The 70,744-nt window shown below is 45.5% G+C and overlaps 4 protein-coding genes and 1 pseudogene across 4 annotated transcripts in view; all 5 read right to left on the bottom strand.

The window, feature by feature from the left end:
• The window catches only part of LOC116502770 (zinc finger protein OZF-like), a 5,886-nt gene extending 4,542 nt beyond the window's left edge, over positions 1-1,344 (bottom strand). The window contains exon 1 of the mRNA XM_032208696.1: positions 1,233-1,344. The gene's annotated coding sequence lies outside the window, so the exon portion shown is untranslated. The remainder of the gene's footprint in view (positions 1-1,232) is intronic.
• A 4,638-nt stretch (positions 1,345-5,982) lies between these two features.
• Positions 5,983-16,792, bottom strand: LOC116502789 (annotated as a pseudogene).
• A 10,508-nt stretch (positions 16,793-27,300) lies between these two features.
• Positions 27,301-41,036, bottom strand: LOC116502504 (zinc finger protein 91-like). Its single transcript, XM_032208383.1, has 3 exons — positions 40,506-41,036; positions 37,908-39,145; positions 27,301-29,426 (listed from the first exon to the last, which is right to left on the bottom strand). The coding sequence occupies exons 2-3, from the start codon at positions 39,053-39,055 to the stop codon at positions 28,025-28,027; spliced, it is 2,550 nt and encodes an 849-aa protein (XP_032064274.1). The 5' UTR covers positions 39,056-39,145; positions 40,506-41,036; the 3' UTR covers positions 27,301-28,024.
• Positions 41,037-46,718: 5,682 nt separating this feature from the next.
• LOC116502505 (zinc finger protein 585A-like) lies at positions 46,719-60,138 on the bottom strand. The gene is made up of 5 exons (XM_032208384.1): positions 60,000-60,138; positions 58,959-59,125; positions 55,751-57,152; positions 49,789-49,795; positions 46,719-48,471 (listed from the first exon to the last, which is right to left on the bottom strand). The coding sequence occupies exons 3-5, from the start codon at positions 57,073-57,075 to the stop codon at positions 47,110-47,112; spliced, it is 2,694 nt and encodes an 897-aa protein (XP_032064275.1). The 5' UTR covers positions 57,076-57,152; positions 58,959-59,125; positions 60,000-60,138; the 3' UTR covers positions 46,719-47,109.
• Positions 60,139-63,961: 3,823 nt separating this feature from the next.
• On the bottom strand, positions 63,962-65,973 carry LOC116502506 (zinc finger protein OZF-like). The gene is made up of 2 exons (XM_032208385.1): positions 65,637-65,973; positions 63,962-65,238 (listed from the first exon to the last, which is right to left on the bottom strand). Exons 1-2 carry the CDS (start codon positions 65,971-65,973, stop codon positions 64,145-64,147), a joined length of 1,431 nt encoding a protein of 476 aa, XP_032064276.1. The 3' UTR covers positions 63,962-64,144.
• Between the last annotated feature and the right edge of the window lie 4,771 nt (positions 65,974-70,744).

A 70,744-nucleotide genomic window follows, 5' to 3' on the forward strand; every position in this document is an offset into this window, starting at 1 on the left:
TGGAGATTCGTACCCTCACCACCGTCCAGACCTTCCGCACAGCCCTCAAGATCTGGCTATCCTGTCAGGCCTGGGGATAAGATCCTAATCCGCCCCGCCCGAATGCTGAATGAATGTTGTGTTTTACTGTTTTATTTTATTTTATTCACATTTTATGTTTTGTCTTGCACTCCCTCCCATGAGTTGTAAGCCGCCCTGAGTCCCCTCAGGGAAAAGGGCGGCCTATAAATGCCAAATAAAACTCTAAAAAAAAACAACTCTAAAAACTCTAAAAAAAAAACTGCCTTCCATGGAGGACCCGTAAACTGCAGGAGTAAAAAAGAGGGCTGTGAAAATATCTACAGACCCCTCAGATCCTGGACAGAAATTGCACACCAAGACAATTAGACACAAGAACAGTTTTTTCTCCAACGCCATCACTCTGCTAAACAAATAATTCCCTCAACACTGTCAAGCTATTCACCAATGCTACATTACTATTAGTCTTCTCATCGTTCCTATCACCCATCTCCTCCCACTTATGACTGCAAGACTGTAACTTAGTGGCTTTCATCCTTACATTGATATTGTTTCCTGATTGCTTATTTGTACCCTAGGACTCTCACTAAGTGTTGCATCTGATGATTCTTGATGAACGTATCTTGTCCTTTTATGTACACTGAGAGCAGCTCCACCCGAGACAAATCCCTTGTGTGTCCATTCACACTTGGCCAATAAAGAATTCAATTCCTATTTCTGAATTCTAATTTTAATTCTATTCTGCAGCTTCCTAGCAAGACCAGCCTCCAGTCCAAAGGGCTTTCAAGGGTGTCATTTGTGAACCTCCACATCGCAGCCCCTTTAGCACAAAACCAAACAATAATAATCGTTGGATTTTTAAAGGTTTTCTTCCGTTTCGCCAAACAAAAGCAACCGAAAGCAAAGAAGATCCGCTTTCTCTCTCTCTCTTTAGATTAAGAAGAAAGAAAAAGGACCTTTTCCGGGTTGGGAGATCCTGAGCTCAGTTCAAAGCAACTTAACTCCCCCCCCTTAAAGAACCCCCCAAACTGAACGGGGGAGGCGAGGAGCCTCTCTGGGGGTTTCCCTTCCATCCCCCCCATAATCCTTAGGGGAAAAGCTCCGTCTGTAGGGAGCCTTCCCTCTGTTCCCAGAGACGCCCAGTCCCAGCCCTCCCATCCCGGGATCCTCGCAGTCTCAGGGATCCTCCGGGGAAGAGGGGCCACTCCAGCTACCTTTCTCCTGCGAAGGAAAAGCCCTCCTGGCAGGAAGGGACCGCAGCGGAAGGAGCCCCAACTGTTCAAGGCGAGGCCGAGCGACGCTCTCCGGTGGGCTCAGCAGCCATGCTGAGCAGCGGAGGAAAACTGGGGGATGAACGCGCAGCCTCAGACGGAGACGGGAAGGCCGGGGCGGGGCTTCTACTCTCCCTTCGGGCTCCGCCTTCTGCAAGTAACCACGCCCCTTGCTCTCAGGAATCCGAACAGAAGGGACCCTGGAGGTCTTCTAGTCCAGCCCCCTCCTCAAGCAGGAAATCCTATCCTCACAAGGGACCGTCCAGCCTTTTCTTAAAAGCCTCCAGTGATGAAGCACCCAAAACCTCTGAAGGCAAAGCTCTTCCACTGGTGAATTGTTCTCTTAGGAAGCGTCTCTTTAACTCCAGGTTGCTTCGCTCCTTGATTACTTTCCATCCATTGTTTCTTCTCCTGCCCTCTGGGGCTTTGTAGAATAATTACTCACTCACTCACTCACTCACTCACTCACACACACACATAGAGACAGCCTTCCAAATAGTTCTTTCTCCCCATCCATTCTGCACGCTGGAAGTGGGGCTGCCTCTCCTCCTTGGGGGGGGGGGGGAGGGAGAGAAAGAGATTGTTGTTTTAATGAGCACAGACACTTTTTTCCTCTTCAGAAACTCCGCTCAAAGTTCCAGTAACTTCTAGCAGCAACACAGAGTTGGCTTTTTCCTGCCTGCCGAAAGACTTTATGGCTGTTTCCTCCTAAGTGGATAAGAAATCTTTCATTTTCCTCCCAGGAGCTTTTCATTCAGTGACGGTCACATCTTACAATCATCTGCAACAGCCGCTGGGACAGAGGTTACGGGATGACCCTCCCTCCTGAGAACTTAAATGGGGGGAGGGGTCTCTGAGCGAGGGGGGGTTTCTGCAGAGACTCACATTCTTGGGGGGGGGGGTCAGCTGCCAATCACCAGAGCCCTGGAGGGGGGCAGGAAAGAGGAGAGTTTGGGGGAGCAGCCGAGGTCTCAAGCTTCTTCCCAAGGAGGCAACAGAACAGGGAAAGAAGCCTGAAAATGCTGCTCAGCCCCTGCAAATTAATTTATATCTGTGTTTATTATTTTTACAAATAACTCAAAGAAGGGAACACATCTTCCTCCGCCTCCTCCGCCTATTCTCCTCACAACAACCCTGTGAGGTGGGCTAGGCTGAGAGAGCGACTGGCCCAAGGTCACCCATCTGGCTTTCATGGCGAAGAGGGGACTGGAACCCATGGCCTTAGGCTTCCTAACGCAGGGCCTTAACCACTAGGCCATACTGGATGTCCTGGGTGTTGGTTGGGAATGGTCATTCTTAAAGACTTAAAACTCCCGGGATTCATGCCAGTTGGGGGATTCCGTCATAAAGGACCTTTTTTTGTGTGGGGGGGGCTCTCTTGTACTTTCAAATGGTCGTAAGGTGATGGCTGCCTGTGGTGAACCCCCATGGCTGCCTCTGCCCTCCAGCTGTGCCTGATGGGCTCTGGGCTGAAAGGGGGGACCGACCCAAACTCAGCCTCTCCCACTTGAGCTCAGAAGGGAAGGAAGGACAGAGAATCCCACACAGGAAGGGCCACAAATAGTGAAACCCCCTTTGTTGGAGGAGGAGCTGAAGGCTGGCAGATGGAGATGGTGTGTGTTTGTGTGCCTGTGTGTGTGTGTTTCTTTGTGTGTGTGACCTTCTGTGTCTCCCAGGACTGGACCTTCTTCCCAGAGAGCCCGAAATCCATAAGGAGAAAGAGCCTCCATCAGACCTGAGGAGCATCCGGGTACCAGGCGCCTCGGGGGAACCAGGTGTCCGGATCAAGGGGCTCACAGGGGGCGGGAAGATGCCAGAAGCCCCACTGAAGTAGCCAATAGGAGTCCGGCAGATCCAACATTCGGAGCACATCAACAACTACAGTGCATGGACTGCACACCACGGCACCATCTGACGCCCATCTTGACTCAGTCCATGCTCTAAAAACACTCTTCATTATTTTGAACAATTCTTTTATTAAGGATTTTTCACTATATATCTCCCTCTCTCCCATATTTCTTTCTCTCGTCTTTCTTTTTCTATCTCCCTCTCTGTTACCCTCTATCTTGCTATCCCTCTCATTTCTCTGTCATCTCTTTTTCTATCTCCCTCTCATCCTCCTCTTTCTTTCTCTCTCCCCCCTCTCTGTCTGTCTGTCTCCCTCTCTCTTCTCACCCTCTTGGAAAGCCCTGCGTGGTCTCCTTGGGGCTGGGTGAGGAAGGAGTCAACCCACGGTGGAGGCTTCCCTCCCCCTCCTTCTCCTCTTGTGCAAACCCTCCTGGCCCCGCCACAGCCGAGGCACCACAGCGAGGCTCTGCGAGAGCAGTGGGCAGATCATGGAGGGGATACTGGGTCTTCCCCACCCCAAAGGAAAGCCAGATGGGCTTCTCCTTCCCTCCTATCCTTCCCTTTTCCTCTGCTCCCGTCCCCCTATTGAATCCTGCTTAGGCCCAGAGAAGTGCCCCAATAATGGTATCCTCTTCACTACCTGTTAGGTAGTGGAAGGGCATCCGCAGAAGGTCCATGATGATGTCTGGGCGCGACCTGTCAAAACCGCGCTCGACTAAACCGCGCCCGATTAAACCGCGTTGCTGACGTCATCAACAGGGCGACAACAGCCAGCGCGGAGAAAGAAGGGCGCTTTAAATAGCGCTTTGAAAGTAAGCTGATTCAACTTAAGGTTTAGGTTTAGGGTTAGGTTTAGGGTTAGGTTTAGGGTTAGGTTTAGGGTTAGGTTTAGGGTTAGGTTAAGGGTTAGGTTAAGGGTTAGAATTAGGTTTAGGGTTGGGTTAAGGGTTAGGTTTAGGATTAGGTTTAGGGGGTTTAGGTTTAGGGGTTAATTTTAGGTTTAAGGTTTACAGCGTGCTTTTGTCTCCGCACTGTTGTCACCCTGCTGATGATGTAAGCGATGCGGTTTAGTTTGACGCGGTTTAGTCGAGCGCAGTTTTGTGGTGGAACCATGTCTGGGTGGGTGGGCAGAGCCTCGTAATGCCGCCACTACCATAAATATTTATTTTTACTCCCAGGAATTTTTCACTCAGGTGTCATCAGGATTTACACTGACCTGGAACAGCCACTGGGGCAGAATTCACATGATGACCCTCCATCTGAGAATTAAAATTGGGTGGGGGTCTCTGAGCAGGGAGGGGTCTTCTCACATTCCCTTGTTTCCTAATCCCCAGAGACCCCAAGACAGGAAAGAAGAGAGTTTGGGGGAGCAGCTCAGATCTCCTGCTTTTTCCCAACACAATGCAACAGGGAAACAAGGCTGAAAATGTTGCCCAGCCACTGCGGAATAGAAATGATTTGATTTTTCCCCTCACTTATATCCGGCTTTATTATTTTTAACAATAAGTCAAGGCAGTGAACGTATCCCATCCGCCTTCCTTCCCATCTCTGGAGGGACCTGAAAATGGCTCTGCATGGACGGTCGCCATCCGACCTGACTGAGCTGGAGAGGATTTGCAAGGAAGAAGGGCAGAAAATCCCCCGATCCAGATGTGCAAAGCTTATTGCTTCATACCCAAAAGACTGGAGGCTGTAACTGCTGCCAAAGGTGCTTCAACAAAGAAACTGAGTGAAGGGTCTGAATACTTATGCCAATGTCTCGTTTCAGTTTTTTTTCTTTTTTAATACATTTGAAAACATTTCTAAAATTCTGTTCTCATTTCTCATTATGGGGCACAGAGTATAGATTTAATGAGGGGCAAAATGAAATTCAACAACTGCACAATCAGGCTGCAGCATAACAAAATGGGCAAAAGTCAAGGGGGCCTGAATATCCAAAGTGAGGTGGGGTCCCATTAATCCCGAGCGTGTCAGGCACATTTAGGCAGCCACCCATCATCTGCCCTTAAGAGCAGGGGCTCCATCCGAATCGCCAAGAGATTTTTCCTAAAGTGAATGGAAAATCTGCTCCTTTTCATTCAATCCCAAAGTCGGAAGTATCCAGCGAGGGAGGAGGGAGCCAAAAGAACCAAGATGGCAGCTGTTTTAAAGGGAAACACACATAAAGCTAGAAAGCAGCAGGATTTTGTCTGCAGAGCATGGCACCATCTTGACTCACTCCATGCTCTAAAAACACTCTTCTTGACTATTTTGTACACATCTTTTATTAAGTATTATAGTCACAGATCAAAGAAATACAATTCAGTATTTCTGTGAATATACTGTATGTATGTGTTTTTACATATGAAAGGTAATGTGAAAAAAGGGGGGGTCCCTCCAAAATAAGATGGGATAATGGGGCACTGAGTGTAGATTTAATGAGAAAAAAATGAATTTCGTTTTTATTAAGGATTTACTTTTATTAAGGATTATATTCAGAGATCAAAGAAAGAAACTCAATACAATATGTACAGTATATCTGTGAATATATTGTGCGTTTGTATATTGTATGAAAGACAATGTGAAAAAAGCAAAAACAAAAACTACCAAAATAGACAGTAAGAAAAATAAACTTTCCCTCTTCATCCTCAGCCAGCAGATTCAACATCAACATTTTATCTCTAAATAAGCTACCAGATGCATCTTCCTTCCATCCCTCGCTCCATTTTCTCCTGTCTAAATCGTCATTCTCCTCATTGATCAATAAAGGCCCAGTAAGAATTAAGAAAAATACTTAGGTGTTTTGACTGTTACAACTTAATTATTCTAAGCGTCAGGAAATTTCTCCTTAGTTCTAGGTTGCCTCTCTCCTTGATTACTTTTCATCCGTTGCAATCATTTGCTTGAAATGTCTAGGAAATAGTGGCCAGCATTTTCTTGGGCTAAACACCCGTCTGGCCGAGGAGCCAAGACAGGCGAGGAATATGGGCGAAGAGCTGAGTGGTGGGCGTGAGGACGAGCACAAATGCAAGGTGAGGGAGGCCAGCGGGTGAAGAGCAGCAAGGCTGCGGGCATTAGGACAAGGGGAGGGGAGGGGCCAGCCAGGGGTGGAATCAGCTGGTTTGCTAATCTGCCCCAAAGGTTAGCTACCTGTTACGTCCTTTTGCCTTATTGTGTATTCTCTGATGGAGTTTGAGGTTGCTTCAATAGAAAAAAACAATATTTTGCCCAACCAACATTTTTTAGGATTTCCCTCCTGTCACTGTGTGATGTTTTTGGTGACTTATAAGATGTGACATTGGGAAAAAAACCACGTTTTCACATTGTTCATAACTAAATCGGTTTATCTCTGGTATGCACTTTCTGATGCATTTTGAACGTTGGTTTGCAATGAAGAGGTTTCTCACGCTCTGCACCCTTGTGTGGCTACTCTCCTGTGTGATTTCGGGTGTGGATGTGGAGGGCTGAAGGTTGGGCAAAACATTCACCACCATCCAAACATTTATATGGTTTCTATCCAGTGTGGATTCGCTGATGCATCACAAGAGAATCTTTCTGTGAAAAACTTTTATCACACGCTGAGCATTTATGGGGCTTTTCTCCTGTATGCATTCGGCTGTGACTTCTAAGGGAAGATGACTGAGCAAACGCTTTCCCACAGTCCAAACATTTGTAGTTTTTTTCCCCTGTGTGAATTTTTATATGCACTCTAAGGTTTGATTTGCTATTATAAAGTTTTCCACATTCGTTACACTGATATGGTTTCTCCCCTGTGTGGGTTTTATGATGTGTCCAAAGTCCATTCTGATAAGGAAAAGATTTTCCACATTCTAGGCAGCTGTATGGCTTCTCTCCCGTGTGGACTCTCTGATGCTTTCCAAGGTTTCCTTTATGGGAGAAGCATTTCCCACACTCCGCACACGTGTATGGCTTCTCCCCTGTGTGGATTCGTTCATGAATCTGAAGCTCACTTTGTGTAACAAAACATTTCCCACACCCCCCACATTCATAGGGTTTCTCTCCTTTGTGACGCATCTGGTGTTTCTTAAGGTTAGCAGAAAGCATAAATTGTTTCCCACATTCTGGGCATTCAAAGGGTTTCTCTCCAGTGTGAATTCTCTGATGTCGCACCAGGTTTCCTTTCAGAGTAAAGCACTTCCCACATTCGAGGCACTTTTCATTTTTCTCCCCTATGTGTATTTTCACATGACTCCGAAGACCTGCACTCTGGTTGAAACATTTTCCACACTCAAAGCATTTGTAAGACTTTTTCCCATGAGTCTGCTTATGGGACCAAAGACCTGCCTTCTGAGAAAAACTCTTCCCACATTCCCAACACTTGTAAGTTTTCTCTGCTGAGTGGATTTCCTCGTGGATTCTGAGATGGGCTTTTCCACGGAAAAATTTCCCACATTCCAGACATTGGTAAGGTTTCTCTCCAGTGTGGATTTTCTGATGCGTAAGAAGCCTTGACTTTTGTTGAAAGCATAAGTCACATTCCTCACATTTATAGGGTTTTAGATTTTTGGAGTTTTTCCCAAAGGAAGATTCCTCACCCTCCAAACTTTGACTGGATCCACTTCCCACGTGGACTTTCCTGTGGGTCAAAAGGAGGGACCTGCGAGCAAAGGATTCCCCACACTCTGAGCATTCATGGGTTCTTTTGGCTGTTCTTGGAGGGCTGTTTGAGTCTGGTGGGGGATCCAAGAGTTTCCCACGCTTCATGCTTGCCCTTTGGCTACTGCCTTGGGCTGAATTTCTACTATCTCTTGACAGTTGCCTTTCAAGTAAACCTTTGGTCACAGCTGTTTTCCTGCTGGCGGAACAAAAAAGAAGATGAGAACATTATTTGCTCTCGAGAAACACAGAAAATCACAAAATTGTTGAGAGCCAGATGCTGTCATTTGTAAAGTGCTCAGAGAATGCTGTAATGCACTATGTGTCTAAGTCGAAATGCCATTGCTATTGCTAATAACAACGGTCCTCAAACTACGGGCCGCGGGCTGCATATGGCCAGCCAAAGCCATTAATTCGGCCCACACAGGACTATGAGGCTGCCCGGAATATATCGCACCGCTGACCTTCAGCCAAGTGCAGAACTTAACTTTGTTTTTACCCATTTTTGGCCTGAAGAATGCTTGTGGCGGGGGTCGGTGGGATACGAACAATTGTCTGCACAAATGCCCCAGGAGTCAAAAAATTGGCCCATTTTCTTCTCCCCTACCCCTAGAAAATATTAAGATAAAGAGATTAAAAGAGGGAGGGAGGGAGAGAGACACTGACTTGTTGATTGTAAGCTCTTTGGGGCTGAGAAGAATTATTGTAAAACTGAGTTTCCTGAAGTGGACCACTAGACTCCTAAGCAATTTAAAAAATGGTCTAGTAAGACTTCCGGGGGAGGACCCTGTCGTCGTCGGGGGCTCAATGGAGCTCCCCCCAGAGTTCTAGTCTGTATATCTAAAAGATCTATAGATATCTCCCCTTTTAGGCAGAAAGGGGCAGGGAGTAGCTCAGTCGTTAGAATCTCTTTGAAATTCACAGCCTTTTGTTTTTCGCTGTGAACGGAGAAGAGGTTCAACACAAAGCTGAGCTTTTTTTCTTTTACTCCAGCCAGATCTTCTCGGCTGTTTTTTTCAGCCCGAGGCAGATCATCCTCCCCCCTCAGAACAAATTTAAGCTATTTAAAATCGGTCGGGGCAATGACCATTCCTGAAATCCTTTTTTGTTTATCATTATTTAAATACCAGCTTCAATCTAACCAAAAACTCCTTTGTTTAACTGTTTTTCAAAATGGCAATTTTATAACCTTCGCAGTTGATATATTTAATCAGCCCTGTTTTTCTGAAAACTTTTCTTTACTAATTGCCAAAGTTTACTCAAAGTATTTTATTGCAAATCAGGGTGTGCAGAGACTTTGTTTGTTCGCTTTTGTTTTTTTTTATAATGGCTCCCAAGTCAAAAAATTCCAAACGTTTTCTTAACAATGCATCCTAAGTAATCGCGATAAAGCCACAGTCTTTGCCTTCTACGCCCCCTACTGGAGATTTGTTAATGAAAGAATTTCTTTTTGAAACTCTCAGAGAATTTAAAGAGGAAATAATGCAATTTATTTCGGAACTATGTGATCAATTGGATGCTAAGATTGCCCGAACAAGGAACGATACCATCGAAGCGATAACCGTGATGACAGACTACATTGCAGGAATGGAGGATAAATTGGAACTTTTGGAACAAGATAATTTTAATTTGACATCTAAAATCGAAAAGTTGCAACAGGAAATTGAAATGGCAGAGAGACAACTTGTTATGACAAATTATAAAAAGACTGCGTTTGCAATAAGAGTTAGGGGATTGCGTGAAAACGAACAGGAGAATTTGAAGCAGACCTTTTTTGAGGCGTTCAGTCGTGTGGTGGGCGGTCCGGGACTCAACTTTGATTGGCAGATCCAAAAAATTTACCGCCATAATTCGTGGACAGCAAAACAGAGACAGCTTCCGAGAGATGTGGTTATATATTTCGCTACAAAAGAGTCCAGAAACGCGATGCTGCAAGAGTTCTACAACAACAGGCTGCGAATTGATGGACAGGATTTGATCGTCTTCAAAGAGGTGCCTCCCCAGATGTTAAAAGCCAGGAGAGGCTATGCTTTTTTAACTAAAGAACTTAGAGATAATCAGATACGGTACAGATGGGAAGCGCCATTTGGTATTACAGTCACACTTAACGATCAGAAACATCGCCTCAACTCAGCTTGTGAAGCCCAAGATTTTTATCATAAGATCTTAAAGGCGGGACTTCCTGAATTACCCGGACTTGGACAAATACAAGGAGAAGTACAACAGAATTAACCAATCACACAATTACAAGGCGGGAGCTGTCGTTTTTCCCCTTCGGAAAGGCAGTAGAGCGGAGAACAAGGATTTAGTTATGCTTTCAAAATATTTGCTTAATCTTAACTTGAACAACACTCTGTGACTATGTTTTGTAGAAAATGGCATAGCGCTATACCGATCAAGAGACATTAAGGTTGTAAGAAATGATGCTGATCACCTCGGAAATTATATTGTATGGGACTTTAAAAAAAAAAAAAAGACTTGATGGACAATTTGGAACTTTTACATAAACTGCTTATGTTTTATTCTCTAGGGAGGGGAAGGCGGAGATTGTGACACTTTTGGATTGTGGTTTAGGTTGAATTGAGTTGGGAAGGGTGGCGCAGATGGGAGGGTAGTGAAGGATTAATTAGAGATTATTTTGAGCCAGAAAGTAAGCTGACTTTTATAGTAACATTTATTTGAACATAAGTTTGGAAGAATATACTCGGGAGCTTGAAGGAAGGCGGAGCAAATAGGGGAGGTGTACGGATGATAATAAAATATATATATGGACACAGGTAGAGGCAGGATGAGTGGAGTTGAAACAGAAACCGAGAGAAATATTTGAGGTGTTTAAGTTGCTTTATAGAGAAAGAAGTAAAAGGGATATATTAAAGGTTTGGAAATGGATACATATTTAGATAAAGAGACAAGGTCCCTAGCTAGAGTAGAATTTTATTTGATTAACTCACTTGGTTTCAACATAGTTTGAAATCCTGCAAGTAATAAATTAATTGAGATTAGGAATGATGTACATTGTTTAAGTGTTAACACTGATGGGAAGCTGAGTTTAAGGTAGAGAGTTTATTGATTTTTTTTCTGGGGGGGGGGTTTCCCCCTGTTAATTTTTAATTATTTTTTTTCTTTTTTTTCCTTTATTTTTTATTTTTATTATTTTTTAACTTTTAATCTATCTGGTTTCAATATACTCCAGACTTTGCTTGATAAGGAACGATGTCGGGAATGGGATCTGGGAAGTCGGAAGGGGGTCTGGGAGGGGGATTCATGGGGGGAGGGGGGGAGGGTGGAAAATTGGCCACACCCACCTAGTCACAGGAACAGCTAACCACGCCCACCCAGCCGGTCTGGGCCCCCAATAGTCTGAGTGACAGTGAATTGGCCCCCTGTTTAAAAAGTTTGGGGATCCCTGGCTAATAACAACTGCAACAGTGAGGCCAGAATTGCAGTTCTTGAGCAAAGCGGTTAATGTGATGTCCCATGTAATGACCACTTTTCTCAAGAAATGAGTTTGCAGCCCAGTTGTATTCCTAACTCGAGGACTGCCTATCGGAAACAAAAAGTCAAGGCAAAAACTTTTCACTGCATTGCTGTGTTGTAAAACAAAGATAAAACACAATTGAAGGCGAATATACGTGTCCCAGGATGAAGTTGAAGGACCCAATCTGTGTCGGTCACCAGGGTCAACCGTGGTGGAGTTGGACTCGTGCTGGAGCCCATCCTCATACACAACTACACCACACACACAACAAGATATACTCTGCTAGAGAGAAGTTCTCCGAGGATGGCCTCCAGTCCGAAATCTCAGAAAATAAAACCTCTGATCCTGATACCTGATCCATAAAAAAGAAATGCTTAGGTTCCAAAGACTTCAGATAAAACGGAAGAAACCACCAAGATGGAAACCCAAGAGGAACCAATGCATAGTTGTGAGAAGGAAAACTCAAAGGAAGAGGAACGGAGTGGGAAGGGCGGGTGGGAAAAGAGCCAATCTCCTCCCATTCCCCCATCCCAAAAAAGAGGTTCAGGCAAGGGGTCCAAGGACAGTTTGTTATTAAGTGGGATGCCGGCTGACCTTGAAGCTGACCTTGAAGCAGCGTCAAGGAAGAGATACCGCCTTTATTTCCCCCCCACCCACAAGGATTCTTCCTCCCCCCCCCTCATGGCCGTCCCTCAGGGAATAGTCAGGGAGGAGAGGAGAGCACCAGGTGGCAACCAGCCTCCAAACCTCCTTAAAACCTTTGCTTTGTAATGTAAAGCATCCACCATGAAGGGCCACATCACAGCCCCTTCAGGGCAAAAGAAGGAAAATACGGGATTATTTCTCCTGATTCCCCCAAGCAGATTCAACTTTAGCATAAGAACAAAGGATTTCATCTGTTCCCCTTTTAAATTTGCAGATTTTTTTTTATTTTTTCCCTTCTACAACACCTTACTGTCATTACGTCAACATTGTTATGTAATACCTGTACATGTATATAATATTTCGCTTCTATATTTACACACTTTATACACAGTTCTATATATATTTATATATATTGTTTTTTGGCTTAATTAATTTTATTCCTGTTTTGCAGCCATTTGTACCAATTGTTTCAAATTTCATAATATTCCGACTCTTCTTTCTTTTTTAATTTCAGTGTTAATTTGTCCATCTCTGCATAATCCAAAGCTTTTTTTATCACTAATTCGTCCGTGGGGAGGGGTATTATTTTGTTTCCAGTATTGGGCAAATGCTATTTTAGCTGTAGTTAGCAGATGTGTTTGTTCCCCTTTTAAATTGAGCTCAGGGGAAAAGGATCTTTTGTGGGTTAAGACAACATGAACTCAATTCAGTTCATTTAGAGCCTTTTTTCTTTCTCCCAAACTCTCCCTCACACCCATTGCCATGAGGTCGCTCTGTGTTAAGAGCACATTACAAATCTCAACAAAGGTTTTAAAGCTCCGTTTTTCCAACTGCACGTGTGGGATAGGGATGCTCAGAGACCTCGGACGGACCACAGAGAGACCTTCTGAAAATAACTTACCCCAAAGTTACTTCCCGGATCCACCCCTCGGGGAGCCTTGGACGGGCGAGGAGGGGGCAGATCCAGCCGAGGGACGGAGCACGCTTTGTCCCACTGGAGGGGAGGGAGGGATCCGCTTCCTTCAGGCAACGACGGAGCTGGATCTCCCCCAGGAAAACCCTGCGAGCCGAAGAGCGGGATCGGCAGCTCCCTTCCTGGGGTCGGGGGAGAGATCTCCTGGGAGAAGGGGCGGCCTGGAGGCCGGAGGGAGAGCAGCCCCACCTGTATCGAGCGGGACCCAGAAGTCTCTCTCGAGGGATCCAGCGCCGATCCTCCTCCTGCAAAGCGGGACACGCGGAGGGAAGCGGAGATCCAGCCAGGGGGAGGGGAGGGGGAGGAGTCTCCGCTCGCCTCTCGGGCTCCGCCCCCGCCCTGCAGCCCCGCCCCTTATCCATCTCCTTACCCCCTCCGCCCCTCCCCTTGCACCGAAACTTCTTCTGTTCCTCCAATGGGCTTTGGTGTCGAGGTTCCCTCTGCCAATGGGAGGAGTGCCCGTCTCTGCACGTTGGAAGCAGGGCTGCCCCTCCTCCCCCGGCGCGTCTGTGTGCGTGTGTTATTGTTTGTGTATATTTGTGTCTCTGTGCGCCCTTGTATTAAGCCTGACACAGAAGCCCTTTTTAAGGTTTTTCTCTTTAGGAACTCCATTTAAAGTGGCAGTAACTGGGGCAGAGTTTAAAAGATGGCCTCCCATCGTGAACATTAAAATTGGGTGGAGGTCTCTGAGCATGGAGGGGTCTTCTCACATTCCTTGGTTTCCTAATCCCCAGAGACCCCGAGACAGGAAAGAGAGTTTGTGGGGAGAAGCTCAGATCTCATTCTTTTTCCCCTTAAGAGGCAACACAAGGCAACAGGGAAACAAGCCTGAAAATATTGCCAAGCCCCTGCCAAATAGAAATGATTTAATTTTTAGTTACTTATATCTGCCTTTATTATTTTTACAATAACTCAAAGACAGGGAAGATATCCCACAGATCTTCCTTCACCTATTTGGCTCACAAGAACCCTGTGTTAGGTTGAGAGAGACTGGCCCAAGGTCATCCAGCTGGCTTTCATGGCCAAGGCAGGACTGGAACCCATGGCCTCAGGCTTTCTAATGCAGGGCCTTAATCACTAGGCCATACTGGATGTCCTGGGTGTTGGTTGGGAATGGTCATCTTTGAAGCGGGGGGGGGGGGGGACTTCAGCTCCCAGAATTCATGCTGGCTGGGGGATTCTGGGAGTTGAAATCCAGAGAGTTTAAAATGGTGAAGATTGAGAAACACGGATATGGACGTATGTAGACATGCATCAGTGTCCATGTAGAAACGTGTGTTTGAGGAGTGTGTTTATAAAAATCTTCCAGAAGGAAAAGCAGCTGAAGAAAGGGAAATAAACCATTATACAGGTGATAATTAACCCAGATCCTGACCATTACAATTTGCCATCTAGGGGGACCCAGGAAGTGTGACTTTTCTGCAGCAGGCCCTGCCCTGTGGAAGGCCCTTTCCTGGGGGATCCTGCAGGGCCTCCCCACACTTATAGTCTTCTGGAGAGCTGTAGGAGGCTGTTTTTCCCCCAGTCCTGGGACAAAGTGGGGTTGGAAGTGGAGGATTGGATATTGGGGTGCCTGTGTGTACAAGGGGGAGCCCGATTCTTTTGGTTCATGAATTTCATCAAGTGTAGAGTTGCACCATTACAACACTGGCAAAAGTCAAGGGGCTCGAAGTGCACCATACGTCCTAAGTGAAATGGGGTCCTATTAATCCTGAGCGTGTCAGGCACATATAGGGGGCCTCCTACGATCTGCCCTTAAGAGCAGGGGGTCCATCCGAACCACCAAGACATTTTTTGTACAGCTAATCACAAATCTACTCCTTTTAATTCAATTTCGTAGTCGGACATATCCAGCGAGGGAGGGAGGAGCCAAAGGAGTCAAGATGGTATCTTTTTCAATGCTCATCACACAACAGAGCTAAAAAGCAGCAGGACTTTTGACTGCAGAGCATGGCACCAAATGGACGGCCATCTTGACTCTTTTGACCTGACCACCCAGTCTGTGTTCTCAAAAGAGTCTTCTTGATTATTTTGAATAATTTTTATTAAGGACTACATTTGCAGGTCAGACAAAGACACTTAATATAATTAAATACAGTAGGTTTGTGAACATACTGTATGTGTGCATTAATATATGAAAAACGCAATGTGGAAAAAAAGAAAATAAATTACTCCAAAAAAGGTAGGAAGAAAAAGAAACTTCCCCTCTTCATCCTCAGCCAACATTGGATCACCAGATGCATCTTCATTCCATCCTTCACCCCATTTTCACCCCTTTAAATCTTCAGTTCTCCTTATTCATTAACAAAGGGCTAGAAAAAAAATTACAAAAATATCTGACTGCCTTGACTTACGACTGTAACAACTAATGACCGGAAATCCATTCCCAATTGTGCTCATAAACCAAAGACTTCCTGTCTTCTGCCAAACATTTTATATATATATGGTCACCACACGTTTATAATTTAGTTCCTGGTGAATTATAACGTGTGATTTTTTTTAAAAAATGTTTTCCACATTGTTCCCAACTAAAGGGGTTATCTCTGTTATGGACTTTCTGGTGCATTTTTAATGTTGATTTGCAGTGAAAAGGTTTCTCACACTCTGCACACTTGTGAGGCCACTCTCCTGTGTGACTTCTGGTGTGCATGCGAAGGGCTGAAGGCTGGGCAAAACATTTCTCATACTCCAGACATTTATATGGTTTTTCTCAAGTGTGGGTTTGTTGATGCCTGACAAGACTATATTTCCTTGAAAAACATTTATCACATTCTGAGCATTTGTGAGGTTTCTCTCCTGTATGGATTCGGCTGTGAACTCTAAGAGCAGATGACTCAGCAAATTGTCTCCCACAGTCCAAACATTTGTAGTTTTTTTCCCCCGTGTGAGTTTTCACATGACTTCTAAGAGCTGATGAGGTACGATAAAATCTTCCACAGTCGTTGCATTGATGTGGCTTCTCCCCTGTGTGGATTTTGTGATGTCTCCAAAGGACTCCACTTTGAGCAAAGCATTTCCCACAGTCTACGCATCTGTAGGGCTTCTCTCCCGTGTGAAACCTCTGATGTGTTACAAGGTTTTGTTTTTGGGAAAAGCATTTCCCACACTCCCCACACTTGTATGGCTTCTCCCCCGTGTGGATTCTCTGATGAATTTGAAGCTCTCCTGGCGAAATAAAACTTTTCCCACACTCCCCACATTTATACGGTAGGTCCCCTTTGTGCCATACCTGGTGTCTCTGAAGTTCATGAGAATACATAAATCGTTTCTCACATTCTGGGCATTCATAGGGTCTCTCTCCCGTGTGAAGTTTTTGATGTCGCTTCAGGCTCGATTTCGAGGTAAAACCTTTTCCACATTCGAGGCACTTTTCGTTTTTCTCCCCTCTGTGTGTTTTCTCATGACTCCAAAGAGATGAATTCTGGGAGATATATTTTCCACACTCAAAGCACTTGTAAGACTTTATTCCTGCATGGATCTTCTCATGGAGCCAAAGACTTGAGTTCCGAGAAAAGCTTTTCCCACATTGCCAACACTTGTAAGGTTTCTCCCCTGTGTGGATTATCTCATGGTCTCTGAGATGGGCTTTTTCACGGAAAAATTTCCCACATTCCAGACATTGATAAGGTTTGTCTCCAGTGTGGATTTTCTGATGTCTAAAAAGGTTTGACTTTTGACCAAAACATAAGTCACATTCCTCACATTTATAGGGTTTTAGTATTGGGCAGCTCCTGAGATCTTTGGAGTTTTTACCAGAGAGCGATTGCTCATCCTCCAATCCTTGACTGGATCCACTTCCCACATGGACCTTCCTGTGGGTCAAAAGGAGGGACTTGCGGGCAAAGGATTCCCCACACTCGGGGCATTCATGGGTTCTTTTGGGTGTTCTTGAACTGTTTCTTGTGTCTGATAGGGGATCCAAGAGAGTCCCACACTCCATGCTTTCTGGTGGCTGCTGCCTTGGGCTAAATTTCTACTATCTGTTCATAGTTCCCTTTCAGGTAAATCTTTGGTCACAGCTGTTTTCCTGCTGGTGGAACAAAAAAGAAGATAAGATTATTTCATTTTGAGAAACACAGAGAATCACAGAATCGCTGAGGGCCAGATGATGACATTTTTAAACTGCTCGGAGAGTGCTGTAAAGCACTATGTATCTAAGTCAAAGTGCTATTGCTATTGTTAATAACAACCACAACAGTGAGAGAGGAATTGCAGTTCTTGAGCAAAGCAATCATGTGATGTCTCACATAATGACCACTTTGCTCAACAAGTGAGATTGCAGCCCAGTTTTAGTTGTAACTCGACAACTGCCTATAGCCGTGATGGCGAAACTATGGCACGCGTGCCACAGGTGGCACACAGAGCCCTCGCTGCGGGCATGCCAGCTGCCCCAGCCCAGCTTCACTAGCATGCAAATGCAGGCATGTATGCCGCTGGCTAACTGGTTTTCAGGGCAATGCCACGGCCAGGGACGCATGAGCATTCAAGGGGGGTGGGGTGTTTCCTACTGGTTCGCACCAGCTCGGTGGAACTGGATGGTGAAATTTACCAATCTGGTGAGGAGGTTTGACCGGTGGACCCAGAAGTAACTTCCGGAACGCCTGCCCCGTCCCTGTCGCTCACTCGCTCCCCCCCCCCCCACCTGTCCGGAAGCAGCTCCATTGCTCGCTCCCCCCGCCCGTCCACACTATCCTAGCCCAATTCGGTGTCAAGTCCCATACCTGAGTGTGGAGGTGATGAACGGAGAAGCATGGAGAGGTCCAGCAGCACAATTCACCAGAGAGCAGTGGCCGATCTCCCAAAGTTCTTTCCCCAGCGTGTGATAGCTTTCTACTGGATTCCCCTCTATCCTGCCTTCTCCGATCTCCCTAATTTCGGCCCTTAATCCTCCAGTTGTCTATTTTTGGAAGGTTTTCCCCTCTCTTCCCTCCCCCTTCATAGGAGTCCCTACAAAATTTTGCCACATGGCTTGGGGGGGGGGGGGTGATCATGTAACTGAGTGTGCATGAGTGATGTCCAGTTGTCCATACCTGCCTGGTCACATGATTGCCAAGCCACACCCTCAAAATAGGGCACACCCACAGAATAGATTCTAAAAAATTGAAACCCACCACTGGGGGGGGGCACTCGCATTGCACAGCAAACTTGCTCAGTTGGAGGCTTCCTTCAGACTTCAAACAGTTGCAGGGTTTTTTTGCTTCGAGATTGGTGCAGGAGGCTTTACAGGACCAAAACGGGGGGGGGGGGACCCACGCTTTCCGCGCCTCATTTTCGCCCTGGAAAGCCTCCTGCACCAACCCGGAAGCAAAAAAGATCTGTGCAACTCCTTTGAAGGCTGAAGAAGCCTTCAACTGAGCGAGGAAGCTGGGGGGGGGGGGGGCAGGCCATTCATATTCACTTCCAGCCCACCAGGAGTTCGCTGCCCTAGGGCAGAAATGAGATCTTGTCTTGTGGAGCCCATAGAAGGACAATTGAAGAAGAGTAGAGCAAGAAAGGCAAGGTTTTACAGAAACCAGCAGGGAGCAGGTCAGGTGGGGCTGGCTGGATGGGGAAGTGACTTCTTGGATTGTTTTTTGTCCTCTGTCCTCCGGAAGCTTGGCCCCTGAAGGCTCCAGAGGGCTTAAACTGGAAGTCCGTTCCTGAAGTTCCAGTTTGCCAGTAGGGCCATTTTTTTTGCGTTCCGGAGGCTTCAGGGAAGCTCATGAAGCCTCCAGAGGGCCTCTCGGGGCAGCATGGGGGGGCGAGAGAGGCTGTTTTCACCCTCCCCAGGCTCCTATAAAGCCTCTGGAGCCGGGGGGGGATGAAAAATGGCTTTAAAAAGGCTGAACTCAACCGACAGGGCAATGCCTTGCGTGCACTGACAAATGGCTCCACATGCCACCTGTGGCACGCATGCCATAGGTTCCCCATCCCGGGTGTATAAGATGGACCAACATTTCCACGCTCTTTTTTTGAGGGGGGGGAAGGTGTGTCCTATACTCCAAAAAATACGGTAAACTAAAACCTTTAATATTCAGATTAAATTGGCACTCCGAGGTAAATAAGTGGGTTTTGGGTTGTGGTTTTGGCACTTGGTCTCTAAAAGGCTTGCCATCATGGCCCTATAGGAAACACAGAAAAGTAAGGCAAAAACTTTCACTCAATTGCCCTTTTGTCAAATGAAGATAAAAAATAAATGAAGGCGAATCTACATGTGCCAGGATGAAGTTGCAGGATCCAATCTGGGTCAGTCACAAGGACCAGAGGTTTTGTCTTCCAAGTTTTCGGACTCGATAGAGAGGTAGACAGAGAGAGGGGGGAGAGAGAGAGGAGAAACACAGAGAAAGAGAGAGAGAGGCAGACAGACAGACACAGAGACAAAACAGAGAGAGAGACAAGATACACAGAAAGAGAGAGAGAAAGGTCTTAATTTCAGAGTCCAAAATGTTTTTGTTGCATGCAGAAATAAAAATTTCTTTTCTCTGTAACAGTTCATTGATTTCATAAATGGAACATTATAGTTTTTTTATATATATATAGCATGAAAATAAAAAATGATATAAGCTGTATTATCTTCATTTTAGATGTCAAAAGAGTTTTATGGCTCCCAGTTTTTCTTTTTTGTGGGAAATGGGTCCAAATGGCTCTTTGAGTGTTTAGGTTACAGACCCCTGTGCTGGAGAGAAATTCCCTGAGGATGGGCTCCAGCATGTGTCTGAATACTCGGAAGACAAAACCTCTGATCCTGGTGACCGACCCAGACTGGATCCATTAAAAAACAATTTCTTCAAACCAAGATTTAAATGAGAGAAAATGGAAGAAACCAGCAAAATGAAATCAACGGGGACCAATGCATAACTGTGAGTAGGAAAACTCAAAGAAAGATGAGAGAGATCAGATGGGGAAGAGGTGGTGTGAAAAGGGCTGTTTTTTCCCAGTTCTTTTTGGAGGCTGCAGCAACAAAGATTTAAGGTTTTCTAGGACCCAGAGCTGTCTGGGACAGGAATTCTGGAAAATATGGACAATTAGGAAAGGCCACCTTCTGCTACCCTCTCACAAGAACTATGTCAGACCTGGCACAGCTTAAACTCCTAAATAGAAAGAGTCATTGGCTTCATTTGTTGGGTGAGGTATAGTTTTATTAGAGGTCAAGTACATTGCAGTAGTGCAAATCCAGAAGTTCATCCCCCCCAACTTCCTACGAATACACACACACACACACACACACACACACAGTTCAGGCAAGATATTTTCATAATGGACAAGCAGTTTGGTATGTAGCTGGGATGGAGGCTGATCTTGAAGCAGAGTCTGGAGGGGATACTTTCATTTCCTCCCCCCAAAACATTCCCCCTCCCCCTGATTCATGGCAGCCACTCAGGGAATAGTAGCAAAACACAGGAAAAGACCAGGTGGCATCTGACAACCAGCTCCCAAACCTCCTTAAAACCTTTTGCTCTGTAAAGCATCCACCATGAAGAGCCACATCACAGCCCCTTCAGGGCAAAAGAAGGAAAATAAGGATTTCTCCTGATTCCACCAAAGGAATCAGAAGAAACGAGTATTTAGAGGCAGATTAAACATTAGTAGAAAAACAAAGGATTTCATTTCATCCCCTTTTTAATTGAGCTCAAAGAAAAAATATCTTTTGTGGGTTAAGACAACATGAACTCAATTCAGTTCATTTAAAACGTTTTTTTTCTCCCAAACTCTCCCCTCCCTATTGCAATGAAGCCAATCTGTGTTAAGAGCACATTACAAACCTCAACAAAAGTTTTAAACTCCGTTTTTCCAACTGCACGTGTGGGATTTGGATGCTCAGAAACCTTCTGAAGCAATTTACCAGCATCCCCCGGGGACCCTTGGCCGGGCGAGGAGGGGGCAGAGCCATACCGGGAACGGAGCCCCGTTTGTCCCCCTGGAGGGAAGGGAGGGATCCGCTCCCTGCAGGCAACGCCAAAGCCGGATCTCCTCGAGGAAAACCCCGAGATGCCGAAGAGCGGGATCCGCAGCTCCCTTCCTCCTGGCGGGGAGAGGATCTCCTGGGAGAGCAACCTTACCTGCCTCGAGCGGGACCCGGTAGCCTCTCCAGAAGGATCCAGCGCAGATCCTCCGAAGAAGGAGCGGAAGAGGCGGAGGGAAGCGGAAGTCCAGCCAGGGGAGGGGAGGGCTAGAGGAAGGGGCGGGGCTCTGGCTTTCCTGTCTGGTCCCGCCCACGGGCCAACTCATTCCCCCCCTCTGCCCCTCCTCTCCCTGCTGGGACCACGTGGTCCGAAACTTCTTCTGTTCCTCCGGTGGGTGTGGAGGGTTCCTCTGCCCATGGGAAGAGTGTCCCTCCCTGCACGCTGGAAGCGGGGCTGCCCCTCCTCCTGCTCCAGTGGGGGCGTCTGTGCTTGTATGAAGCCAGGCAAGGAGAAGCCCCTTTTAGGCTTTTCTTTTTCGGGACTCCGTTCAAAGAGCCAGGAAGGAGAAGTCAGGATCTTCTCTTCCCTTTGGGTTTTTTCTTTTTCTTTTGGTACCTTTACTTTTTGGTGTTCCTTCCTAATTGGATAATAAATATTTATTTTTACTCCCAGGAACGTTTAACTCAGCTGCTATCGGCTCTCACCCTGATCTGCAAGAGCCTCTGGGGCAGAGATTCCATGATGACCCCCCTCCATCTGTGGGAGTTTAAATTGAGTCTGGGGTCTCTGGGGATGGGAGGGGCTTTCTGCAGTCCTTGACCCTTTGGGTGGGTCATCAGCCAACCCCCAGAGCTCCTGGGACAGGAAAGGAGAGAGCTTGGGGAAGCAGCCCACCCTCTCACCTTGGTTCCCAGCAATGTTCCCTCTAATTTTTTTTCAGTGTGAGCTGAAAAGTATAGTGTTTGAGCGGCACATTTTCATGCCTGAGCACCTGAATTTTTTTCACAGATGTCACCTAAGACAACAACGAAATCAGTATTATTTGAAACTCAAAGTTATGTTTATTCAAGGTACCCGCTTAATTAAAAGTGTTATATAATATCAGTATCACTTAACAACGGTCCTGCTTAGCAACCAAAATGTTGGCTCAGAAACTCTGGCATTGAAGCACGCAAGTCTTAAAGCTGTCAAGTTACAAGACCCTCGCACCCCTAACCCTTTAGGGGGGGGGGGGAACCCAGGGGTGTTCAAACCTGACTGCTTTAAGACTTGTGGACTTCAACTCCCAGAATTCCTCCTCCAGTCATGTTGCTCTTTCGCCTCGGCACCGCTCTGGCTACCTCCGTTCGGACCTGGCAGCTGTGGCGACGTCATCAGCTTGGATCTGCTCCATTTTCAGTTTTTTCCCCGGCGCTGAAGATTCCGATCAGCCTCCGCCGCCACCAGAATAACTGCTGCCTCCTCCTCCTCCACCAACAGCACCACCGCATTTGCTGCCGGCGCTGCGGCTGAGGTGAAGCTGCCAAAGCTTCCGCTGGCGCCCTCGCTCGTGGCGGCGGCAGCGCCTCCCCCTCCGCTCGGAGCACCCGAGCTGGGCACCGCGTTACCCCTGCCGCCTCCTCCTCCTCCGCCGTGCTTTTGAGAAGGCATGGGGCCTTTTTTTTTTTTTTTTTTGCTGCTCCCCCCCCCTCCGCCGCCTTCCTACTGGCTCAAAAGCACGGCGGAGGAGGAGGCGGTGGCAGGGGTAACGCGGGGCTCAGCTCAGGTGCTCCGAGCGGAGGGGGAGGCGCCGCTGCCACGGGCGGGAGCTTTGGCGGCTTCACCTCAGCCGCAGCGCCCGGCGGCAAATCCGGCAGTGCTGTTGGAGGAGGAGGTGGCAGCAGTTATTCCGGTGGCGGCGGGGGCTTTGGGGCTTCACTTCAAGCCGCAGTGCCGGGCGCAAGCAGCTAGGACTGGCCGCCCACAAAGGACCTCCCCGGGCTTGCTTTGCTGAACATGCGGCGACTGGCGGTAGTTTGAGCGGGCGCGGCCGGCGCAAACTACCGTCAGTCGCCCCGTGCTCATCAAAACAAGTCCGGGGATATCCTTTGCGGGCGGCCAGTTCTAGCCGCCTACAAAGGACTTCCCCGCGTTTGCTTTGCTGAACACGGGGCGACTGGCGGTAGTTTGAGAGGGCGCGGGCGACGCCTAGGAGATCCTAGGAGACCGGCCGTGCCGCGTAAGCTCCTGCCGCCGTCCCCCCGCCCCCGCCGTGCAGAAAAATTGAGGGCCCTCAGCTTCCCGAGCCTGTGACATTAGAAATCAGAGGCAACACAACAGGGAAGCCACTGCAAAATAGAAATGCTTTTTTTTACTTATTAACATTCGCCTTCATTGTTTTTACAAATAACTCAACCTTCCTTCACCTATTTTCCCCACAACAACCCTGTGAGGTGCGTGAGGCTGAGAGAATGACTGGTTCAAAGTCACCCAGCTGGCTTTCATGGCCTTAACCACTAGGGCCACACTGGAAGTCCTGGGTGTTGGTTGGGAATGGTCATCTTTGGAGATGGGGGGGGGGGGGCTTCAGCTCCCAGAATTCATGCCGGTTGGGGGAGTGGAAATCCACACAGCTTTAAAGTTGCCAAGGTTGAGAAATACGGATATGGAGGTAAACATGCATGTACCATGTCCATATAGACCCACACAGGGCGTTTGAGACTGTGAATTTTTTATGGAAATGATCCCCTGTTCAAGGAGGAGAAGAAATGTAAAGATCGAAATCCTCGTTCAAGACCAGAAGTTGTTTGAGGAGAGTGTGGCTGGCAGGGCCTTTGCTCACTTTTGGAAGAAGCAGCTGAAGAAGGAATGGGAGATAAAACTTTATGAAACTGACAACCCACATCCTGGGACCTTCCCCCATTCTTCGGGCCTTTTGAAAAGCTGTAGGAGGCTGTTTTGCCCTCAATATTTGGGACGGAGTAAGGCTGTGACAGCAGGATTGGAGGTGTGTGTGTGTGTGTGTGTGTGTGTGTGTGTGTGTGTGTGTGTTTCAGGCGCCAGATTCTTTGCTTCTCTTGCTTTTGGTTCGTACTCCCTTGTGAGCCGGAGGGACAAAAGGTGACTCAGGCATTAACCACAACTCTTCCATCAACCTTAAGCTAACAGACAACTCGGGAACAACTTCAGCACCACTCCCTGTCGGACAGCTACTTCGACCCGAGCTGTCAGTCAGGACAACCAATCAGCTCTTCGCAATCCCCCTCTTGCCGTGTCTTAGCCAATAAGCGCCGTCCTACATCAGAAGGCGTTTCACAGGTCGTAAGTCCAGAATTTAGCAGTTTGTATTGTTTTGAGCCCGTGTAACTACGTACAGCTCATCCTCAATTTATGGCCATCTGCCCATTATGGATCGTAGACACGAAGGACCTCTTTTGGCTGTGGTCTGTCATTACTTCAAATGGTTGCAGCTGGATAGCTGTCTGTGGTGAGCCCCCATGGCTGCCTCTGCCCTCCAGCTGTGCCTGATGAGCTCTGGGCTGAAAGAGGGGACCGACCCAAACTCAGCCTCTCCCACTTGAGCTGAGAAGGGAAGGAAGGACAGAGAATCCCACACAGGAGGGGCCACAAATAATGAAACCCCCTTTGTTGGCAGGAGCTGAAGGCTCACAGAGGCACATGTGGAGAAGGGGGATTAGCAGCATGAAATAGCAGAAGGACCCCATTTTCCTATTTTCAGTTGACCTTCTCTGTAGCCCAGGACAAGTATGACCCCCTCAGCAGCTGATAGGGGAAAGAGGCCTGGAAACACTGCTGAGTAGAATTTTGTAATATATTTATTTATATCCTGCCTTTATTGCTTTTGCCAATTACTCAAGGTAAGAAACATAACCCACACATCTTCCTCCTGGTATTTTCCTCACAACAACCCTGTGAGGCGGGTTAGACTGAGTTACTGGTCAAGGTCACCCCAGCTGGCTTTCATGGCCCAGGAAGGACTTGAATTCGGTCTCCAGCTTTCTAGCCTAGGGCCCTAACCACTAGGCCGGACTGGTTCGCCCAGATTACATCAGAGGAGTTATTTGGGACCGGACTTATTTATTCATTTTATTTATGGTTAAAAACAGGACTGTACTGGGACAACCTCACATTAACTGAATTTTGGGACACTCAAAACAGCTTGGTGTCAGCTTGCAATTCACAGTAAATTGAATATTGAACAATATTGTCAAACATATTACTGTGTAGTGGGCTTCAGTAGGCAAGAACTGACCAGCGTAGATACAACAGCATTTATTGACTCAAAACTGGAACTGAGGAACTTCAGGCAAATCCCTGTAATTTATACTCTGGGCCCACAGGGCCTTCACCAATCATAATACTTGAAAAAGCCAGCCCAAATATGAATGTTCAAAGTTTCCCTCCAAAAGTGTTGCAGTTAACAGTTAGGGCCATCTAAAGGTTAGTTTCACTTTAGCAGGGCTTGACACAACTTATATATTCAATACATAACACCTAAAATGCTGTCTCTACTAGAAACACCCAGGGGTTGAGAAGGATGTTTCTTCAAGCATCCAAGAAACTTGCTTGCTCCACTGCGGAAGCTTATGATGGATGCTTGAAAAAGGAGACTGGATTGGAACACCTGCATTGTTTTCTATGGGGATGGTGTCTGTGTTTCATCTCTTATACGGTTGGAATTAACCTCTAAGCTTCACTTCAAAATGCTGGTGATCCGCAACTCCTTTTTTGGCAGCTGCTAGACGACTTTGTTGGTGTTCCCTCTTAACTGGATGATAGGAGTATACGTAACAATATTCCTACCTCTATTCTAGGTCTTGATAGCATATATCTTATACTGAATATTCTATTTCTACCCATTATTTCTCATTCATTTTAGTACTTCAATTCTTATTGAATTTTTAGCATGCTTTCCGTACTCCTCCTCTGAAATTTTATGTCTCCCTGTTATTATTCTTTCTTGATCTAAGTGTTCCCTCGTCTACCTCTGCTTTTTGCTGCCAAATCTTCTAGACTCTCATCTATATCATACATCAAATCCTTTATCTCCCTGTGGCTCTTTGTTATGGTTTTATAGATATTTTGAAACATCAATATTTCTTTTTGATATCAACTTATTTCCTGTTGAAGCATCTTACCTTATTTTAATAAGTCCAGAAATTACTCCAAATCTATCAAAATCCCACACTCTTAGTTGTTTGTAAAATCAAAAAGGCAGTCTTAAAACTATTCACTCAGTCCCAGAGTCATTCTTCGAAGTATGTGATATTTATAATTCTTTATAGTCCTCCACCAGTTAGTTTACTCCTTCCAGATTTTCCCTTGTGTTCGCCACCTAATGAGCTCTTTGATTCCAATAATAGTTCCAGATCTTCGTCAACAACTCACCTTAGCAACCTTCAAAAGTCTCAGAAATGTTGCGTCATGAAACTAATAGGTATCAGAATATACAGCAAAAAACAGAATCTTCCAGATGTGTTTACATCCACTCAGGGTTAAAGATTATTCCAAGGTCTTCCCAGCCTTATGAACATATAGTGTATTTCCTTTTTCACCGGTAGTTGGCATCACCGCCTAGAATTTCAATGTGACACCCAATTTAACAGCCTTCTGATTCCTTCAAGTAATTTTCCTTCACTTTTCCCAATAATCAGTCCAATGTTTCCAACATTTTAAAATGCCTTTTCAAGATGTTGCCAATAAAACGTTCAAATCCAGTCATTTTATATTTTAAAAATGATATCCTCTCTTAAGTTTCATTTTCTTTCTGTAGTTTTCCTCTAGGTAATTGTTAGCTGCATTTCTTGTGACCTACGATGTGTATTCCATGTAAGATGTGGTCCAATTAATCACCAGTGTGTTAGGCACATGTAGGTAGCCACCAATGATCTGCCTTTAAGAACAGGGGTCCATCCAAATCTCCAGGACATTTTTCCTCCAAACATTCATCCGAAATCTACTCCTTTCAATTCAATCCCAAAGTCCAAACTGTCCAGCAAGGAAGGATGGAGTCAAAAGAATCAAGATGGCGGCTGTTTTAAAGGGCATAAAATATAAAGCTAAAAAGCAGCAGCACTTTGATTGCAAAGCATGGCACAATCTATCGGCCATCTTGACTTTTTTGAACTCCCAAACTGCCCTGAGAACACCCCTCTTGATTATTTTGAACAATAATTATATGAAGGATTATATTTACAAATCAAAGAGACTTAATATAAACCTGTATGTGTGTGTATTTATTTATTTATTTATTTATTTGTCTTGTATGCCGCCCACTCCCGGAGGACTCCGGGAGGCTCACAAAAGACAAGGGAAAGGGGGGAACGAGACAAAGACAACATATTAAAAACAAAACCAACATTCACAATTTCCGTGGGGGTAGGTGCTTCTCAGCTCCCCCCAGCCTGCTGGAACAGCCAGGACTTGGTGGCTTTGCGGAAGGCCGGGAGGGTAGTAAGGGTCCGGATCTCAACAGGGAGCTCATTCCAGAGGGCCGGAGCTGCAACAGAGAAGGCCCTCCCCCGGGGAGTCGCCAGCCTACATTGGCTGGCAGATGGAATCCAGAGGAGACCCAACCTGTGCGAGCTAATTGGTCTGAGAGAGGTGATCGGCAGGAGGCGGTCTCTCAGGTACCCAGGTCCGATGCCATGTATGAAAAAGACGTGTCTTGTATATGAAAAAGACAACGGAGTCCTTCCGGAGTGGGTGGCATACAAAACCAATAAATGAAAAGAAAAACAATCCCTCCAAAAAAATAGCAAGAAAAATAAACTTTCCCTCTTCATCCTCAGCCAGCATATTCCACATCAACCCTTTATTGTTAAATAAATCACCAGATGCATCTTTATTCCACCCCTCAACCAATTTTCTCTTCTCTAAATCTTCAGTTCTCTTCATTGATCAATAAATTTTGGTAAAAATTAACAGAAATACCTAGTTTCTTGACTTACGACTGTAGCAACTTATGATCGGAAATCCATCCCAAGTTGTGGTCATAAGTCAAGGACTTTCTGTACTCTACAAAACATTATATCTACTCCTTGCACTCTCATTAACTCTTTTGTATAATGACTCAGATAAGTGACTAATGCTGTTTTGTGAGCAAAACAACTTCACACCATTACCTACATGCCCTTTTGCATCGTTGTGTATTCTGATGGAATTTGAGGTGGTTGACTAAGAAAACCATTTTCCCCACACAAAACAATTGTAGGATTACCTTTCTGTCAGTTTGTGAAGTTCTTCGTTAACTTTAAGATATGACTGCTGGGGAGAAAAAGGGGAGGGTCCCACAAGGTTTTTCTGAAGAGATTTATCTGCTATGGACTTTCTGGTGCTTTTTAAGGTCTGATTCACTATGAAAAGATTTCTCACACTTTGTGCACTTGTGAGGCCGCTCTCTTGCGTGACTTCGGGTATGTATGAGAAGTGATGAAGGATGGGCAAAACATTTCCCACACTCCAGACACTTATTCGGTTTCTCTCCAGTGTGGATTCGTTGATGCATCACAAGGGTATCTTTCCGAGAAAAACATTTATCACAATCTGAGCATTTGTGGGGCTTCTCTCCTGTATGGATTCGGTTGTGACTTGTAAGGGAACATAAATGAGCAAATGTTCTCCCACACTCCAAACATTTGTGATTTTTTTCCCCCGTGTGAGTTTTCACATGACTTTTAAGGGCTGATGAGGTACTATAAAATCTTCCACAGTCGTTGCATTGATGTGGCTTCTCCCCTGTGTGGGTTTTATGATGACCCAAAAGGCCTCGCTTGTCTACAAAGCACTTTCCACATTCTATGCATCTGTATGGCTTCTCCCCTGTATGGAACCTCTGATGCCTTCCAAGATGTTGTTTTTGGGAAAAGCATTTCCCACACTCCCCACATTTGTAGGGTTTCTCCCCTGTGTGGATTCTCTGATGAATCTGAACATAGGCTGGCGAAATAAAACTTTTCCCACACTCCCCACATTTATAGGGTAGGTCCCCTTGGTGCCACTTCTGGTGTCTCTGAAGTTCATGAGAATACATAAATCGTTTCTCACATTCTGGGCATTCATAGGGTCTCTCTCCAGTGTGAAGTTTTTGATGTCGCTCCAGGCTTGATTTCAAGGTATAACATTTCCCACATTCAAGGCACTTTTTGTTTTTCTCCCCTCTGTGTGTTTTCTCATGTTTCCGAAGACCAGAACTCTGGGTAAAACATTTTCCACATTCAAAGCATTTGTAAGACTTTATTCCTACATGAATCTTCTCATGGAGCCAAAGACTTGAATTCTGAGAAAAGATCCTCCCACATTCCCAACACTTGTAAGGTTTCTCCCCTGTGTGGATTCTCTCGTGGTCTCTGAGAGTGCCTTTTCTACGGAAAGATTTCCCACATTCCACACATTGATAAGGTTTGTCTGCAGTGTGGATTTTCTGATGTCTAAGGAGGTGTGACTTTTGACTAAAGCATAAGTCACATTCCTCACATTTATGGGGTTTTAGTATTGGGGAGATCCTGAGATCTTTGGAGTTTTTACCAGAGAAAGATTTCTCACCCTCCAAACTTTGACTAGATCCCTTTCCCATATGGACCTTCCTGTGGGTCAAAAGGAGGGACCTGCGAGCAAAGGATTTCCTACACTCTGAGCATTCATAGGTTCTTTTGGGCGTTCTTGAAGTGGTTCTTGGGTCTGATGGGAGATCCAAGCGATTCCCAGCCTCCATGCTTTATGGTGGCTGCTGCCTTGGGTTGAATTTCTACTATCTGTTGATAGTCGCCTTGCAGGTAAATCTTTGGCCGCAGCTGTTTTCCTGCTGGTGGAAGAAAAAAGAAGACGAGAACATTATTTCCTTTCGAGAAACACAGAAAAGCACAAAATTGTTGTGGGCCAGATGCTGACACTTAAAAACTGCTCAGAGGGTGCTGTAAATCACTATGTATCTGTCAACGTGCTATTGCCAATAACAACCACAAAATCAAGGGCGGAATTGCAGTTCTTGAGCAAAGCTGTTATGTGATGTCTCCAGTAATTATCACTTTGCTCAATAAGTGTGATTGCAGTCCAGTTGAGGACTGCCTATATACAAAACGCAGAAAGTTAAGGCAAAAAATTCCATTGCATTGGCGTTTTGTCAAGTGAAGATAAAAAATAAATGAAGAAAAAGAAATGAGTCCCAGGATTAAGTTGCAGGATCCAATCTGGGTCGGTCACTGGGATCATCAGAGGTTTTGTCTTTCGAGCTTTTTGGACTAAAATAGATAGAGGGGGGGAGGGAAGAGACACATAGAGAAACAAAGACAGAGAAACATCAAGAGAGACAACAGACAGACAGAGACAGAGACACAGAGAGAGAGAGAGAGGGAGGGAGGGAGAGGGAGTGGTGGTCTTATATTCAGAGTCCAAAATGTTTTTGTTGCATGCAGAAATAAAAAAGTGTTTTCTCTGTAACAGTTCATTGGTTTCATAAATGGAACATTATAGGTTTTTTTTAATATAGCATGAAGATTAAAAAAAATGATATAAGCACTGTTATCTTCATTTTAGATATCAAAAGGGATTGTGGTGTTTTCTTTTTTGAGGGAAATGGGTCCAAATGGCTCTTTGAGTGTTTAGGCAACAGACCCCTGTGCTGGAGAGAAATTTCCTGAGGATGGGCTCCAACATGAGTCTGAAAGCTTGGAAGACAAAACTTCTCATCCTGGTGACCGACCCAGACTGGATCGATTAAAAATAAAAGCTTCAAAGCAAGATTTAATTGAGAGAAAAGGGAAGAAACCAGCAAGATAAAGTCAACGGGGACCATTGCATAGTTGTGAGTAGGAAAATTCAATATATAAGAAAGATGAGAGAGATCAGATGGGGAAGAGCAGGTGTGAAAAGGGCTGTTTTTTTCTGGCTCTTTTTGGGGGCTGCAAGAACAAAGATTTAAGGCCTTCTAGGACCCAGAGCTGTCTGGGACAGGAATTCTGGAAAATATGGACAATTAGGAAAGGCCACCTTCTGCTACCCTCTCACAAAAACTATGTCAGACCTGGCACAGCTTAAACTCCTAAATAGAAAGAGTCATTGGCTTCATTTGTTGAGTGTGGTATAGTTTTATTAGAGGTCAAGTACATTGCAGTAGTGCAAATCCAGAAGGTTCAGCCCCCCCCTCCAACTTCCTACCAACACACACACACACACACTCTTCTGGCAAGATATTTTCATAATGGACAAGCAGTTTGGTATGTAGTTGGGATGGAGGCTGATCTTGAAGCAGAGTATGGAGAAGATACTTTCATTTCCTCCCCAAAAACATTCCCCCTCCCTCTGATTCATGGCAGCCACTCAGGGAATAGTAGCAAAACACAAGACCAGGTTGCATCTGACAACCAGCCTCAAAACCTCCTTAAACCCTTTGCTTTGTAAAACATCCACCATGAAGGGCCACATCACAGCCCCTTCAGGGCAAAAGAAGGAAAATACGGATTTCTCCTGATTCCCCCAGGCAGATTCAACATTAGCATAAGAACAAAGGATTTCATTTGATCCCCTTTTAAATTGAGCTCAGAGAAAAAGGATCTTTTGTGGGTTAAGACAACATGAACTCAATTCAGTTCATTTAAAGTCTTTTTTTTTCTCCCAAACTCTCCCTCCCCCCCCCCATTGCAATGAGGTCAGTCTGTGTTAAGATCACATTACAAACCTCAACAAAAGCTTTAAACTCCGTTTTCCCACCTGCACGTGTGGGATAGGGATGCTCAGAGACCTCGGACTGACCACAGAGAGACCTTCTGAAGCAATTTACCAAAAAGATCCTTCCAGGATCCCCCCGGGGAGCCTTGGCCGGGCGAGGAGGGGGCAGATCCAGACCGGGGACGGAGGCCCTTTTGCCCCCCCTGGAGGGAAGGGAGGGATCCGCTCCCTGCAGGCAACAATGGAGCCGGATCTCCCCGAGGAAAACCCTGCGAGCTGAAGAGCGGGATCCGCAGCTCCCTCCCTCCTGGCGGGGGGAGGATCTCCTGGCTGGAGGGGCGGCCTGGAGGCCGGAGGGGGAGCAGCCCCACCTTCCCCGAGAGGGATCCAGAAGCTTCTCCCGAGAGATCCAGCGCGGATCCAGTCCACGGAAGGAGCGGAAGAGGCGGAGGGAAGCAGAAATCCAGCCGGGGGGGGGAGGGAAGAGGCGGGGGCGGGGCTCCGGCTCTCCTCTCTGGCCCCGCTTCTTGACCAACTCCTTCCCCCTCCGCCCTTCCCCTCCCTGCCGGGACCACGTGCTCCGAAACTTCTGTGCCTCCGGTGGGCGTGGGTGTCGAGGCTTCCTCTGCCCATGGGAAGAGTGTCCCTCCCTGCAGGCTGCAAGAGGGGCTTCCTCCCCTGCTCCAGTTTGTGCTTGTATGAAGCCAGACACAGAGAAACCCCTTTTAGGTTTTTCCCTTTAGGAACTCCGTTCAAAGGGCATACAAATTTGTCTAGCAAATGTTGGGAATGTAATTTGAAAAAGGGGCACATTTTATCCCATGTGTGGACTTGTGATAAAGCTAAAAAAAAATTGGGCCAAAATATACAAAGAGAAAAGATAACAACAGGGGAACAGGTAGATTTTAAACCTGAAATGTTTTTATTAGGGATGAGATCAGAAAAAAAACTATAAGAAAAGTGTGCATTTAATATTACAGGTCTTAACAGCAGCGAGGATTATTTTCGCACAATATTGGAAAAATGAAGAGATACCATAAGACGAAGAGATAATTAAGAAGATTTTAGATTGTGCCGAAAGACTTAAAGAAGACACAGGATATTATCAAAGGTGGAACTTGTTTTACCAAAGGTTTGGAAAAAGGGGTGGAGAGTAAGAAGTGACTTTGTATTGTTAAGCAACTTACAGGTAAATATCCAGATAACATGATGTTTATTAAGCACTAAAAAATGTAATAAATAGAACATTAATAAAATTTATTTTTTTTAAAAGTGCCAGTATTCAGCAGCCATCTCCAGTTAGTTTTTTTGGTACTTTTACTTTTTTGGTGTTCCTTCTTAACAGGATAATACATGATGACCTTCCATCCTGATAATTAAAATTGGGTGGGGGTCTCTGAGCATGGAAGGGTTTCCTCACAGCCTAATCCCCAGAGACCCCAAAACAGGAAAGAAGAGAGTTTGGGGGAGCATCTCAAATCTCCTGTTTGTTCCCATAGAGACAACACCATGCAACAAGGAAACAAGCCTGAATATATTGCTAAGCCGCTGCGAAATAGAAATGTTTTTTTATGGTTTTATTTATATCCTTTATTATTTTTACAAATAAGTCAAGGCAGGGAACATATCCCACGAATCTTCCTGGCAACAACCCTGTGAGGTATGCTAGGCTGAGAGAGAAACTGGCCCAAGGTCGCCCATCAGCCATTCATGGTCAAGCAGGACTGGAACTCAAGGCCTCAGGGTTTCCAATGCAGGGCCTTAACCACTAGGCCATACTGGATGTCCTGGGTGTTGGTTGGGAATGGTCATCTTTGAAGATGGGGGGACATTTCTAAAATTCTGTTTTCGTTTCTCATAATGGGGCACTGAGTGTTGAGTTAATGAGAAAAAAATGAATTTCGTTTTTATTAAGGATTTACTTTTATTAAGGATTATATTCAGAGATCAAAGAAAGAAACTCAATACAATATGTACAGTATGTCTGTGAATATATTGTGCGTTTCAACATATGAAAGACAATGTGAAAAAAAAAATCCGTCCAAAATAGACAGTAAGAAAAATAAACTTTCCCTCTTCATCCTCAGCCAGCAGATTCAACATCAACATTTTATCTCTAAATAACCTACTAGATGCATCTTCATTCCATCCCTCGCTCCATTTTCTCCTGTCTAAATCTCCAGTTCTCCTCATTGATCAATAAACATCCAGTAAGAATTAACAAAAATACTTGGGTGCCTTCCTTGACCTTTGTAACAACTTATGATTCAAATAATTTAACAACCCGGTTCTCTGCCCTAATGACCAGCTGGGTAGGCGTGGTGGGTGGTCATGTGACTGGGTGGTCATGTGACTGGGTGGGCGTGGCCAACTTGATCTCACACCAAGGGGCACCTCACCTTGGTCTCATCCTACGGCCTCTACTCAACCCCCCCCCCCAGCCACTCCGCACCTCGCCTTATTTCATGCATTTCATGCTTAAATAAGAACAATAAAAGAGGTACACAAAATTATATATTTATTATAAATGAAAAACTATTATATGATACCTGACAAAAGCCAATAAAAATGTTATGTAAGATATTGGTTTTTGATTGGCGTCCACTTGCGATTTTCTTCATTTTCACTGGAGCATCACTGGCTGTGTGATTTACCCTCAGGAACGGACTTCCGGTTTGCTTGTAGGGCCAATTTTTGCCCTCCGGAGCCTTCAGATAAGCCTCCTGAAGGCCCCTGAAGGCTTCGGAGATCGAAAACTGGCCCTATGGACAAACTGGACGTCACAATTCCCGAACTTCTGGGTTCCCTATAAGTCCGTTTTTCGCCCTCCGGAGCCTTCAGGAGGCTTCCCTGAAGGCTTTGGAGGGCAAAAAATGGACCTACAAGCAAATCAGAAATCACTCCTGGTTTGTCCGTAGGGCCAATTTTAGACCTCCAGAGCATTCAGGGACCTTCAGGAGGCTTCTCCTGAGGCCTCTGGAGGGTGTCCGGGAGGGGGGGGGGCAGGGGCGGCTGTTTTTGCTGTCCCTAGGCTCCTAGAAAGCCTCCGGAGCCTGGAGAGGGCGAAAAAAAACATGCCAAAAGCACACCGGGGGGGGGGAATAGCATTATGGGTATGGCATGCCCGCGCATGACCCCCCCTGCGCCCCCCCCCCGCTTTTGGCACAGGAGCCAAAAAAGATTCGCCATCAATGTCCTATGCAATTTCAGACAACAAATTATCTGTCCAGTCTCTTCTTCAAAACTTCCAGCGTTTTGGAGCATTCATAACTTCTGGAGGCAGGTTGTTCCACTGATTAGTTATTCTAAGTGTCAGGAGATTTCTCCTTAGTTCTAGGTTGCTTCTATCTTAATTAGTTTTCATTCATTGCAGTCATTTGCTTGAAAGGTCAAGAAAACTGTTGCCAGCATTTTCTTGGGCTAAGTACCGGTCTGGCTGAGCAGCCAAGGCAGGTGAGCAAGGCCAGCGAAGAAAATGGGCGAAGAGGTGAGCTGCGATCATGAGGACAAGTACAAAGGCAGGCAAGGGAGGCAAGTGGGTGAGGGAGGGAAACGAGCGAAGAGCAGCTATACCACAGATGTGAGGATGAGTAGGAAGGCAAGCCAGGCAAGTGGGCCAAGGCCTGAGCCGCAGACATGAAGACTGTGACCTGACAAATGCGCGATAGACATATGCGTGCCGACAAAATAGCGCCGATTAAAACATGACGTCAAAATCGCGCCCACAAATTCGCGATGTCAAAATCGCGATGACAAGCACAATAAAGGGTTAGGGTTTCTCGGGATAGGGCGGCATACAAATGCAATAAACATTTCAAACATTTGTTGATGACGCGCATTTGTCGGTGCACATTTGTCGGCGCGCTATTGTCGAAAATCAATTAGCAATTTTGACGGCGCTCATTTGTCCGTGGCGGTTTTGTCGGCGCGCATATGTCTATCGCGCATTTGTCGGTGAACCCATGAAGACAAGCATGAAGGCAGGTTTGGGAAGGAGGGAAAAGGGCCGAGGATGGAGTTGGGGGTGTGAGGACGAGCACGAAGGCAGGCAAGGGAGGTAGGTGGTCAAAGAGTTGAGCCACGGGTGTGAGGATGAGCACAAAGGCAGCTGAGGCAAGAAAAGGAGGGGCTGGGAGGGGCCAGCCAGTGGGGCCAGCCAGTGGTGAAAGAGGTCAGGTGTATGCCAGGTGTACTGTCTGTGCAGAATGATTTCCAGAACTTGGGGTATGAACTTAATAATATAGGTTGTAGGCTTATCTTTTCAGAGGTTTTACCAGTATATAAGGAACAAAAAGGAAAAGGCCAGTGTGTAATGCAGTTTAAAGTGTGGCTAAAGGAGTGGTGTAAAAGGGAAGGCTTTGGTTTTATTAGTCACGCTGCCTGCAGCTGATCCAATGAAAAACTGTACAAAGGAAGGATCTGAGTTACTTGGCATTAAATTCACAGATTTTCTGAATAGCAGGGACAGAGAATTAATTAATACAGAACGTATCGATCCCCAACAATCTAAAATTTATAGGATTATAAATGTTACAGATGTTTGTGCGGGTATGATTATCAGCCTTGCTGTCAAGCAAAACCAAGCATTTAATAGTGAGTGCCATACCATGTGCTCTAATCAAACAGGTGGCAAGAAAGTAGTGGCAGTCAGATACAACACAGGTTATGTAGACAGTAAACACAGGGTCAATCGAAATGGACTCAAATGACCACACCAGAGGTGGTATTCAGCAGGTTCTGACCAGTTCTGCAGAACTGGTAGTGGAAATTTTGTGTAGTTCAGAGAACCGGTAAATATACCAACTCTAACTGACCTCGCCCCCATCTATTCTCTACCTCCCGAGTCCCAGCTGATCGGGAGGGAAAGGGTTTTTTGCAGTAACCTTCCCTTGGAATGGAGTGGGAATGGAGATTTTACACTATCCTTTCCCTGCCATGTCCACCAAGCCATGCCCACAGAAACGGTAGAAAACGTTTTTTAATCCCAACACTGTGATGTAGTTCCCATCTTCAAAAAAGGGGGAAAAATAGATTCAGGAAACTACAGATCAGCCTACCTAACCTTCAATATCAGGGAAGATTCTGGAAAAGATAATCAAGCAATGAATCAGTAAACACTTAGAAGCACACTAAGTAATAACCAAAGGCTAAAATGGGTTTGTCAAAAACAGATCATGACAGACTAATCGTATTGCATTCTTTGACAAAGTGACAAAATTAGTGGTCCAGAGGAATACCATTGATATAGTTTACTTCGACTTCAGTAAGGCATTTGATAAGGTAGACCATAACCTACTACTAGATAAAGTAGAAGAATGTGGGTTAGACAGCATCACCACCAGATGGATTCATAACTGGCTGACCAACCGCACTCAACGTGTAGTCCTCAATGGAACTGCATCTACATGGAGGGAAGTATGCAGTGGAGTACCCCAAGGCTCTGTTTTAGGCCCAGTACTCTTCAACATCTTTATCAATGATTTGGATGAGGGAATAAATGGGGAACTCATCAAATCTGCAGATGACATCAAGCTGGCAGGAATAGCCAACACTCCAGAAGATAGGCTTAAGATACAGAAGGATCTTGACAAACTTGAACATTAGGCACTATTTAATAAAATGAAATTCAATGGTGAAAAGAGTAAGGTTCTACATTTAGGCAACAAAAACGAAATGCACAGGTACAGTATATGTGGTACCTGCCTCAACAGTAGTAACTGTGAAGGGGATCTTGGCGTCCTAGTGGACAACCATTTAAATATGAGCCAGCAGTGTGCAGCAGCTGCCAAAAAAGCCAACACAGTTCTAGGCTGCATAAACAGAGGGATAGAATCAAGATCACATGAAGAGTTAATACCATTTTATAAGGCCTTGGTAAGGCCACACTTGGAATACTGCATCCAGTTTTGGCCGCTACGATGTAGAAAAGATGTGGAGACTCTAGAAAGAGTGCAGAGAAGAGCAACAAAGATGATTAGGGGACTGGAAGCTAAAACATATGAAGAACGGTTGCAGGAACCGTTTAGTTTAATTAAAAGAAGGACTAGGGAAGAAATGATAGCAATGTTCCAATATCTCAGGGGTGGCCACAAAGAAGAAGGATTCATGCTATTCTCCAAAGCACCTGAGGGTAGGACATAAAGCAATGGATGGAAACTAATCAAGGAGAGAAGCAATCTAGAACTAAGGAGAAATTACCTGACAGTTAGAAGAATTCATCAGTGAAACAACTTGCCTCCAGAAGTTGTGAAAGCTCCAACAATGGAAGTTTTTAAGAATATATTGGATAATCATTTGTCTGAAGTGGTGTAGGGTTTCCTGCCTGAGCAGGGGGTTAGATTACAATACCTCCAAGGTTCCCTTCCAATTCTGTTATTCTATTCTCTTCTATTCACTTATAAAAAGTGACATTGAAAAAAACATATTTTCACATTGCTCATAACTAAACAGGCTTATCTCTGGTATGGACTTTCTGGTGCATTTTTAATGTTGATCTGCAATGAAATGATTTCACACACTTGTAAGGCTACTCTCTTGTATGGACTCGGCTGTGACTTCTAAAATGAGATGACCGAGCAAATGCTTTCCCACAGTCTAAACATTTGTAATGTTTTTCCCCTGTGTGAATTTTCACATGACTTCTAAGGGCCGATGAGGTACGATAAAATCTTCCACATTCACTGCACTGATATGGCTTCTCCCCTGTGTGGGTTTTATGGTGTCTCCAAAGTACTTGCTTATAAGCAAAAGATTTTCCACATTCTATGCATCTGTATAGCTTTTCTCCTGTGTGGAGCTTCTGATGGGTTCCAAGGTTTTGTCTTTGGGAGAAGCATTTCCCACACTCCGCACATTTGTAGGGTTTCTCCCCTGTGTGGATTCTCTCATGAACCTGAAGCTCTATTCGTGTAACAAAACTTTTCCCACACTCCCCACATTTATAGGGTTTCTCCTCTTTGTGCCTCTTCTGGTGTATCTGAAGTTGAGAAGAATACACAAATCGTTTCTCACATTCTGGGCATTCATAGGGTCTCTCTCCGGTGTGGAGTCTCTGATGCAGCACCAAGGATGATTTCAAGGTAAAACTTTTCCCACATTCGAGGCACTTTTCATTTTTCTCCCCTGTGTGTATTTTCCAATGACTCTGGAGAGACGTACTCCGAGTGAAACATTTTCCACACTCAAAGCATTTGTAAGATTTTATTCCTGCATGAGTCTTCTTATGGAGCCAAAGTTGTGAGTTCTGAGAAAAACTCTTCCCACATTCCCAACACTTGTAAGGTTTCTCCCCTGTGTGGATTCTCTCGTGGTCTCTGAGAGTGGGTTTTTCACGGAAAAATTTTCCACATTCCAGACACTGGTGAGGTTTCTCTCCAGTGTGGATTTTCTGATGTCTAAGAAGTCCTGACTTTTGATCAAAGCATAAGTCACATTCCACACATTTATAGGTTTTTAATGTGTGGGGGCTTCTGTGACCTTTGGTGTCTTTTCCAGAGAAGGATTTCTCGCCCTCCAAACCTTCACTGGATCCACTTCCCACATGGACCTTCCTGTGGGTCAAAAGGAGGGACTGGAGAGCAAAGGATTTCCCACACTCTGAGCACTTATGAGATTTTTTGTGGTTTTTCGGAGTGCTGCTTGTGTCTGAAGGGGGATCCAAGAGTTTCATGGACTCCATCCTTTCTGGCAACTGCTGCCTTGGGCTGATTTTCTATTATCTGTTGATAGTTGGTTTGCAGGAAAATCTTTGGTGACTGTTGTTTTCCTGCTGATGGAAGAGAAAAGAAGAGAGAACAGTGTTTCCTTTTGAGACTGATAGAGAATCACAAAATCTTAGGGCCGCCTGGTTTAGGCATTTCGAAAAAACTTTACATTTATGGATGGCAGCCTGGTGGCCACAAGCTTTTTGTGTTATCTGAGAACAAGACCAGCCTCAAAACGTCCATAAAACTTGTCCTTTGTAAAACATCCAACAACAAAGGACTGCCACATCACAATCTCAGAAAACAAGGAAAATATTGATCTGTGGAGATTCTTCCCAACTTTTCAAAAAAAAAATATCAAACTAAACATTAGCATAAAAACAAAAAATATTCAATCCTATATTTTTTGGATTAATTGGGAGGAAAAAGGATCTGACATGATATCAGTGTTCCAATATTGGAGGGGCTGCCTTAAAGAAGAGCCACTCAATTTATTCTTCAAAGCAGCTGAAGGCAGGACAAGAAGCCGTGGATGGAAATTAGAAGAAATCTTTTGAAAGTGAGAAAAATTAACGAGAGGAAAAGATTGCTTCCAGAAGATCCGGGTGCTGCATCACTGGAGATTTTAAGAAGAGACTGGAGAATGGCTTGTCTGAAATGTTAGGGGTTTTCCTGCCTGAGCAGAGAGTTGGGCTGGAAGTCCTCCAAGGTCTCTTCCAACTCTATTATTTTGTTACTCTGTTATCCATTTTTGGGTTCAATTCATTTCAATTCAATTTATTAGATTTATAGGCTGCCCAATCCCGGAGGACTCTAGAAAACGTGCAGAGAAGAGCAACCAGGGTGATTAGGGGACTGGGAGCTAAAACATACGATGGACGGTTACAGGAACTGGGCATGGCTGTCTAAAGAAGGACCAGCAATGACATGATAGCAGTCTTCCTATATTTGAGGGGCTGCCACAGAGAGGAGGGGGGGTCAACCTATTTTCCAAAGCACCCGAAGGCCAGACAAGGAATAATGGATGGAAAATGACCAAGGATTCAACCTAGAAACAAGGAGGAACTTTCTGACAGTGGGAACAATCAACCAATGGAACAGAAGTTGCCTTCGGAAGTTGTGGGAGCTTCATCACTGGAGGCTTTCAAGGAGAGATTGGACACCTTGGGCAGAGGGTTGGACTAGATGGCCTACAAGGTCCCTTCCAACTCTGTTAATCTGTCGATTGATTCTCATTTGAGTCAAAGAGGGAATCCTGAATTTTTGACCCTTAATCCGTTGCTCAATTCAACCAACTAAACCTTTTCTTTCCCCGACACCACCCTCCCCCGTCCCTCCACCCCACCCCCAAATTAAAACGAGTTCCGGATGTGATAATATCACATTACAATCTCGGTAAACGCTTTAAAGTTACACTTCACTCACTTCTCCGACTGCACTTGAGCGAAACGGGTGTTCCGAGGATTCCTCTTCCAACGATCACTCAGAGATCTTCTGAAAGCGATCTCCCCAAAGGCTTCCTTCCCGGATCCAGCGGGGGGGGGATCGTTGGCCGGGCGAGGAGGGGGTAGTTCCAGCCGAGGGACGGAGCCCCCTTTGTCCCCCCCGGAGGGATCCGTTCCCTGCAGGCAAAGCCAGAGCCGGATCTCCCCCGAGGAAAACCCGGCGAGCCGAAGAGCGGGATCCGCAGCTCCCTTCCTCCTGGCGCGGGGAAGATCTTCTGGCTGGAGGGAGAGCAGCCCCACCTGCCACGCGAGGGATCCAGCGCCGATCCTCCAAGGAAGAAGCGGGGATCGCGGAGGGAAGCGGAGACCCAGCCTGGGGGAAGGGGAGGGGGGCTTCCGCTCTCCTCTCTGGCTCCACCCTCCGCCTTGTAGCCCCCTCCCCCTATTGCAGCCTCAGTTCCGTGAAGCTCCCCGGTGGCCGCCCCAGAGTGGCGGAGGGAAGGGCGGGGATGGCGACGCCTCCGGGAGTGATAAGTGGGAGGGATCCGGTGACCTGTGATTGCCTGTGTGCACCCCCCTCCTTCTGCGTCATTAAGGGGGGGTGCGGTTTTTCTGCTCATTTTAATCATCTTTTTCTTCTCTTCTGAGAAATTCGGGATAAATGGGTGACCTGCTTGTGCACCTTTATCATTCCCTCTTTTGACTTAACATACCTCAGTAAGTTTGTTTTATTTTGAAGCTGCTTAGCCTGTTATTTTTGAAGCTGTTCTTCCTCCCTCCCTCTTCGATGTCGGAGTCAAAGGGCTCCATCCTATGTCACTGTTTGTTTGTTTGTTTGTTTGTCTCTGACAGCTGCCTTTTGGAGAATTTGCTTCCATCTGGATGGAATCTGATATTTTGGAGGTTTGACTCCAAGTGCCTGTTTTTGGATTGCTTGTTTTATTTTTTTTGAAGCTGTTCTTCCCTCCCTCTTTTGTGCCGGAGTGCGTTTTTAAATGCTTATGAGTCAAGGTGCCCCACTGATAATTTGTTTGTTTGTGGGTTTGTTTGCAACACAAGTTGCTGGCCTTTTGGGGTGGCAGTCATTGCATCCTCCGTGCCTGCCACCCCTCATCATAAGCCTGCAAATATCATGGTCCTCCAAACTATCCCTGCTAAATATGTGTAGGAAGTTATCACCCAGCCCTCTCCCAGAAAAATGAAATATCCTAGGAAATATTGAAAAGGCAGAATATTTTTCTGGATTTGAAAAGGAAGAAACATGTTTTAAAAGACAGAATAGCTGCCTGCCCATCCCCTTTTGTCAATGAGCCATTAAAGCCTGAGCTAGTCCACTTTACATAATAAAGAGTTCTCCCCTTCAGCTCCATAGTGATGGGATTAAGGCAATATATACACCCCTCATTCATCATGATAGAAAGAATTCTATCGTTTGAGAAAAAGGGAGAAAAATGAAGGGAATGGTAATAAATAAAAAGTAATGTATTATCCCATGAAGTAGAAACTTGTTACGTTATAGGAATTTGTTCTATTGTAATATGTATATATGTATTGTGCTGCTGTAAAGGTGTTTTGCTTTTGAGCATTTGGTTGTTGGGCATTTGTGGCACAGGTGCCTCTGCGAAAGCATGTCCCTGCGGTCAATTGTATCCTTCCTGCATTGGGTTCTGGATCCTTCATGGCTCCTTTTCCTTCTTCTATAAATGCCATCCCTGTTTCCTCCAGGAATTGACACCTAACTCAAAACTACCAGAGCAATCCTCACACCTTTTGTGCTGGTAATAGGCCAATCAGGAATAACAAAAGATAAAAACCGCCAGAAAGGAATATGTCTATTAGGGTATGTGACTGAGTTTTACAATGTAGTTAGTTTATATGATTAAAATAATTATAATATTAAGAGCTTTGGCGTAAAAATAAGAGGAGTCTGAGGAATTGTGACAAGTAGAAAGTTGTGTTTTTAACTTTTCTGTGGCTGTTGTGTATTTTTGGGGGTGGGGAGGATGCAAAGAATTTTCCCAGCTGGGATCTGAGACAACTGGTTTGTTTGTTTGTTTGTTTGTTTGTTTATTGGATTTATATGCCGCCCTTCTCCCAAAGGACTCAGGGCGGCGTACAACATTAAAAAAAACACACATATTACAAATGTTAAAAAGGAAATTAAATAAAGCATCCAAAAACAAACCCAATTAATATTAACAATAAAATTTTAAAAATTAGATTAAAAATAACAATTAAATTAATCATTTATTTTATTTTATTCAGGATGGAGAAACACCCCCTCCCCGAAAACTGCACAGGTCCTATGCAAATATCTCTCCCTCGGGGGGTGTTAAAACCCTCCTTGGATTTCAGCCGGATTTTTCCGCTTCTGAGCAGAGCCTCTAGGATCTCCCACCCTCCCAAAGTACCTCTTGCTCCTTACTCGGGAATCCATCTGCTTAATGATCAATTGTCAAGATCACTTGAGTCCTGGGATTGCCTTTGTTGGGCAAAGCAGTCACTTGAGCAAACATGATATCTTGCTTAACTGCTTTATTCAAGGACCAAGATTCTAGTCCCAATTGTGGTAGTTAAGCAAGGACTATATGTACTTGGAATAGCTTACTTCTGGGAAGAATGTCTTTAATATTACTAAGCAACACCATCTGCCTATCCCTATTGCAGTGGTTCTCAAGTGGGTCAGGACCGCTCTGGGGGGGTCGAACGACCCTTTCACAGGGGTCGCCTAAGACCATCGGAAAACACATATTTTTGAAAAAATATGGAAAACATAAAATAATTTTATGGTTGGGGGTCACAACATGAGGAACTGTATTAAACGCTCGCGGCATTAGAAAGGTTGAGGCCCACTGCCCTATTGGGAAGGACCAAATAGGTAGATGAAAATAACAAATCCAATGTAAACATCTGGCTCACTATATAACCACCCAGGATAACAATGTTTCACAACCCCTCTGAATCTCAAAAGTGCAAAATCAATACCCTTTCCTCCAGACGTTTCTTGCTTTTATGTTCATATTTCTCCCTCCCCACCCTCTCTCTTTCTCCCTTCCCTTCCTCTGATTAGCTGGCGGGGAACTGTCACCTGAGCCCCAAAGCCCAGGGTGGACAGTGTTTCTCCCAAAAGCCCGTGAGGAAGGGCCTGGGACTAAAGAGGCTGGGTCCCATTGGCCGGCATGAGCAGCTAGGGTCCTAACAGCGGAGGAGAGATGTCAGAGGTTAATGGCTGGAGGCGGAAATCTGGGGGTTTGGTTTGGTTTATTAGATTTATATGCCGCCCTTCTCCCAAGGACTCAGGGTGGCGTACAACATTAAAAGAAATACCTAATACAAAAGTTTTTAAAAAAATTAAATAGAATATCCCAAACAAACTCAATTAGAATTGACAATAACACTTTTAAAAAAGATTCGAATTAAAATTAACAATGATCAATAATTTATTTTGTTTTGTTCAGGCCAGGCTAGCTTGCTGGAAAAGCCAACTTTTTAGGGTGCGTTGGAAGGACCGGAGATTGGGGATTATACGAAGCTCCGGGGGCAGCTCATTCCAGAGGGAAGGCGCTCCCACAGAGAAGGCTCTCCCCCTGGGGGTCTCTAGCCAACACTGTCTGGCCGATGGCAACCTGAGGAGGCCAACTCTGTGGGATCGCACTGGACGGTGGGAGGCTACTGGTGGCAGTAGGTGGTCTCGCAGGTACCCTGGGCCTAAGCCATGGAACGCTTTAAAGGTCATAATTAGTACCTTGAATCGCACCCGGAAGACAACCGGCAACCAGTGCAGGCCGCCTAAAAGGGCTGTAACATGGGAGCACCTAGGTGCCCCCATGATAGCCCGCGCAGCCGCATTCTGGACCAGTTGAAGCCTCCGGGTGCTCTTCAAGGGCAGCCCCATGTAGAGAGCGTTACAGTAGTCCAGGCGAGAAAGGACGAGGGCATGAGTAACTGTGCACAGAGCATCCCGATCCAGGAAGGGGCACAAGGGGCAGCGAAGGGTAGGAGGAGAACGGTCCCATTCCCATTCTCCCTTTTCCCACCTCAGCCCAGAATTTTCCCTTCCTTTTGCTTAATCTCTCCCAAAAGCCTCTGCACAAAGGATTCCCTCCCATTTCGCTTATGGAACAAGTATAACAAGTATAAGTATCTGTGTGAGCTTTATTCACCACTGTGGTGAACAGTGTGAGAAAACTGTGCACTCTGGAGAAATCAACAACATACAATAGGACGGTGTTCCTGCTTTCATTAAGACTGGGCAATGAACTGGAATGTATTTTTCAAAGATCAGGATTTCGGAATAAAACATTTCCTATGGTACAAAGAGGTCCAGACATCCTCCTTGTGGGGACTCACAAACAATTGTCTTGTTTCAAGGAGCAGATTTTCCACACACCAAGCTCTGATCAAGAAGAGTGGACACTAGTCAAGCCATATTTTTTTTTTGTATCTTTCTTTTTTTGGTGTTACTTCCTAACTAGATAATAAATATTTATTTTTACTCCCAAGAACTTTTAATTCTGGTATCATCAGTTCCAGTGACGTGCGGTGAGGTTTATGGCTGGTGAGGGACTGACACAGCGGTTTCAATTTTTTTTTATACTTGTGGACTTCAACTCCCAGAATTCCAGAGTCAGGAATGCTCAGTTCCCATTTAAATTGACAGCATTTGTTTTTCTCCTTTGCGAAGTTTTCCTTCATTCTTTTTCTTCTCCCTCCCCCTCCTTCCTCCCTCCCTCCCCCCTCTCTTAAACAGACACACGCACACAGAGAAGTTGGATCCCTCTCTCATTCACTCACTCTCAAACAAACACAAACACAGAAGTTGGATTAGATATATTTCCCAATGGCTTGAAAGCAGCTCCTCTGCCATCCCCCCCCCCCGCATTCCCCTGCTGCCTTCCAATCTGAGCCTTTGATTGCAGGTGGAGCCACATTGCCTTTTCAAACTTGTAATCAGTGAAGCTGGGCTTATATACTTTTATCCAGCTGTGGGTGTGTTTGTGTGTGTGTGTGTGTGTGTATGTGTAAGTAAAGGCAACATAGCTCTGCATGCAATTAAACTACACTTGGGGAGGGATCTACATTTGAGGATGAAGTTTGAATTCCTCCCCCTCCCTCCGACCCACACATGTACCTTTTTCAGCTGTTTCGGAGAGGATTTCAACTCTGCTCTTGCCTGCCATCATGAAAAGAAAAAAAATGTAAAAGGAAAAAGGCAAGAGCTGAGGTCAGACTGAGCTAGTTGCTGCCAGAGTCACCGTGGATGACTCTGCTTAGTGCTTAACTGTTTAAAAGAGCCTCTAAAAAGTGCCCTCTACAGGAGGAGGAGGGAGAACGACGTGCCTCATCTACATCAGAAATTTTTCGGCTTCTAACCGTTGCTTAACTCTGCTCCAGTGATCATAAAACACCAAATTAGATGAGGCACGTCGTTCTCCCGCCTCCTCCTGTAGAGGGCACTTTTTAAGAACCTTTTTTAAACAGTTAAGCACTAAGCAAAGTCATCCACTGTGACTCTGGCAGCAACTAGCTCAGCCCTTTTCCTTTTACATTTCCTTTTCTTTTCATGATGAAAGTAGTGAGGCTCTGCCTCCCCGGCCTGCATGTCCCTGATCAGTTCTGACACTGGTCTCTAATAGCCACTGGTTCGGAGGTTACATGATGATCCTCCATCTTGAGAGTTTAAATTGGGGGGGGGGTGTCTTTTCTGAGCATGGGTGGGTTTTCTCACATTTGCTCTCCTAATCCCCAGAGACCCCGAGACAGGAAAGAAGAGAGTTTGGGGGAGCAGCCCAGATCTCCTGCTTGTTCCCCATAGAGGCAGCACAATACAACAGAGAAACAAGGCTGAAAATATTGCCAAGCAACTGGGAAACAGAAATTATTTCATTTTTTGTTTTTATTTATATCCACCTTTATTATTTTTACAAATAAGTCAAGGCAGGGAACATATCACATCCATTTTCACCTATTTTCCTGACCACAACCCTGTGAGGCGGGCAAGGCTGACAGAGTGATTGGTGAAGGTCGCCCATCAGCCTTTCATGGCCAAGGAGGGACTGGAACCCATGACCTCAGGCTTTCTAATGCAAGGCCTTAACCACTAGGCCGTACTGGATGTCCTGGGTGTTGATTGGGAATGGTCATCTTTGAAGATGGGGGGGGGGTTTCTTCATTAAACCCTCACCATGTTTCCTCTTCTATAAATCTTCAGTTCTTCTTATTGATCAACAAAGTCTAATAAGAATTAACAAAAACACCTGGGTGCCTTCACTTACAACTGTAGAAATATATGACAGGAAATTCAATCCAAGTTGTGGTCCTAAGTTGAAGATTTCCTGCAAAACATGATATCTATTCCCCACATAAATTACTAATGCGACTTTGTGAGGAAATCATCCTCACATTCCCAACACTTATGCCCTTTTGCCTCATTGTCTTCTCTCTGATGGGATTTGAGGTTGCCTGACAAGGAAAAACATTTTCCCCACATCAAATAGTTCTTCTATTTCCCTTCTTTCATTGTGTGAAGCTCCTGGTTAATGTTAACATCTGAGTATTGGGAAGAAAAGGATTCCCAATGTTGTTCACATCTGAAGAGATTTATCTCTGCAATGGACTTTCTGGTGCTTTTTTAGCTTTGATCCACTGGGAAAAGTTTTCTCGCACTCTGCACACTTGTGAGGCTGCTCTCCAGTGTGACTACAGGTGTGGATGCGAAGGCCTGAAGGTTGGGCAAAACATTTCCCACATTTCAGACATTTATATGGTTTCTCTCCTGTATGGATTACGCTGTGAATTCTAAGGGTATATGACTGAGCAAAAGCTTTCCCACAGTCCAAACATTTGTATTTTTTTTCCCCCGTGTGAGTTTTCATATGACTTTTAAGGGCTGATGAGGTATGATAAAATCTTCCACATTCATTGCACTCATATGGCTTCTTCCCTGTGTGGGTTTTATGATGGATCCAAAGGTTTTCATTTCGAGCAAAACATTTCCCACATTCTATGCATCTGTATGGCTTCTCCTCCGTGTGGACCCTCTGATGCCTTCCAAGTGAGCGTTTTTGGGTAAAGCACTTCCCACACTCCCCACACTTGTAGGGCTTCTCCCCTGTGTGGATTCTCTGATGAATTTGAAGCAGTCCTGGCTTAATAAAACTTTTCCCACACTCCCCACATTGATACGGTTTCTCCTCTTTGTGCCTCCTCTGGTGAGTCCGAAGTTCAGAAGAATCTACAAATCGTTTCTCACATTCTGGGCATTCATAGGGTTTCTCTCCAGTGTGAATTCTCTGATGTCGCAACAGGTTTCCTTTCAGGGTAAAACATTTCCCGCATTCCAGGCACTTTTCGTTTTTCTCCCCTGTGTGTGTTTTCTGATGACTCCGAAGACCTGAACTGTGAATGAAACATTTTCCACACTCAGAGCATTTGTAAGACTTTATTCCTGCATGAATCTTCTCATGGGACCAAAGATTTGACTTATGAGAAAAGCTCCTCCCACATTCCCAACACTTGTAAGGTTTCTCCCCCGTGTGGATTATCTCGTGGTTTCTGAGAATGACTTTTTCACGGAAACATTTCCCACATTCCTGACACTGATAAGGTTTCTCTCCAGTGTGGATTGTCTGATGTGTAAGAAGGCTTGACGTTTGACCAAAGCATAAGTTACATTCCAGACATTTATAGGGTTTTATTCTTGGGGAGCTTCTGAGATCTTTGGCGTCTTTTCCAGAGAAGGATTTCACACCATCCAAACCTTGACTGGATCCGCTTCCCACATGGACCTTCCTGTGGGTCAAAAGGAGGGACCTGCGGGCAAAGGATTCCCCACATTCTGAGCATTCATAGGAATTTTTCGGACTCCTGCTTGTGTCTGATGGGGGATCCAAGAGTTTCCCAGGCTCCATCATCCTTTTGGGCGGCTGCTGCCTTGGGCTGATTTTCTACCCTCTGTTGACAGTTGTCTTCAAGGTAAATCTTTGGTCACAATCTTTTATCTGCAGAGAAACAGAGAAGAGTATTTCCTTTTTGGAAATGTAGAGAGTCACAACATCTATAGGAGGAAAACACTTGCATTGGTTGTTTTTGGGAGGTTGTTAAGTGAAGGCAGACCCAGGGAAGAAGTGGAGGGGCGCCTGAAGGGGGGCGGGGAGAGCCTGGAAGTCCAGCACAGGCCACGCATGAAGTAGGAGAGCTGCAGCCGCCCCCAGAAGCCTCAGTCGCCCCATCTGGGCCCTGTAATGGGGCAGAAGTGCCAAGATGGTGCCTTAAGTGGAGGTCTGGGGCCTTCAGCCATTTCAGCCATCTGCCACTGACCCCAGGACTGGACTTCAGCCCGGTGTCACTGCTGCCACCCAGAAATGCGCCCTTAATCCCCAGACCGGAGGCCTCTGCAGCCTTCCTGCCATCCTCCAAGCCGCCTGGTCCATATTGTTTCCAAGCAACGTGTCCCAAAGCATCTCTAAGCTTCTCCAGGAACCCCTCAAGTCAAATGCAGACTCTGCTGGGTCTCCCCCACAAGACAAAGCCGTGCTTCTCACCTGGGATTTAATCCACTCAATGACCAGCAAAATCATTACAATAATTGAGCAAAGCCATCAGGTGATACCTCACATAATGACCACTTTGCTAAACAAACGAGGTTCCAATTCCATTGGTAGTCATAAGATGAGGACTACCTGCAGGAACCCCAAAAGATGAAGGCATCACGGAAGCCAAAGAGGAGGAAAGAGAGTTGAGGTGATTCTAAGCAACCCATTTTTTCTTCCCTTTTCTGATTATTCCACTTATGAGCTCCATCCCATTATGACTCCTTCATCCTGGCTTCCTTGTGACACATTGGCTCCCCCTGCATGGATCCCTTCCACGGCTCAGTCACTTCCTCTTGGAAGAGCCCTTCAGAGTTGGTTTTTACCAGATATCAGCCAATTTCATTTCTCCAACAAAGCTTTTGTGATGGATCTATTACTTGGAATCCTGACACTTAGAAGATCACATAGGAAAGGAGGATGGAGAAATGGCTCCGATTTGCCGTTTCATTCTTCTCCAGGGGCGACAGCACAGGCACCCCGAAAAAGATCATTGCTGATCAGAGGAAGTAAAGCTAAACAGAGCTTCCCAAAATTGAAATGAATGATCCTGTTTGTTATCCCAACTGGCCCTGAAAGCAATAGAAGAACAAATAAACTAACAATCTGTGACATGGCTTAATCCTGGGCTAAATTTGATCCTAAAGTTTCTGAATTGGGATGGGGGCTCACTGAATACCTTCAGAAGGAAAAGGCCCAAATAAAGGATCTCCAATAAAGGATCTAGAGAATTTCAATTAACGTTTAACCTTTAGGAGAAGGCCTAAGCGCTTCAGCTTACTAAACTGTAACCCCAAGTGCATTATGGGACAAGGCCTAAACAGGAACAATCTGCACACCTCATAGCTAAAATTGTATCGTTGAAACAAGACCCAGTTTGGGCTGAGAGAACATTTCCCCATAAAGGGACAGAATGAAAGTTGGGCAGGCACAGCCCCACCTCCACTTGAGTCCCCAGGTAGCCAGCCGATGCGACTCCCCTACTCCGTAGCCTTCTGCCCAGGGTCTACCTCCAACTTGACCGAAAGCGCCTTCTTATAACTAATATAGATTAAACAAATTATGCCTTCACTCTGGACCTTGACAGAAAAACCCAATTTTATTGCATTGCCACATAAAGATTTTTAAAGAGCTTATTTTCCAAATCAAGTTTCATTGACTCACCTTTAAGAGGTCTCTGGGCCACTTGTTACCCCTCTCAGTCAAGGCCAGGGATGACCCATCACTGCTGCCCAGTTTGATTTCTCCTTAATTGATTGGTCCTTTGTATAGGAAGCTGCTTCTCAAACCGGGACACAATCTCTTAATTTTCTAAAACAGAGTCCTGGCCAAAATTTTGTGGTTTCTGATCTAAGAATGTCCTTCTCCTCTCTAGAGTTCAGGGCCAGACTTTCACTGTTCCCCTGCAAAGAGAATTTAAAAAAGGCTCAGATGCTGACACAATGCTACACTTAATCTACAAATGACCTGGACAAGGAAGGGAAAAATAGGGTTGTTTGTGGAGGATATAAAATAATAGGAGACAGAATCGAAGATCTTGATGGGCCAAAATGGAAGAAACCAGCAGGATGAAGCCCAAGAGGGACCAATGCATAGTTGTGAGTAGGAAAACTCAAAGGAAGGTGAGAGAGATCAGAAAAGGGCTCCTCTTTCCTGCTCTTTTTGGAGGCTGCAAGGCCATAAGAATTCCAGGCATCCTGGGACCTACTTTGGACACAGATTTTGTAAAATACTTACAATTATGTAAGACAACCTTCTGGCCATCAGCTTCTTCTATCAGCTGCTCACAAGACTCCCTGAGAGTTTGTGCTTTCCAAAAAATCTACCAAGGAGGAGCTGCCACATCCCAGCCTCCCCACTGCAATGAGCTCAGTCTGGGTTAATTGCACATTGCAAATCGCAAAACACCTTTTAAGGCCCATTTACTCCATTTTTGCAACTGCACTTGAGGGAAACGGAGGTTCAGAGGCTTCCTGTTCAAACGGACCACAGAGAGACCTTCTGAAAGCGACCTCCTCAAAAGCTTCTTCACTTCTCCCCCCGTATCCCCCCCCCGGGAAGCCTAAGCCGTGCGAGGAGGGGGCAGATGCAGCCCGGGGACGGAGCCCCCTTTGGCCCCGCGTGGAGGGAAGGGAGGGATCCGCTCCCTGCAGGCGACAATGGAGCCGGATCTCCCCGAGGAAAAGCCGGCGAGCCGAAGAGCGGGATCCGCAGCTCCCTTCCTCCTGTCGGGGGGAGGATCTCCTAACAGGAGGGGCGGCCTGGAGGCCGGAGGGAGAGCAGCCCCACCTGCCCCGAGAGGGATCCGGAAGCGTCTTCCGAGGGATCCAGCGCAGATACTCCAAGGAAGAAGCGGGACACGCGTTGGGAAGCGGAGATCCAAGCCGAGGGAGGGGAGAGGCGGAGGCGGGGAGAGACGGGAGCGGGGCTTCTCCTCTCCTCTAGGGATCCGCCCCTTAGCAGCCCCAGCTCCGCCCCCTCCCTGCCTCCAGAGCCGTCACTCCCTGTTCCTCCGATGGGCAGCCGTGTCTGGGGTTCCTCCGCCCATGGAAAGGTGTGCACGCCCCTGCTCTCGTCTCTTTGTGTCTGTTTCTGTGTCTGTGTGCGCGTGCGCGCCTGTCTCTGTGCTTGTATGAGGCCAGTGTATTGTGCGATCCATTACAGCCAGTTAGAGGGATCTCTTTTTAGGTTTTTCTGTTGAGGAACTCAGTTGGAAGTGCTAGTAAGGAGAGGCAAAATACACCTGTCTTTTTTGGTGCCTTTCCATTTGCAGGCGTTCCTTCCTAACTGGATAATAAATATTTATTTTTACTCCCCGGAGCTTTTAATTCAGCTGCCATCACGTCTCACACTGATCTGTGACAGCCACTGGTTCAGAGGTTACATGATGACCCTCCATCCTGAGAGTTTAAATGGGGGTGGGGGCTTCTCTGAGCATGGAGGGGGCTTCTCACATTCTTTGCTTTCCTCATCCCCAGAGACCCCAAGACAGGAAAGAAGAGAGTTTGGGGGAGGGAACAGCTCAGATCTCCTGCTTGTTCTCCAGAGAGCCAGACCAATGCAACAGGGAAACATGGCTGAAAATAGAAATCACTTCATTTTTCATTTTTACGTTTTTGTTTGCATCTGCCTTTATTGTTTTTACAAATAACTCGAGGCAGGGAACCTATCCCACATCTTTCAACCTATTTTCCCGGCAACAACCCTGTGAGGCAGGCTGGGCCCAAGGTCACCCAGCTGGCTTTCATGGCCAAGGCAGGACTGGAACCCATGGCCTCAGGCTTTCTAATGCAGGGCCATAACCACTAGGCCTTACTGGGTGTCCTGGGCGTTGGTTGAGAATGGTCATCATTTGGGCTTCAGGGCTGCATCCACGCAGCCGATGCGACTCCCCCACTCTCTAACCTTCTGCCCAGGATCCACTTCCAACCTCTTATAACTAATATAGATTAAACAAATTATGCACTCTGCACCTTGGCAGAAAAATCTAGTTGTTTTGCATTGCCACATAAAGATTTTTTTAAATGCCAAAATTTCGTGGGTTCTGATCCAATAACATCCTTCTCCTCTCTGGAGTTCAGGGCCAGACTTTCACTGCTCCCCTGCAAAGAGAAATAAAAAAGACTCAGATGCTGACACAATGCTACACTTAATCTACAAATGACCTGGACAAGGAAGGGAAAAATAGGGTTGTTTGAGGAGGATATAAAATAATAGGAGACAGAATCGAAGATCTTGATGGGCCAAAATGGAAGAAATCAGCAGAATGAAGCCCAAGAGGGACCAATGCATAGTTGTGAGTAGGAAAACCCAAAGTAAGCGAGAGGGATCAGGTGAGGAAGAAAGGGGCTGCTCTTTCCTGCTCTTTTTGGAGGCTGCAAGGCCATAAGAATTCCAGGCATCCTGGGAACTAGGATTTTGTAAAATACTTACAATTATGTAAGACAACCTTCTGGCCACCAGCTTCTTCTATCAGCTGCTCACAAGACTTCCTGAGAGTTTGTGCTTTCCCAAAGATCCACCAAGGGGGAGCTGCCACATCCCAGCCTCCCCACTGCAATGAGCTCAGTCTGGGTTAATTGCACATTGCATATCTCAAAACACCTTTTCAGGCCCATTTACTCCATTTTTCCAACTGCACTTGAGGAAAACGGAGGTTCAGAGGCTTCCTGTTCAAACGGACCACAGAGAGACCTTCTGAAAGTAACTTCCCCAAAAGCTTCTTCAAGTATTTCCACCACCAAGTCTAAGGCGGGGAGGAGGGGGCAGATTCAGCCAAGGGACGGAGCCCCCTTGTCCCCCCCTGGAGGGAAGGGAGGGATCCGCTCCCTGCAGGCAACAATGGAGTCGGATCTCCCCGAGGAAAAGCCGGCGAGCCGAAGAGCGGGATCCACAGCTCCCTTCCTCCTAGCGGGGGGAGGATCTCCTGGGAGGAGGGGCGGCCGGCAGGCCGGAGGGAGAGCAGCCCCACCTGCCCCGAGCGGGATCCGGGAGCCTCTCCCGAGGGATCCAGCGCAGATCCTCCGAGAAACATGCGGGAGTCGCGGAGGGAAGCGGAGATCCAGGCCGAGGGAGGGGAGAGACGGGGGCGGGGCTTCTCATCTCCTCTAGGGATCCGCCCCTTAGCAGCCCCAGCTCCTCCCCCTCCCTGCCTACAGAGCCTTGTTCCTCCGCTGGGCAGCGGTGTCCGGGGGTTCCTCTGCCCATGGAAAGAGTGTCCCTCTGCACGCTGAAAGAGGGGGGCGTAACTCTTTCTGCGCGTGTGTTTGTGTGTGTGTGTGCTTGTATGACGCCAATGTATCCTGCGATCCATTACAGCCAGTGAGAGAGATCTCTTTTTAGGTCTTTCTATTGAGGAACTCAGTTCGAAGTGCTAGTAATGAGTGGCAAAATACATCTACCTTTTTTGGTACCTTTCTATTGATGAAAAAAATGTCCTTCTGGGTTCGGCTCCAAGTGGGGAGAAAGACACTGGAGACATGGAGGCTGCTTGGAGAGATGGTTTATTGGTGGACAGGACCACATTGCTTGAGCCCTGAACAGAAAGGGTGACCACATGCTTCAGTGTTGGGGGAGAAAAAGAGAAGGAAGGACTGAGATGCTGAAAGTCCCTGGTTTTATGCCCTCTCTAGCCTTTGATCTTGAGCTTGTATTCTGATTGGTTGTCAGACTCCCATGGGGCCATGCAGGGACAACTCTCTAGTCTGTGTTTTGAATCCAGGTTTGGTTGAGTTCTCAGATCCCATGTGGTGAGTTGAGTAAAGTGCCAATATTATCATGCCTTAATCCCATCCCCCTGGAGCTGAAGTGGAGAAGCCTTTATTATATAAAGGGACTAGCTTGGCCTTCTTAATGGCCCATTGACAAAGGGGGATGGGCAGGAAGCTGGGAGGGAGAACTAAGTGCCTCATATATGTCAGGAATTTTTCAGCTTTTAACCCTTACTTAACTCTGCTGGAGTGATCATAAAACACCAGACTAGATGAGGCACGTCGTTCTCCCACCTCCTCCTGTAGAGGGCACTTTTTAAGAGGCTTTTTCAAACAGTTAAGCACTAAGCAGAGTCATCCACTGTGACTCTGGCAGCAACTAGCTCAGCCCTTTTCCTTTTACATTTTTTTTTCTTTTCATGATGACAGTAGTGAGGCTCTGCCTCCCCTGCCTGCATGTCCCTGATCAGTTCTGACACTGGTCTCTAATAGCCACTGGTTCGGAGGTGTCATTTCTTGAGAGTTTAAATTGGGGGGGGGGGTCTTTTCTGAGCATGGGTGGGTTTTCTCACATTTGCTCTCCTAATCCCCAGAGACCCCGAGACAGGAAAGAAGAGAGTTTGGGGGAGCAGCCCAGATCTCCTGCTTTTTCCCCATAGAGGCAGTGCAATACAACAGAGAAACAAGGCTGAAAATATTGCCAAGCAACTGTGAAACAAATTATTTCATTTTTTGTTTTTATTTATATCCACCTTTATTATTTTTACAAATAAGTCGAGGCAGGGAACATATCACATCTTTTTTCACCTATTTTCCTGACCACAACCCTGTGAGGCGGGCAAGGCTGACAGAGTGATTGGTGAAGGTCGCCCATCAGCCTTTCATGGCCAAGGAGGGACTGGAACCCATGGCCTCAGGCTTTCTAACGCAAGGCCTTAACCACTAGATACTGGATGTCCTGGGTGTTGATTGGGAATGGTCATCTTTGAAGATGGGAGGGGGCTCTTCATTGAACCCTCACATGTTTTCTCTTCTATAAATCTTCAGTTCTTCTTATTGATCAACAAAGTCTAATAAGAATTAACAAAAACACCTGGGTGCCTTCACTTACGACTGTAGAAATATATGACAGGAAATTCAATCCAAGTTGTGGTCCTAAGTTGAAGATTTCCTGCAAAACATGATATCTATTCCCCACATAAATTACTAATGCGACTTTGTGAGGAAATCATCCTCACATTCCCAACACTTATGCCCTTTTGCCTCATTGTCTTCTCTCTGATGGGATTTGAGGTTGCCTGACAAGGAAAAACATTTTCCCCACATCAAATAGTTCTTCTATTTCCCTTCTTTCATTGTGTGAAGCTCCTGGTTAATGTTAACATCTGAGTATTGGGAAGAAAAGGATTCCCAATGTTGTTCACATCTGAAGAGATTTATCTCTGCTATGGACTTTCTGGTGCTTTTTTAGCTTTGATCCACTGGGAAAAGTTTTCTCGCACTCTGCACACTTGTGAGGCTGCTCTCCTGTGTGACTTCGGGTGTGGATGCGAAGGCCTGAAGGTTGGGCAAAACATTTCCCACATTTCAGACATTTATATGGTTTCTCTCCTGTATGGATTACGCTGTGAATTCTAAGGGTATATGACTGAGCAAAAGCTTTCCCACAGTCCAAACATTTGTAGTTTTTTTCCCCCGTGTGAATTTTCATATGACTTCTAAGGGCTGATGAGGTATGATAAAATCTTCCACATTCATTGCACTCATATGGCTTCTTCCCTGTGTGGGTTTTATGATGGTTCCAAAGGTTTTCATTTCGAGCAAAAGATTTCCCACATTCTATGCATCTGTATGGCTTCTCTTCCGTGTGGACCCTCTGATGCCTTCCAAGTGAGCGTTTTTGGGTAAAGCACTTCCCACACTCCCCACACTTGTAGGGCTTCTCCCCTGTGTGGATTCTCTGATGAATTTGAAGCAGTCCTGGCTTAATAAAACTTTTCCCACACTCCCCACATTGATACGGTTTCTCCTCTTTGTGCCTCCTCTGGTGAGTCCGAAGTTCAGAAGAATCTACAAATCGTTTCTCACATTCTGGGCATTCATAGGGTTTCTCTCCAGTGTGAATTCTCTGATGTCGCAACAGGTTTCCTTTCAGGGTAAAACATTTCCCGCATTCCAGGCACTTTTCGTTTTTCTCCCCTGTGTGTGTTTTCTGATGACTCCAAAGAACTGAACTGTGAGTGAAACATTTTCCACACTCAAAGCATTTGTAAGACTTTATTCCTGTATGAATCTTCTCATGGGACCAAAGATTTGACTTATGAGAAAAGCTCTTCCCACATTCCCAACACTTGTAAGGTTTCTCCCCTGTGTGGATTATCTCGTGGTTTCTGAGAATGACTTTTTCACGGAAAAACTTCCCACATTCTAGACACTGATAAGGTTTCTCTCCAGTATGGATTGTCTGATGTGTAAGAAGGCTTGACGTTTGACCAAAGCATAAGTCACATTCCAGACATTTATAGGGTTTTATTCTTGGGGAGCTTCTGAGATCTTTGGCGTCTTTTCCAGAGAAAGATTTCTCACCCTCCAAACCTTGACTGGATCCGCTTCCCACATGGACCTTCCTGTGGGTCAAAAGGAGGGACCTGCGAGCAAAGGATTTCCCACATTCTGAGCATTCATAGGAATTTTTCAGACTCCTGCTTGTGTCTGATGGGGGATCCAAGAGTTTCCCAGGCTCCATCATCCTTTCGGGCGGCTGCTGCCTTGGGCTGATTTTCTACCCTCTGTTGACAGTTGTCTTCAAGGTAAATCTTTTATCTGCTGTTGGAAGGAAAAAAGAAAGAGAGAAAAGTATTTCCTTTTGGGAAATGCAGAGTCAAAAAATCTCTAGGTGGAAAACACTTACGTTGTTGTGGTCGTTAAGTGATTTTTGGGAGGTTGTTAAGTGAAGGCAGAACCAGGGAAGAGGTGGAGGGGTGCCTGAAGGGGTGGGGGGGGAGACCCTGGAAGTCCAGCACAGGCCACGCATGAAGTAGGAGAGCTGCAGCCGCCTCCAGAAGCCTCAGTCGCCCCACCTGGGCCCTGTAATGGGGCAGAAGTGCCAAGATGGTGCCTTAAGTGGAGGTCTGGGGCCTTCAGCCATTTCAGCCATCTGCCACTGACCCCAGGACTGGACTTCAGCCCAGTGTCACTGCTGCCACCCAGAAATGCCCCCTTAATCCCCAGACCGGAGGCCTCTGCAGCCTTCCTGCCATCCTCCAAGCCGCCTGTTCCACGTTGTTTCCAAGCAACGTGTCCCAAAGCATCTCTAAGCTTCTCCAGGAACCCCTCAAGTCAAACTGTGCTGGGACTCCGATGGCCTCTCTCCCCCACAAGACAAAGCCGTGCTTCTCACCTGGGACTTCATCCACTCAATGACCAGTGAAATTATTACACTAATTGAGCAAAGCCAACACGCGATACCTCGCATAATGACCACTTTGCTAAACAAGCGAGATTCCAATTCCATTGGTAATCATAAGATGAGGACTACCTGCAGGAACCCCCAGAGATTAAGGCATCACGGAAGCCAAAGAGGAGGAAAGAGAGTTGAGGTGAGTGTAAGCAACCCATTTTTTCTTCCCTTTTCTGATTATTCCACTTACGAGCTCCATCCCATCATGACTCCTTCATCCTGGCTTCCTTGTGACACATTGGCTCTCCCTGCATGGATCCCTTCCACGGCTCAGTCTCTTCCTCTTGGAAGAGCCCTTCAGAGTTGGTTTTTACCAGATATCAGCCAATTTCATTTTTTCAATAAAGCTTTTGTGATGGATCTATTACTTGGAATCCTGACACTTAGAAGATCACATAGGAAAGGAGGATGGAGAAATGGCTCCGATTTGCCGTTTCATTCTTCTCCAAGGGCGACATCACAGGCACCCCGAAAAAGATCATTGCCGATCAGAGGAAGTAAAGCTACACAGAGCTTCCCAAAATTGAAATGAATGATCCTGTTTGTTATCCCAACTGGCCCCGAAAGCAATAGAAGAACAAATAAACCAACAATCTGTGACATGGCTTAATCCTGGGCTAAATTTGTTCCTACAGTTTCTGAATTGGGTTGGGGGTGGGGGCTCACTGAATACCTTCAGAAGGAAAAGGCCCAAATAAAGGATCTAGAGAATTTCAATTAACGTTTAAGCTTTAGGAGAAGGCCTAAGCGCTTCAGCTTACAAAACTGTAACCCCAAGTGCATTATGGGACAAGGCCTAAACAGGAACAATCTGCACACCTCATAGCTAAAATTGTATCGTTGAAACAAGACCCAGTTTGGGCTGAGAGAACATTTCCCCATAAAGGGACAGGATGAAGGTTGGGCAGGCACAGCCCCACCTCCACTTGGGTCCCCAGGCAGCCTCTTTGGGCTTCAGGGCTGCATCCACCCAGCCAATGCGACTCCCCTACTCCGTAGCCTTCTGCCCAGGATCTACCTCCAACTTGACCGAAAGCGCCTTCTTATAACTAATATAGATTAAACAAATTATGCCTTCACTCTGGACCTTGACAGAAAAACCCAATTTTATTGCATTGCCACATAAAGATTTTTAAAGAGCTTATTTTCCAAATCAAGTTTCATTGACTCACCTTTAAGAGGTCTCTGGGCCACTTGTTACCCCTCTCAGTCAAGGCCAGGGATGACCCATCACTGCTGCCCAGTTTGATTTCTCCTTAATTGATTGGTCCTTTGTAGTTTCTGATCTAAGAATGTCCTTCTCCTCTCTAGAGTTCAGGGCCAGACTTTCACTGTTCCCCTGCAAAGAGAATTTAAAAAAGGCTCAGATGCTGACACAATGCTACGCTTAATCTACAAATGACCTGGACAAGGAAGGGAAAAATAGGGTTGTTTGAGGAGGATATAAAATAATAGGAGACAGAATCGAAGATCTTGATGGGCCAAAATGGAAGAAACCAGCAGGATGAAGCCCAAGAGGGACCAATGCATAGTTGTGAGTAGGAAAACTCAAAGGAAGGTGAGAGAGATCAGAAAAGGGCTGCTCTTTCCTGCTCTTTTTGGAGGCTGCAAGGCCATAAGAATTCCAGGCATCCTGGGACCTACTTTGGACAGAGATTTTGTAAAATACTTACAATTATGTAAGATTACCTGCTGGCCATCAGCTTCTTCTATCAGCTGCTCACAAGACTTCCTGAGAGTTTGTGCTTTCCAAAAGATCCACCAAGGAGGAACTACCACATCCCAGCCTCCCCACTGCAATGAGCTCAGTCTGGGTTAATTGCACATTGCCTTTTAAGGCTCCTATTACTCCATTTTTGCAACTGCACTTGAGGGAAACGGAGGTTCAGAGGCTTCCTGTTCAAACGGACCACAGAGAGACCTTCTGAAAGCGACCTCCTCAAAAGCTTCTTCACTTATCCCCCCGTATCCCCCCCCCCGGAAGCCTAAACCGTGCGAGGAGGGGGCAGATTATGCCCGGGGACGGAGCCCCCTTTGCCCCCCCCCTGGAGGGAAGGGAGGGATCCGCTCCCTGTAGGCGACAATGGAGCCGGATCTCCCCGAGGAAAAGCCGGCGAGCCGAAGAGCGGGATCCGCAGCTCCCTTCCTCCTGGCGGGGGGAGGATCTCCTAGCAGGAGGGGCGGCCTGGAGGCCGGAGGGAGAGCAGCCCCACCTGTCCCGAGAGGGATCCGGAAGCGTCTTCCGAGGGATCCAGCGCAGATACTCCAAGGAAGAAGCGGGACACGCGGTGGGAAGCGGGGATCCAAGCCGAGGGAGGGGAGAGACGGAGGCGGGGCTTCTCCTCTCCTCTAGGGATCCGCCCCTTAGCAGCCCCAGCTCCGCCCCCTCCCTGCCTCCAGAGCCGTCACTCCCTGTTCCTCCAATTGGCAGCCGTGTCTGGGGTTCCTCCGCCCATGGAAAGAGTGTGCACGCCCCTGCTCTCGTCTCTTTGTCTGTGTGCGCGTGCGCGCCTGTGTCTGTGCTTGTATGAGGCCAGTGTATTCTGCGATGCATTACAGCCAGTTAGAGGGATCTCTTTTTAGGTTTTTCTGTTGAGGAACTCAGTTTGAAGTGCTAGTAAGGAGAGGCAAAATACATCTGCCTTTTGTGGTGCCTTTCCATTTACAGGCGTTCCTTCCTAACTGGATAATAAATATTTACTTTTAAGCTTTTAATTCATCTGACATCACGTGACAGCCACTGGTTCAGAGGTTACATGATGACCCTCCATCCTGAGAGTTTAAATGGGGGTGGGGGCTTCTCACATTCTTTGCTTTCCTCATCCCCAGAGACCCCAAGACAGGAAAGAAGAGCGTTTGGGGGAGCAGCTCAGATCTCCTGCTTGTTCTCCAGAGAGCCAGACCAATACAACAGGGAAACATGGCTGAAAATAGAAATCACTTCATTTTTCATTTTTACGTTTTTGTTTGCATCCGCCTTTATTGTTTTTACAAATAACTCGAGGCAGGGAACCTATCCCACATCTTTCAACCTTTCAACCAATGCAACAACCCTCTGAGGCAGGCTGGGCTGAGAGAGTGACTGGCCCAAGGTCACCCAGCTGGCTTTCATGGCCAAGGCAGGACTGGAACCCATGGCCTCAGGCTTTCTAATGCAGGGCCATAACCACTAGGCCTTACTGGCTGTCCTGGGTGTTGGTTGAGAATGGTCATCATTTTTTTTTCTTTTATTTTTAAACATTTAAAGAAAATACTAAAAAATTCTCATCCATTACATACAGCATGTTGTTTGGTTAAAAGAGTTTTTGCATCCATATTCTCAATTACCTATACAATCACAGATTTTCTATCTAATATAACTAAATACTTCACTTTCATTGTACAACATATATTCAGTTGCGATGAATTTTTTTTTTCAATAAACCTAATTCCCTTACATTCTTGTCTGTTTAATAACAATATACCTTTAGATAATCATTTATCCCATTCTGAATATTTTTACAATATAAAAAAATTACCCACTATTTATATTTGTATATCAGTAATTTCAATTATGTATAATCCCACCAATCATCTATCAAGTATGCTTATCTTCATTATTGTTCTTGTACGTCATACATTCAAGCAAAGATGTTATTCCTTCATTTTTCAACAAGGTATTATAAATACTCACCATATATATACTGATTTTTGATTGCTTCCTAATTAAAATTATTTATCAACAACAGAATATCTTTATAATATATACTTAGAGTTATACATTATATCATCAATCTTCTATCAAGTATACATAAATTCATTGTTATCCTTATCCATTTTAAAACAAAAAATCCTAAATTATTCAATTCAATATATATATTTAATATATATACTTAAACATATATATATATATATATATATATGTATGTATGTATGTATGTATGTATATGTATATGTATATGTATATGTATATGTATATGTATATGTATATGTATATGTATATGTTTAAGTTTAAGTTTAAGTTTAAGTTTAAGTTTAAGTTTTATTTTATTTATATGCCGCCCTATTCCCTAAAAGGGACTCAGGGCAGCAAACAACTTAAACGGGAAGGGGAAACATACAAGTACAAGATAAACATATTAAAATGACCAACAACCACACTTGTCGAGAGGGGAGGGGAGCTCATCAACCCCAGGCCTGCCGATACAGCCAGGTTTTAACGGCTTTTCGGAAAGCAGGGAGAGAGGTGAGGGTCTGAATCTCCGCGGGGAGTTCGTTCCAAAGGGCCGGAGCTGCAACAGAGAAGGCCCTCCCCCGGGTCGTAGCCAGATGGCATTGGCTGGTGGATGGAACCCGGAGGAGGCCGGCCCTGTGTGATCTAATGGGTCTTTAGGAGGTAATTGGCAGCAGGCGGTCTCTCAAGTACCCAGGTATATATCAGTCTTTCATTGTATCGTTATTAATCTATTTCACAACATAATTGTATTATCACTTAATTTCTTCAATTAAAACATAGGTAAAACATTTTTCATTTCCAAGTGGAATGGTCATCATTGAAGATGAGGGGACTTCAGCTCCCAGAATTTATGCCTGTTCGGGGATTCTGGGGGCAGATCTTAAAAGTTGTGAAGGTTGAGAATATAGAGGAACACTGACATAAACCAGCGTCCATACAGACACACATGCATGTTTGAGGCTCTGCATCTTTAGGAAAATCAATCCCTGTTCAAGGAGAAGGAGAAATGTAAGGATGCAAATCCACCTTCAAGGCCAGAGGTTGTGTGAGATGGGTCTGGCTGGCAGGGCCCTTGCTCACTTTTGCATCCGAAGAAGGGGAGACATATTGTTATGAAAGTGATAATCAACCCAGATCCTGACGGTTAAGATTCAGCATGTAGCAGGACCCAGGAAGAAATGTTGTTCAGGAAGCTGATAATTAGGAAGCTGATATGTTGTTCAGGAACCTGATAATTAGCTAGCTATTGTAAAGGCTTTTTGGGGAGATTCTGAAAGGTCACTGGTAACATGACATTGACACACGCATGTTACAGGAATTCACCTGAAGTTCCCAGAATTTTATTTTTGTGTGTGTCCACTTAATAAGTGCCAACTGAGGTTAATTGTTGCCAAGTATTGTTGTTGATCACGCACATGTATTTTTGTAATTGTATTATGACGCACTTATGAGCCTTCGATTTGTGTATTTAAGTCCCACTTGTGTACCTTGTAGTTATTCCCTCTCATTTTGAGAACCCTATCAGTCGCATGGTAGCTCTCGATAATACCCTCTTATCGATGAATAAAGCTTTTTGTTGTGTATAGTCTCCTGGTTTAGTTTTTTTACGTTTATAAAAAATATATCTGGGGTATTTTCTCAAACAATAAGAGGATAAATTAAAACTTGAAGGATGGCATTACTAAATTATAATTCAATATGAATGCAGGTATGTGTTAAATGTAATAAATATATTAACAATACTTCATTTGTATTAAAATTATAATAAGTAGTAGATGAAGATTGATATAACACATATTGAAACATTGAATAATTAAAAAATAATGGATTAGAAGAATAAGCAAATAATGATCTTAATTTAAATATAGAAATTTGTTAAATGCAATAAATATGACCAATAATATTTTATGAAAGATGGTATAAATAAGTGTATTTAAATAAAATGGGGATTGGCATAAAATAATATATAGAATTACTGAGTAAAAAAGTGAAAGATGATAATTCAATATGAATATGCATATATATGTTAAGTAACAAATATGATTAATAATATCTCAGTTGTGTTATGCAGAATATGGTGATTGATATAAAACAATATATTGAAATATTGAATAACCAAATAACAAGTTGAATAAGAAATAATGGAAGATTTTATTGTAATATAAATGTTAGTATTAATATTAGTTGTTTGTTAAATGTAACCAATATGATTGATAACATTGTATTCATAAGAAAAGGTATGATAATTAAGATAGGGCGATTGATATAAAAATAACACTGAAATATTGAATAACTAAACAATGATATATTATAATTTAATATAAAGATGTGTATTACTACTAGTATTATTTAAGCTTATTAAATGAAACAAATATGATTACTTTTAATTTTTTGGTATGATACTCAGGTACCACATTGTTCACACACTGATATGTTTGTAAAAAATAAAATCATCCTCACATTCCCAACACTTATGCCCTTTTGCCTCATTGTCTTCTCTCTGATGGGATTTGAGGTTGCTTGACTAGGAAAAGCATTTTCCCCACATCAAATATTTCTACGATTTCCCTTCTGTCACTGTGTGAAGTTCCTGGCAAATGTTAACATCTGAATATAGAAAAAAAAAAGGGTTCCCAATGTTGTTCACATCTGAAGAGATTTATCTCTGCTATGGACTTTTTGGTGCTTTTTTAGCTTTGATCTACTAGGAAAAGGTTTCTTGCACTCTGCACACTTGTGAGGCTGCTCTCCTCTGTGACTCCGGGTGTGGATGCGAAGGGCTGAAGATTGGGCAAAACATTTCCCACGCTCCAGACATTTATATGGTTTCTCTCCTGTATGGATTACGCTGTGAATTCTAAGGGTATATGACTGAGCAAAAGCTTTCCCACAGTCCAAACATTTGTAGTTTTTTTCCCCCGTGTGAGTTTTCACATGATTTCTAAGTGCTGATGAGGTACGATAAAATCTTCCACATTCGTTGCACTCATATGGCTTCTCCCCTGTGTGGGTTTTATGATGGATCCAAAGGTTTCCATTTTGAGCAAAAGATTTCCCACATTCTATGCATCTGTATGGCTTCTCTCCTGTGTGGACCCTCTGATGCCTTCCAAGGAGGTCTTTTCTGGAGAAGCATTTCCCACACTCCCCACACTTGTACGGCTTCTCTCCTGTGTGGATTCTCTGATGAATCTGAAGCAGTCCTGGCTTAATAAAAGTTTTCCCACACTCCCCACATTGATACGGATTCTCCTCTTTGTGCCTCTTCTGATGACTCCGAAGTTCATAAGAATATACAAATCGTCTCCCACATTCTGGGCATTCAAAGGGTTTCTCTCCAGTATGAATTCTCTGATGTCGCACCAGATTTCCTTTCAGAGTAAAACATTTCCCACATTCGAGACACTTTTCGTTTTTCTCCCCTGTGTGTATTTTCACATGACACCGAAGACCTTCACTCTGGTTGAAACATTTTCCACATTCAAAGCATTTGTAAGAGTTTATTCCTGCATGAATCTTCTTATGGGACCAAAGATTTGAATTCCAAGAAAAGCTCTTCCCACATTCCCAACACTTGTAAGGTTTCTCCCCTGTGTGAATTCTCTCATGGTTTCTGAGATGGGCTTTTGTACGGAAAAACTTCCAACATTCCAGACACTGATAAGGTTTTTCTCCAGTGTGGATTTTCTGATGTGTAAGAAGTGGGTCAAAAGGAGGGACCTGCGGGCAAAGGATTTCTCACATTCCTGACATTTGTAGGGTTTCTCCACTTTGTGCCTCTTCTGGTGACTCTGAAGTTCAGAAGAATCTACAAATCGTTTCTCACATTCTGGACATTCATAGGGTCCCTCTCCAGTGTGAAGTCTCTGATGTTGCAACAGGATTGATTTTGAGGTAAAACATTTCCCACATTCCAGGCACTTTTCCTTTCCCCCACCTCTGTGTGTTTTCAAATGACTCCAAAGAATTGAACTGTGAGTGAAACATTTTCCACACTAAGTCTTTATCCCTGCATGAATCTTCTCATGGGCCATAAGATTTGACATCTGAGAAAAGCTCTTCCCACATTCCAAACACTTGTAAGGTTTCTCCCCTGTGTGAATCCTCTCATGGTTTCTGAGATGGTCTTTTCTACGGAAAAACTTCCCACATTCTAGACATTGATGAGGTTTCTCTTCGTTGTGGATTTTCTGATGTCTAAGAAGGTGTGACCTTCGTCCAAAGCATAAGTCACATTCCTCACATTTATAGGGTTTTAGTGTTGGGGGGCTTCTGAGATCTTTGTTATTTTTTCCAGAGAAGGATTTTTGACCCTTCAAACCTTCACTGGATCCACTTCCCACATGGACCTTCCTGTGGGTCAAAAGGAGGGACCTGTGGGCAAAGGATTTCCCATATTCTGAGCATTCATAAGATTTTTTCAGACTCCTGCTTGTGTCTGATGCGGGATCCAAGAGTTTCCCAGGCTCCATCATCCTTTTGGGCGGCTGCTGCCTTGGGTTGATTTTCTACTATCTGTTGACAGTTGTCTTCAAGGTAAATCTTTGGTCACAATCTTTTATCTGCTGTTGGAAGGAAAAAAGAAACAGAGAAGAGTATTTCCTTTTCGGAAATGTATAGTCACAAAAGCCCACTTCACCACCTGCTCTGGGCTCCCCACAGCAAGAAAACTTTGCCAAGCTATTTATTAATAAGACAGATTGCATGGCATCCCAAGGAGAATTATTTCTGACAGGAGGCTCCAATTCACTACCAAATTCTGGACGGAGTTCGTTAGGTCCAGTGAGTCCCTGCAGGGGCTTAGCTTGGCTTTCCATCCGAGTACCAATGGGGCCCCCGAACGAGAAAACGCAATGGTGGAGCCATATTGAAGGTGTTACGTCAACCGTCAGCAGTCTAATTGGGCAGAATTGCTGCCGTTCACTGAGATGGCATACCAGAATGCTGTGGATCGCAGCACTGGTCTAACTCCTTTTCAGGTCCCTAGCGGCATGGAGATCGTTCCCACACGTGAACTCCCTAAGGAAATCCCCCTCGTCGGTATCCCTAAATTAATGGATGGAGTCTTTGAAGGAGGGGTGGGAAAATACCAAGTGTGCCCTACGGGAAGCAGCGAAAACCTATAAAACGCAAAGCGGGTACACGCCATAGACCCCAAGAGCCGTTCCGAGTGGGGAGCAAGGTCCACCTCTTGACAAAGTACCTTAAACTAAGACTCCCATGCAAGATGTTGGACCAAAGTTGAAAGGACCTTTCCCAATAGAGAGAATAATCAACCCGGTCTCGGTACAGCTTAAACTCACTCCACTGTTAGGGAAATTGCATCAGGTCATTCACAGAAGCCTGTTAAAACCAGCGATAAGCTCACTCATCAGACTGGTAGATCGAGCAACCCTAAAGCCCCGAGTTGTGCAGGGGGAGACACATTATGAGGTAAAGGAGATTTTAGGTTCAAGGCTGCATAGGGGACGGTTACAGTACCTTGTGCATTGGTAGGGATACCCCCTTTCTGAAGCCACATGGCTCAAGAGCTGGGATGTAAAAACAGACAGGTTGATTAAGCAGTTTTATGATGAGTTCCCTCAAAAGCCTAAAGAGCATCCGGGGGCAGGGGGGGGAGCGAAGGGGGATGAGGTGAGCCTTGACTAATTTCCTCTGCATGTTTTGCCTTGCAGGAAATGGCTCTGATTTGCTGTTTCATTCTTCCCCAGAGGCAATAGCAGAGGCACCCCGAAAAGGATCACTGCCGATCAGAGCAAATAAAGCTACACAGAATTGAAATGAACGATCCTGTTTGTTATCCCAACTGGCCCCGAAAGCAATAAAAAATAAACCAACAATCTGTGACATGGCTTAATCCTGGGGTAAACTTGATCCTACAGTTTCTGAATTGAGGTGGGGGTGGGAGCTCACTGAATACCTTCAGAAGGAAAAGGCCCAAATAAAGGATCTAGAGAATTTCAATTAACGTTTAAGCTTTAGGAGAAGGCCTAAGCGCTTCAGCTTACAAAACTGTAACCCCAAGTGCATTATGGGACAAGCCCTAAACAGGAACAATCTGCACACCTCATAGCTAAAATTGTATCGTTGAAACAAGACCCAGTTTGGCTGAGAGAACATTTCCCCATAAAGGGACAGGATGAAGGTTGGGCAGGCACAGCCCCACCTCCACTTGAGTCCCCAGGCAGCCTCTTTGGGCTTCAGGGCTGCATCCACCCAGCTAATACGACTCCCCTACTCCATAGCCTTCTGCCCAGGATCCACCTTCAACCTCTTATAACTAATATAGATTAAACAAATTATGCACTCTGCACTTTGGCAGAAAAACCTAGTTGTTTTGCATTGCCACATAAAGATTTTTTTAAATGCTTATTTTCCAAACAAAGTTTCATTGACTCACCTTTAAAATTACAGCTAAGAGGTCTCTGGGCCACTTGTTACCCCTCTCAGTCAAGACCAGGGATGACCCATCACTGCTGCCCAGTTTGATTTCTCCTTAATTGATTGGTCCTTTGTACAGGGAGCTTCTAATCCAGCCAGGCCAAGATTTCCTAATTTTCGAAAAGGAGTTCAGGCCAAAATTTTGTGGTTTCTGATCTAAGAATGTCCTTCTCCTCTCTGGAGTTCAGGGCCAGACTTTCACTGCTCCCCTGCAAAGAGATATAAAAAAGGCTCAGATGCTGACACAATGCTACGCTTAATCTAAAAATGACCTGGACAAGGAAGGGAAAAATAGGGTTGTTTGAGGAGGATATAAAATAATAGGAGACAGAATCGAAGATCTTGATGGGCCAAAATGGAAGAAGCCAGCAGGATGAAGCCCAAGAGGGACCAATGCATAGTTGTGAGTAGGAAAACTCAAAGGAAGGTGAGAGAGATCAGAAAAGGGCTGCTCTTTCCTGCTCTTTTTGGAGGGTGCAAGGCCATAAGAATTCCAGGCATCCTGGGACCTACAGCTACTTTGGACAGAGATTTTGGAAAATACTTACAATTATGTAAGATTACCTTCTGGCCATCAGCTTCTTCTATCAGCTGTTCACAAGACCATCCTCAAAACTTCCTGAGAGTTTGTGCTTTCTAAAAGATCCGCCAAGGAGGAGCTGCCACATCCCAGCCTCCCCATTGCAATGAGCTCAGTCTGGGTTAATTGCACATTGCATATCTCAAAACACCTTTTAAGGCCCATTTACTCCATTTTTGCAATTGCACTGTTCAGAGGCTTCCTGTTCAAACGGACCACCGAGAGACCTTCTGAAAGTAACTTCCCCAAAAGCTTCTTCACGTATTTCCACCCCCGTATCGCCCACCGGGAAGCCTAAGCCGTGGGAGGAGGGGGCAGATCCATTCGAGGGACGGAGCCCCCTCTGTCCCCCTGGAGGGAAGGGAGGGATCCGCTCCCTGCAGGCGACAATGGAGCCAGATCTCCACGAGGAAAAGCCGGCAAGCCGAAGAGCGGGTTCCGCAGCTCCCTTCCTCCTGGCGGGGGGAGGATCTCCTGGCAGGAGAGGCGGCCTGGAGGGAGAGCAGCCCCACCTGCCCCGAGCGGGATCCGGGAGCCTCTCCCGAGGGATCTAGCGCCGATCCTCCAAGGAAGAAGCGAGACGCGCGGTGGGAAGCGGAGATCCAGGCCGAGGGAGGGGAAAGACGGGGGTGGGGCTTTTGCTCCCCTATCGGGATCCGCCCCTTAGCAGCCCCAACTCCGCCCCCTCCCTGCCTCCAGAGCCTTGACTCCTTGTTCCTCCGCTGGGCAGCCGTGTCCGGGGTTCCTCTGCCCATGGAAAGAGTGTCTCTCTCTGCACGCTGAAAGGGGGGCGTTTCTGTGTCTCCGTGTGTGCGTAAGTTGCGCTTGTATGAGGCCAGTGAGAGAGAGAGATCTCTTTTTAGGTCTTTCTGTTGAGGTATCAGTTTGAAGTGCTAGTAAGGAGAGGCAAAATACATCTGCCTTTTTGGGTACCTTTCCATTGATGAAAGGAATGTCCTTCTGGGTTCGGCTCCAAGTGGGGAAAAAGACACTGGAGACATGGAGGCTGCTTGGAGAGATGGTTTATTGGTGGACAGGACCACATGGCTTGAGCCCTGAACAGAAAAGGGGGATCACATGCTTCAATGTTGGTGGAGAAGAAGAGAAGGGAAGGCTGAGATGCTGAGACCCTGGTTTTATGCCCTCTCTGGCCTTTGATCTTCAGCTTGTATTCTGATTGGTTGTCAGACTCCCATGGGGCCATGCAGGGGCAACTCTCTAGGCTGCGTTTTGAATCCAGGTTTGGTTGAGCTCTCAGATGCCATGTGGGGAGTTGGGTAAAGTGCCAATATTATCATGCCTTAATCCCATCCCCCTGGAGCTGAAGTGAAGAACTATTTATTATGTAAAGGAACTATCTTGGCCTTCTTAATGGCCCATTGACAAAGGGGGATGGGCAGGACGCTACAGGCAACTCTTCTGTCTTTTAAAACATGTTTCTTCCTTTTCACATCCAGAGAAATATTCTGCCGTTTCAATATTTCCTAGGATATTTCATTTTTCTGGGAGAGAGGGCTGGGTGATAACTTCCTACACCATTTACAGGCATTCCTTCCTAACTGGATAATAAATATTTATTTTTACTCCCCGGAGCTTTTAATTCAGCTGGCATCACATCTCACACTGATCTGTGACAGCCACTAGTTCAGAGGTTACATGATGACCCTCCATCCTGAGAGTTTAAATGGGGGTGGGGGCTTCTCTGAGCATGGAGGGGGTCTTTTCACATTCTTTGTTTTCCTCATCCCCAGAGACCCCAAAACAGGAAAGAAGAGAGTTTGGGGGAGCAACTCAGATCTGCTTTTTGCCCAAAGAGCCAGACTAAAACAACAGGGAAACATGGCTGAAAATAGAAATCATTTCATTTTTACGTTTTTGTTTACATCTGCCTTTATTATTTTTACAAATAACTCGAGGCAGGGAACCTATCCCACATCTTTCAACCTATTTTCCCGGCAACAATCCTGTGAGGCAGGCTAGGCTGAGAGAGTGACTGGCCCAAGGTCACCCAGCTGGCTTTCATGGCCAAGGCAGGACTGGAACCCATGGCCTCAGGCTTTCTAATGCAGGGCCATAACCACTAGGCCTTACTGGGTGTCCTGGGCGTTGGTTGAGAATGGTCATCATTGAAGATGGGGGGGCCTTCAGCTCCCAGAATTCATGCCTGTTTGGGGATTCTGGGGTTGGAACTCCACAGATCTTAAAAGTTGTGAAGGTTGAGA

Source organism: Thamnophis elegans, chromosome 2 (genome assembly GCF_009769535.1).
Source record: "Thamnophis elegans isolate rThaEle1 chromosome 2, rThaEle1.pri, whole genome shotgun sequence".
NCBI classification, from domain to species: Eukaryota; Metazoa; Chordata; class Lepidosauria; order Squamata; family Colubridae; genus Thamnophis; species Thamnophis elegans.

Excerpts from the sequence above, each read along its gene's own strand:
- LOC116502506 (XM_032208385.1), bottom strand. The coding sequence starts at position 65,973 with ATGGAGCCTGGGAAACTCTTGGATCCCGCATCAGACACAAGCAGGAGT. Across the intron at positions 65,239-65,636 it reads AGAATGTGGGAAGTTTTTCC|AAATCCTTTGCCCGCAGGTC; the intron begins GTAGAAAAGACC and ends CAGGAATGTGAG.
- LOC116502505 (XM_032208384.1), bottom strand. The coding sequence starts at position 57,075 with ATGATGGAGCCTGGGAAACTCTTGGATCCCCCATCAGACACAAGCAGG.
- LOC116502504 (XM_032208383.1), bottom strand. The coding sequence starts at position 39,055 with ATGGAGTCCATGAAACTCTTGGATCCCCCTTCAGACACAAGCAGCACT. Across the intron at positions 29,427-37,907 it reads AGCCGAGTCCATACAAGAGA|CATGGAGGCTGGGAATCGCT; the intron begins GTAGCCTTACAA and ends GCCACCATAAAG.